The following is a 72,089-nucleotide window of genomic DNA, read 5'->3' on the forward strand; positions in this document are numbered from 1 at the left end:
GCAGCACATCATCAAAAAGATCATACACCATGATCAAGTAGGCTTCAACCCAGGGATGCAAGGATGGTTCAACATATGCAAACCAATAAATGTAATTCATCACATAAATAGATGCAAGGACAAAATCACATGATCATGTCAATAGATGCAGAAAAAACCTTTGACAAAATCTAATATCCATTCATGGTATTAAAAAACAAAACCTGTAGAAAATAGGTATGAAAGACCCTTATCATAATCTGATAAAAGCCATTTGTGATCTACCTATTGCCAACATCATATTAAATGGGGAAAAACTGAAAGCTTTTTCCTCTAAAATCAGGAACAAGACAAGAATGTATATTATCACCACTCCCATTGAACATAGTCCTTGAAACATTAGCCAGAGCAATCAGGCAAGAGAAAGAAATAAGAGGGATACATGTAGGAAAGAATGACACCAAAATATTATTATTTGCTGATGGCATGATCCTTTACTTACAAGACCCCAAAACCTCCACCAGAAGACCTCTAGAACTAATAACGAAATTCAGCAATAAAGCAGGATATAAAATAAACACAAAAATCAATAGTGTTCCTATACATAAATAATGACCTCACTGAAAAAGAAATTAGGAAAGCAATACCATACACAATAGCATCAAAAAAATTAAATACTAAAAAAAAAACAAAAAAAAAAAACCAAAAAAAAACAATTAAATACTTAGGAATTAACCTGACCAAGGAAGTGAAAGACCTCTACAATAAAAATTACATCACTGAAAAAAAAGAAGAGGAGGATATCAGAAAATTAAAAGATATCCCCTGTTCCTGGATAAGCAGAACCAATATAATCAAAATGGCTATACTTTCGAAACTGATACACAGATTTAATGAAATCCCAATCAAAATACCAAAAGCATTTCTTACAGATCTAGAGAAAACAATCCGAAAGTTCATATGGAACAAGAAGAGACTCTGAATAGCAAAAGCAATCCTGGATAACAAGAGCAAAGTGGGTGGCATCACAATCCCAGACTTGAAGTTGTACTATAAAGCTATGGTGATTAAAACAGCATGATACTGGCACAAAAACAAGCATGGAGATCAATGGAGCAGAATAGAGGAAGCAGAAACAACCCCAGCCATATTCAGCTAGTTGGTCTTTGACAAAGAGACCAAAAACATATGCTGGAGGAAAGGTGGCCTTTTTAATAAATGATGCTGGGAAAATTAAACATCCACATGCAGAAGACTGAGTCTGGACTCATATATCTCACCATGTACTAAACTAAAATCTAAATAGATCAAAGATCTAAATGTTAAAATAGAAGCACTCAATCTGCTGGAAGGTAGTAAAGGTACAACCCTTAAAGACAAAGGCATAGGCAAAGACTTTATGATCAGTACACCAATGGCACAAGAAATAATACCAAGAATCAACAAATATGAACATATCAAATTAAAAAGCTTCTGCACAGAAAAAAAAATTAACAGGATGAAGAGACAACCTACAGAATGGGAAAAAAATTTTCCCAGCTCTTCCTGTGACAGAGAACTAACATATATAAAGAACTCAAAAAAATTGACTCTCCAAAATAAAAGATCCTCAAAATGGGCAACAAAAATGAACACTTCTCAGTAGAAGTACAAATGGCCAATAAATATATTTTAAAAATGTTCAACATCTCTGGCCATAAGAGAAACAAATGCAAATTAAAACTATATTGAGATACCATCTTACCCCACAAAGAATGGCTGTCATAAAAAATATAATGAAAACAAATACTGGTGAGGATATGGGGGGAAAAGGAACTCTTTTACATTGTTTCTGGGAATCTAAACTAGTATAACCACTGTGGAAATCAGTATGGAAATTCCTCAAAAAACTAAAAATAGAAATTCCATTTGACCCAGCCATCCCCCTTTTAGGTATCTTCCCAAAATAGTTCAAATCATCATATTACAGAGATAGATGCGTACCTATGTTTATAGAAGAATAATTTATAATAGCTATTTCCTGGAAACAGCATATGTGTCCATCAACAAATGAATAGATATGGAAAATGTGGCATTTATTTACATTAGTGTACTACTCTGCCTAAAGAAAGATAAACTTGAGGCATTCATAGGTAAATGGATGCAACTTGAGAATGTAGTGTTAACTGAAATCAGACACACAAACTTATATGAGAAACTCAAAATATAGAGCAAAATAGAAGACAGATAAATAGGAAGCAGGGAGAAGTTCAAATAACTCCCCAAACTACCTAGTCCATTGTTTCAAAATTATTTTAATATATATGCTAATTTGTTTCATTTATGCTACTAGTTTGTCTTAGTTCATTGAAAAGAAAATTTTGTGCTATTATCTGTTTGTTTTTCCTTTGTAACAGAGAATCTTTTTTACCTGTCTTGTATACTAACTACTTTGAAGATGATACACAGTGCAATAATTATTATAATTCTCTTATTATTTTGTTATGAAGTTTTATTTTATTTTTTTCATAAAATACTTAGCAAATAAAAAAAGGAGTCTAACAATCATCAACCAACAAGGATTTGATGATGGAAGCACCCTGATATTCTGAAATGATCAATGAGGGGAAGTTAGGCAAATCCAGGAGACTTCATGAATTTTGACTCAGAAATGACCTGGGTGCTATTGTTACCACCTGCTCTAAGATGCTTAGCCTCATAGAGCCTCAGTCTATTCATTAGGAAAATGGGAACTAGTAATACCTTCATCACATAGTTGTTACATGAGCTACTGTACATATGACCAGCAAACAGTAAGTGGTCAAGAGTTGCCTTCTTCTCTTTTATGGGGACCAGCATAACCACTAGAAAGAGCCCAGTTTCAGATGCAGAGAGCAGAATACAAATCTCAGTGACACCACTTTTGATCCATGGATTAACGTCCATGAGCATCAGGCCCTAAGTACAGAGTTGTTAATTTATATCTTCTTTTTTTTTTCTCCCTAAGTTCTTTTATTGGTGCATTTTAGGTATACAATTCATTTACATTTATGATTGGGTATTTGTACCTGTACATGATACATCTTGGTTCTTATTTTTTTCCCCATTACCTGTGCGCCTTTCATTCCCTCCACCCTTCCCTATTTACACAGACATTATTTCCATTTTTTTTTCTTTTCTCATAGTTTTTCCTTTCCCACCTTTCCTTTCCCCTTCCCCTTCCTTCAGCCCTTCGTCTTTGGACCTTTTTTCCTATTTCAAATTATCAATTATTCATTTTAATCATTTTAACCCTTGTTTACACTGTCAGTTTCTCACACTAGTGAAACAATTCGGTATTTACACGTGTGTCCTGTTTATTTCACTTAAGAGTATGGCCTCGATATGCATCCATTTAGCTATAAATGACTCTAGGTTTTCATTCTTTATGGCTGAGTAGTACTCCATTTTATAAAAAAACCACATCTTCTTTATCCAGTTTCCAATTGATGGGCACTTGGGCTGCTTCCAAGCTTTAGCTATTACAAACTGTGCCACTATGAACATGGGTGCACATATATAGCTGTGGTATGATTCTTTTAATTCTCTTGGGAAGATGCCCAGCAGGGTATAGCTGGGTCAAATGTGACTTCTACTCCTAGTTCTTTGAGGTATCTCTATACTGATTTCCACAATGGTTGCACCAGTCTGCACTCCCACCAGCAATGGAGAAGGGTTCCTTTCTCCTCACACCCCTGCCAGCATTTGTTATTGGTTGATTTCTTGATAGCAGCCATTCTTTGTGGGGTGAGGTAGCATCTCAAGGTTATTTTCATCTGCATCTCTCAAATGACCAGTGATGTTGAACATTTTTTCATATATTTGTTTGCTGCTTTTATTTCTTTGTCTGAGAAATGTCTGTTCATTTAGGATGCCCATTTTTGAATTGGGTCTTTGAATTTGGGGGGTCTGATTTTTTTCAATTCTTTGTATATTCTAGATAGTAGTCCTTTGCTGACGATATGATACTTTACATAGAAGAGCCAAAAAACTTGGCCAGAAGACTTCTAGACTTAATTGACAGATTCAGTAGAGTAGCTGGATATAAGGTCAACACTCAAAAAACAATTGCCTTCTTGTACACAAATAACAGACTCACTGAGAGAGAAATTAGGGAAACAATTCCTTTTACAATAGCATCCAAAAAATGAAATATGTAGGAATCAATCTAACAAAGGAATCAAAAGACCTCTACACTGAAAACTACAGCACTCTGAAAAAGGAGATTGAGGAGGATATAAGAAAATGGAAAGACATCCCTTGTTCCTGGGTAAGAAGAACCAATATAGTGAAAATGGCCATACTTCCAAAACTACTATATAGATTCAATTCAATGCCGATTGAAATTCCAATAATATACTTCACAGAACTAGAGAAAATAATCCAAAAATTCATTTGGAATCAGAAGAGACCTAGAATAGCAAAAGCAATTCTAAGCAACAGAGACATGGCTGGGGGTATCACTATCCCCAACTTGAAACTATACTACAAAGCTACTGTGATAAAAACAGCATGGTACTGGCAAAAGAACAGACCTGAGGATCAGTGGAATAGATTAGAAGATACAGAAACAACTCCAGACACACTCAACCACCTCATCTTTGACAAAAGTGCCAACCACCATCATTGGAGGAAAGATAGCCTATTTAATAAATGGTGTTGGAAAAACTGGATTTCAACCAGCCAAAGATTAAAACTAGACCCATACCTATCACCATGCACTAAACTAAGATTGAAATGGATTAAAGATCTAAATATTAAAACAGAAACACTAAATTTGCTGGAAGATAAGTTAGGTAGAACTCTGGAAGATATTGGTATAGGAAAAGACTTCATGAACAAAACCTCAGTAGCACAGGAACTAGCAGAAAGAATCAACAACTGGGATCTCATCTTATTAAAAAGCTTCTGCACTGCAAAAGAAACCACCAGCAGAGCTAGCAGACAACCTACAATGTGGGGAAAAAATTTATATCTTCTTTTTAACCTTATTTTCATCTCTCAAAATTTATAAAACTAAATTGGTTATATGTTCATTACGAGAATGAATACCTTAGTCATTCTTTTATTTTTTTATTAGTACATGTTTGCACTACATGTTTACATTTCTTGTGTGGAGTTGGTATATGTGCATAACTCATCTTAATTCCTTTTTTAAATCCTCTTTCCCTCCCCTTCTCTCAGCCTCCCTCCATCTCTTGATCCCTTTCCCATTTGAGAAAGATCTGTTTCCCTACTTCCTATTGTCTACCTTTAATTATGGTCTTTATTTATAATTTGAGTTTGTCACATAAGAGAAACCATGAGATATTTAAGTTGCATGTCTGATTTATTTCACTTAGCATGGTCTCGAGATGCATCCATTTGCCTACAAATCACTCAAGTCAATATTTTAAAGTAAAGGGAAATACATCCTTCTATCCAAATCTACCAGTTGTCACTAGAAAGCTGGCTTCTTTAGGGAAGCAGGTGTTTGTAGCTAATTAGAAGACTCAGGTACAAACCAAGCCATGCCATCCTGTCCTCCACTCCTCCCAATGCCTGGAGCTCCAACATAGCAGTATAGAGCCAAAGGCAATTTTCATTTTGCCTTCTGAAGGATTGATATTTGAGTATCTCAAATGACAGTGGACAGATTAACAGGCAAAAAGGCATTCAAATTTATTACATGTGTATGCATGCAAAATATAAAACTCAAAGAAGTGCCAGATGGTTGAAGTTTATATGGTGTCCTAAGCTACAGAAAAGAATAGTGTTGTGATTTTTGGAGGGAGGTTGTGACAGGTTAGAGTTAGAAAGGAGGAAGGGAGGAAACACGTGGCAAACAAAAGCTGTCTTGTTATGAAGATAAAGTCTCTCAGGTTACCAGCTCCTTTCTGTGAGTTAATCTTCCCTGTTACATGAGATTATATGGAAAGGGGTTTATGACAGTTTCATTCCTTCTTGAAAAACTTCTTTCCATGCTTTAGGGAAGAAAATAGGGGTGGGGGGTTGAAAGGTACAGGAGAAGGTCCCAGAAACCTTGGCTCCAAGGTTATTTCTGAGGCCTTTCAATCTCCTTTAGTTCCAATATTCACCATACCAAAGTGCCATACCTTGGGGGACCATTTTCTGTGCTCCAATAACAGCTTCCTCTAAGCAGAGATTTGGTGACAGAGAAACTTTTAAAAGATTTGTGGGAAATTTTATGTAGAAATCTGTTTTAACACCCTCTCCTCAGTAATATCAAGAAATATTCAGCAAAAACAATGTCGATTTTCGTAGGATTTTTTTTTGAGTCAGGTTCTTTCAGGTATAATATCATACCTTTGTAGTCCAGAGCCCATTTCATGAGCACATAACCTGAGTCCTGCATAGCTTTACATTCAGAAGGACCCTGGGCCTGATTTGTTGCTCTACTGCTGCCATATTAAAATTCTTAGTAATTTTATATTTGAAGTTAGGTTTTGTAAATGAAGTCCAAAGGGATCACGGAGCATTAGTACAAGGAGAGGAGACACATACTATATGTATGTTCACTATTTCTTTTCTATTTTTCTTTTTTATGGTGCAGGGGACTGAACTCATGGCCTTTGCACTGAGCTATATCTCTAGCCTGTTCTTTATTTTTTTATTTTTAAATGGGGTCTTGCTAAGTCACTAAATTGCCCAGATTGGGCTCAAACTTGAGTCCCTCTTGCCTCAGCCTCCCAAAGTGCTAGGATTACCACCACATCTAGCTCTAATTTCTTGCCACTCCGTTTAGATGTAGCTTTTGTGATGTTCTGTAAGCACAGAATTCCAGTGGACCCATGATGCATTGGAGTTCAGTGAGAGGCAAAGCTAATATAAGGTAAGAGTGTAACATCCACAAATAAGTAAGTGGGGTTGCTAACAGTCATGAGAGGCCAGTTTTTTATATATATATAAACTAGAATTTAAACACAGAAAGAAAGCAATGCCATTCTTAAAAATATGAATGACCAAGGGATCTATCATATCTTTTCTTACTCATGTTACTTCTATGTATTAACCAACCACATAGATGGAAAATGATAGCATAGAAAAAAAAGCAAAGATAGGACATCCTTTTCACTTCCCTTTCAGCCCTTCCTTACTCATCACTAAGCAAAGGTAGACAGTGTTATTAGAATGTGTGTGCATCAAAAATGAAATAAAATGGTTTCTTGTACACAGCATTTTTACTGTTCTGTTAAGAATGAAATACACATACACATATAAACTACAACATACAAATTCTGTCATTTGTGGATTCTGTATATGGACTAAATGTTGTTATGGTTTGGCTCTTAAATGTCTCCCAAAAGCTCGTGCTGCCTTACAGAGTAGCCACCGAGCAAGAGAGCAGTGATGGCAGGTAAGGCAAGGATAGCCGGGTGGGGGCTGGCATTTTTGATCTCTAGTTTTCAAGGCTAATTGTTTTCTGATTAGGCCTCATTTTGGGGGAAACACCTTAGTAAAATTCACGGTAACATTGTGATTCAGAGAATGATACCCAAACTATGATTTATTGGTGTGCTAGATACTTTAAAACAAAACACAGCCAAGGTCTCTCTGACCTTCGCCTCACCCAACTCTTATCTCTTACCCCTCTTTCCCTCCCAAAGCACAGGAAAGAGGTTTCTCTGAAGTTACCCTGTCTACCTAAAAGCTAGATTCTCCAAAAGATTAATTCACAAGAAGAAAGACTAGAGTTGGAACCATATCGAGAGCCCAAGCAAACTTTGTCCCAGGCTATTGTCTATCTCACAGGCCCATTCATTTTCCCTAACAATCATTTACTGTTCTTGTGAAATTTCTTACAGCCCTCACTTCCTTCTTCCGTATGATGAAGGTAATCAAGCTTCAACTACCTGGCCCTTCATTTAGTTGCATACTTTATGTGGCTTCTGAAAGCTTGTACATTAATACATCTGTATGCCTTTTCACCTGTTAATCTGTCTATTGTGTTTTGTTGTACAAATTGAAATTATTGAAACTTCAGGGGGTGAAAAGAAAGTTCTTTTTGCCTGTACACTAATAATTTCAACTTTTAATCTTTCTTTACTTAGAATCATATTAAATAGCAGATTTTTAAAATGCCATGAAAGTTAAGAGAGAGACCGAAAAGGAAAGGAAACATTTTTGTATTTTAGTATCCCTAATGGTACTTTATCCTTATTTTCTGGGCAAGGATATCACATTTTCCTTTTGTACTGGCCCCCACAAATTATAAATCATCACAGATAGATTTTATGCTAACAATAGAAACCCCAGATTTATTGGGCTTACATTTACATACAGTAAATTGTATATTCCTTATGCTTCCATTGCCAAGGAAAAATTGATATGCAGGGCCAGAGATTTAGCTCAGTGGTTTTGCTGCTTGCTGCGCAAGTGCAAGGACCGGAGTTTGATCCCTGGTACCAAAAAAAAAAAAAAAAAAAAAAAAAACAACAGGAAAAATTGATATGCAAACATCCTGATTGGTTCTGCCATTTCTGACCGTATCTACTTCTCCTCCCTCTTCCCAAGCTTCATCCACACTCACTCTAAATTTAACGTAGATTTAACCATAATATTACCCTTCTTGTCCTCACATTTTGATCACCAGTGCAAAAATGGGGTCAGAATAGAGGAAAACACTGAACCAACCCACTCTTAAACCAGATTCTCAGTATTTATCTACTCTGTTCTTATATTCGTCAGTTTGAAATCTAGTTCTTTAAATAGAAGAAAGAGTTGCCTCTCCCACTCTTCCCTGGAGAAAGAGAATAAGGAGAAAAAGAAGGCTGGACATGCTGAGTACTTCCTTACTCTAACAGGCATGAGACTTGGTACATTTTATGTATTTTTTTTAATCTAGAAGGAAGAACAGTTTCCAGCAGCCCTTTCCTGGGATCCTTCCTATGCCACCTGCACCAACATTGCAAGATGAGAATTGCCTTTAGCTTCTTTTTTTAAAAAAAGCTATGTTAAGCTACATATAATGCAAAATTTTCTCTTAACCATTTTGAAGGGTACAGTTCTGTGGCATTAAGGACATTCACATTGTTATACAATCATCGCTACTGGTTTCAGCTTCTTATTGAAGCTAGAACCTACCTCTGATTCCTTTAGATTAGATTGCATTTGAACTTAAAGAGGGTAAAAGAAAAAAAAGTATGAAAAAGAAGTTCATAAAAGTGGCTTAACCCATGCAAAGAGGAAAATGTCACCACCATGAATCTGCATCGAAGAAAGTGAGAGATAAAAGGAACTTCCAAGAGCACGGGGTCCAATTATCCTCTTTTACATATTGTCACATCCTCAAAAAGCTCCCCCAAAAATCTGCTACCAAGCAAAGAAGTTTATCAAACCCACTATGAAAAGGGAGAATGCCATCTTGGCAGTCTTAGTAGTGTCACAAAAAGAGTTAGTTGGAGAGGATCTTTATAAAATTTTATGACCTGAGTTGAGTAATTAGAAAGTGAGATTTATAAAGTGAGAAACTGAGATTGGGCCAAGTTTATGACATAACTTGGGCTTGGTGGGTATAAAAAAAAGTGGCCCTTGAACAAGACTTTATGAATAAGCTGTTAGTTCCCATAAATAAATTTAATAAGTTAATCATCTTATCTTCTAGGAAATACTGTTTGTTTTCTTTCTTAAAAAACAAACTGTTTCCAGCACCAAGCATAATTTCTTTTTTTTCCTTTTTTAAAATTTTATTCTCAGCCAACATAGCTTAAATTATTTTTGTTTGTTCTCAGTACTTCTTTAGCAAGACAGGAAAGTATGCCTAGTACTAGTATTGTTAAACTCAGGAACAGGAGTTTATGTTGGTTTCAGTTCTCAACATAAGGAAACAAAGTCCAGCAGAGGCTAAATAACTAGCCCCAAATTCCAGTTCATAACAGAGCAGTTGGTAATAGAACAGACATTGATCCCAGAGCACCTGACTACAAGTTCAGGATTTCATCACCATGCTTCCCTCACTCCAATACACACATACCAAACTGTTAAAATTGCTTTCTCTTAAAATAAAAACATCACAATATCATCATGTCACAGAAAACTTAGAAAAGAAGAATTCCCTGAATTCTGTCACCATATCATCTCTGTTATTTCCTTCCAGTTTTTCTTCATATGCAGTATTTGAGGTTTTGTTTTTGTTTCTTTGTTTTTATTCTGTATTGTTCACTTGCTTTCTCTGTACAAATTTTGTTTCTCTAAAGCCTTCTTGAGTAAGATATGTGCTCTTTTCTGGTTTTCCTGTATGCACCTCCACCACAAAGGAGAGTCTTTGCTTTTGCTGAAAGTCTCCAGGCATCTCCAAGCAAACTGGGGCCATAGAAACTCTGATAGAACCACTTAATCTAAAAGAGCAATATCATAGGCTTGACTTTGAGAAGTACAGTGTTTAATAAGGGTATGGGCTAAAACAGTTCAGAGTCTACTGTATGGAGTTAACTATGAAATTACTAAGCTGACAATTGCCCAAGGAAATTGACTAGAATCAACCTCCTGCCGGAAGTTGATTTCCTTACTTCACCTTGAATCTTTTGTTCATCACTAAGACTATCAGAACTGTAGACCTGAATCATAGTTGAACAATTAGAACATTTTCCTGTCAAAATTACTTGACCTGCACTGAGCCTGTCCCTGGGAGATCACCTATAAATTCCCGGGAAGATGAATGAGTTCCAACCAGGAGCCCTTTCTTTGTCATTCATTGTGATAAAGAGGTTGGTAATGAATGAGTCAGCCATGGGTTTTGTAACTGCTATCTAGAAAACAGAATTTCTAGACAGTGGCCACTTATTAATCCTTGAGTCCAAAGCATCTAGGACAATAGTTAACACATATTAGGTACTCAATATATGTTTGTCTACTTAATTAACTCTTATGCATTTCAAGTCACTTGTTCAGCAAGGCCCTGTCAAAGGCCTAGAAGAGAGCAGGTAGCCCTGTTAATGTAGTTACATCCTCTTTACACATTTCCTTCAAGGACAATTTGTAATTAGAGGTGTGTATTTACTTGATATCTGCATTTCCTAACTAGATTTTGAGGGTGTTGAGACAGGGTCTTGCTATGTAGATCAGGCTAGCTTTGAACTCACTATGTAGCCTAGGCTGGCCTCAAATTTATAATGACCCTCCTGTCTCAGCCTCCCAAGTGCTAGAATTACAACATGCACCATCACGCCCAAGTTCTTAACTAAACTTTAAACTACATTCATGCATAGAGCAGGCTTACAGGTACTCAATATATGTGTGCTGAATGAAAGTGAAAAGTTCATAACATGTACCCTGACTCTTTATTCATATTGAATAAAATCCCTATTTTCCCTCATAAGATTTGATAGCTTACAATGGCCACAGCACTTGGTTAGTCTGGGTCCTTCTTTGTAATTTGCTTAAAGCATTTGCTCTTTTCCAAGTAAATGCCTGCTCAGAATTAACTATCATTTCTTGCCTGTAAATATAACTGTGATTTCCATCCAGACTCAGAGATGCAGAAGAGAAGTCAATAGGTATTGATTCCCAGTTGACTTAACAATTCTTTTTTAACTTTATTCACAACCTTTCAGAAATTATAAATGGGTTTCTTAAATGCAAACTTTAAAAATTAGAATAAAAAATAAGAACCAAGATACATCATGTAAAGGTACAAGATCCCAATGATGAATGTAACTATATTGTATACCTAAAATGTACCAATAAACTTAATGAAAAAAAATTGGAATAAAAATAAATTGCATACAAGTATTCATAGTGGCTTGATTCACAATAGCCAAAGGTAGAAACAGCCCAAATGTCCATCAGTGCATGAATGGGTAAACAAAATATGGTTTATTCACAAAATGGAATATTATTCAGCTATACAATGGATCAAAGTACCTGCTACAACATGGAGGAACCTTGAAAACATTATGCTAAGTGATAGGAGTCATACACTGGAATAAAAATTCATAGTCTTAAAAACAAACAACCCACAAACAATATCTGCAACCTTTATAAAAGGAAACTATCACCCAGTATTACCAATTTACATTTTCACACATTGGATTTGGTTGCTACTGCTACTACTACTACTACTACCTCTACTACTATTACATTCCATTATATTCCATTACCACTGCTGCATGCCCAACATTGTTTCCCAAACTATTCAAGGAAAAAAATTAATGAAACTAACTTGAGATTCAGAAAATCAATTACTGTGTTTAAATTAATTCTTAGAAGGATAAATTTTCTTAGAAGGAGAAATATATTTCCCTAAACATTTTCTTTAATATTTCTAAGAGTGTCAGCCAAAAGACAAAAAACTAGCTTTGTGACCCTGGGCAAGTCATTACTTACTCTGGCCCTCATCTCTTTCATCTCTAAAATGAAAGAATTCTGCATTTCTAAGATAACTTCCTAAGATTTAAGGAAAATAAATTGCTGGTGAGCTTTTTTGTGGCAATCATCTGGGATTTTATCAGGCTATCCAATATTCTGGGTCTAGTAATTTCTAATAAAAGAATCTCAGACCAAGAATAGCAAACTCAAGAAAGTTTGTGCCTCTATGGCACATGCAGATGATTAAGTGAGGGAGGTGAGGTGGTAACAAATAGTGAATTGAAGAGGTAAAAGACAATCAAAATGGGGCAGCCCCATTTCAACTCCAGTTGATGACTGCTACAAGGAAGTGTGGGTCCAGTGTTGATAGAGGCTCATTTTTTTTCAAGAAAAGGTAGAAATTCAGAAGGTAGAAATTCAAAAGGTAGAAATTCAGATTTTTATATGAAATCTGTACATTCTAAAATCTTTTTCAATTTTTCCCTAAACATTTTAAAGGGCAAACAAAATATTTCTATTGGGCTATATATGTGGCCCAGGATCAAAAAATTTTCAACCTATTGATCAATCTAAACTCAGAAACTAAAAAGGTGAAAAAAAGGATTTTAAGAATTGCAATTCAGTAAACAGGCTCAGATGGCTATAAAGCAGTGTTCTGAGGAAGGCAGGAAAAGTGGGAGCCTATATGGGAGAATGAATGTTCTGAAGGAACAGGCGACTGAATACTAAGAAGGAACGGGGGCTGTGTGACAATAGATTTTCAAAAAAGAAAAGAGGAATGAATAAACAGAATGGAAATGTCCACAGAACAAGTGTCCATCACACCCTTGATATGCATCTTGAGGCTCTGAGCACAATGTAATTGTCCAGTTATTACGGCCATTTCAAATGCCTGGCTGAGGCCAAAGGGTGAAAGTGATCAAAGTTCACATCTCAGGCACTAGCTATAAATCCTGTTTCCAAATGGCCTCGTGACTTCCATTTGAAAGTCTCTTCCAGTGCTGCTTCCATTGTAATTTTCCTTTTATTTTCTCAAATTTTTAATGGAATATTTATTAGCATGCTTAGCTGACATTGCTGGCAGAAAAGCCACTACGAATATTAAGAATTTCTCCAGTATTCCTCCATGAGACACAGTACAATACAGTTTAACTCATTCAGTCATATATTTCCCTAATGTGCATTTTGGAATGCTTCCTGTGTTCCAGACACTACTAGCCAGAAAAAGGCGTGCAAAAACTGACACGGTTCCTGCCCTCATAGAACTTACTGTTGGGGGGTTGGGGAGTAGACAAACATTAACAAAATAATCATAGTAACAATAGGTCATTATAAGCTGTGCAAAATGCTCTTGAATAAAAGTATCTAGGCTAAAGGAACATATAACAAGGGATCTGTAGAATGATCTAAATTAGGGCATCAAGGAAGTCTTGCCCAGGAAACTGGTATTTAATCTGAAATTCAAACTATGAGGAGAAATCAACTGGGGGAAAAGGGAAGGAGAGGAAATTGTTTTGGACAATCTGCAGCTGCAGATTATTGGAGGAGTAGGTTCGGGGAGTAGGAGGGAAGGTCTGGGTGACTGGAGCAGAAAGAGGGAAAAAGAGGAAAGGGGAGAAAAGGTAAAGCTTAAGAAGATTGTGATGGCCAGCCTTTGTAGGGTCTTCAAGGCCAGACACTGTTGACCCTTGGTATCCACAGGGAACTGATTCCAAGACACCTGATAGATGCCAAAATTCACTGATGCTTAGGTCCCTAAACTGCCATAGTATGCACATCCTTTCATATACTTTAAATTATCCCTGGGTTCCTTATAATACTTACCTAATACATAAATAGTTGTTATACTGTGTTGTTCAGAAAATAATGATGAGAAAAAGTCTGGCCGTGCTCAGGGCAGATGCACTGTTTTCCTAGAATATTTTCCATCTGGGGTTAATTGAATCCACGCATGTAGAACCCACAGGTATAGCAGGCCCACTGTAACATGATGTTATTTAACTAAGAAAGGCTCACTCTTCCTTCTGAGTAGATGGTGTATTGAAATTGAGGGCGAGTGGGATCAGATTCAGGGTGAGTTCATGACAGTGGTCAGGTAAGAATTGTTGGTAGCTTAGACTTAGATGGAAAATGAGTCTGAAGAATGTTTCAGGTAAATGAATAGATTTGATATGAGGCATTAAGAGAAAGAGAAGATGGTTCTTATTTTTTCCCCATTCGCCTGCCTCCACCCCCTCCACCCTTCCCTATTTGCAAAGACTGTTTCCATTTTTTCCTTTTCTCATATTTTTACTTTCCCTTCTTTCCTTTCCCCTACCCCTCCCACTTCCCCTTCCTCTTTTCACCTTTTCTTCCTGTTTCACATTATTTATTATACATTGTGATCCTTGTTTAGACTTTCAGTTTTTCACACCAGAGAAACTATTTGATATTTAAACATGTGTCCTATTTACTTCACTTAAGAGTATCACCTCAATGTGCATCCATTTAGCTGTAAATGTCTCTAGTTTCTCATTCTTTATGGCTGAGTAGTACTCCATTTTATATTTAAAAAAAAAACGGACATTTTCTTTATCCAGGCTCCAGTTGATGGGCAATTGGGCTGTTTCCAAGTTTTAGCTATGAACATGGGTATGCATATACCACTGCGGTATGTTTCTTTTAATTCTTTTGGAAAGATACCCAGCAGTGGAATAGCTGGGTCAAATGAGACCTCTAATCCTAGTTTTTTGACATATCTCCATATTGATTTCCACAGTGGTTGCACCAGTCTACACTCCCACCAGCAGTGGAGAAGTGTTCCTTTTTCCCCACAGCCCCGCCAGCATTTGTTATTGGTTGATTTCTTATATAAAGGTACAAATTCCCAGTGATGAATGTCAGCAAATTGTATACCTAAAATGTACCAATAAAATTAATGAATAAAAAAAGAGAGAAAGAGAAGATGGCCAAGACGGTTTAGATTCTGAAATACACCACTTATGATAAATAAGAACACTGTTAGAGAAAAGAAATCATGGGGCCGGGGATTTAGCTCAGTGGTTTCGCCGCCTGCCACGCAAGCGCAAGGACCCAAGTTCAATCCCCGGTACCAAAAAAAAAGAAATCATGAATTCAGTTTTACACATGTTGTATTTTAACTGACATGGGACCATTCCAGTGGACATGGCAAATAGACAGTTGGATTTACAGACCTGATTTTCACCATAGTGGCATCTAGACTGGCGAGAGGAATTTAGGCACCATTATCATATATCATAGGAGAAGTTTTAAGTGCCTAATAGGGTTACTTTGGGAGAGGACACAGAGTAAAAACAAAAGAAGTCCTAAAATCTCCAATATTTAGTGGCCTAGTAGAGGAGAATGAGCTAAAAATGAGGACTGGGCATTAGCAACCAGAAAGAGAATAGGAAAACTAGAAATGGGACCACAGAATCCAAGAGAGGAGCGCTTGTTAAGTGGGGGAAGTGGCACATGGTATTGGGTAGGGCTGAGACCACACAGATCAGCTAAGACCTGAAGAATAAGCACTATCTCTAGCAACATGAAGGCACTGGGAAGCTCATGAGCACTGGATTGTCACAGTGAAGGAGATTAAGACAGATCTGAGACAATAAGTAAGTAGGAAGTAAAGAAATGGTGGCAGTGAGGATGTGCAACTTTTTCTAGAAATTTGACAGTGAAAGGCAGGAGAGCTATAGAGTAACAGCTGGAATGTGTAGAGTCAAGGAATGGGGCTTTTGGCTTTGGGTAGGCTTTGTTTCTTAAGGAATTCCATGCTGAACATGGCAGAATATTCCACTCTGGGTTCTGCCTGACCTCTGACTCATAGCTCAGCTATCTCCTCCTACAAAAATATAATCTGATGTGTTATGCACATGTACCGACTCCCCATGCTGAATGTAATCATTACGTACTGCAAACACGTTCTAATCAAAAACTTTAAAAACCATGATCCTGATCAACACTCACACTTAGCTCACTCAAAGTCTGGCTCGTTTTCAAATTATAACGTTGGAAAAGAAAAGAGATAACAGTGGTTTCTGTACTGCTTTCTTTTTTTCCTACTTTTTCTCTTTCTTTACCAGCTAACTTAATACATATCCTCACTGACTCCACTGGACTATTAACCAGCCTCCTCAAACACCATCATGCCTTCAGCCTTGCAGGTTATTACAGCCAGAGTCATCTTTGACAAGGCACCTTTTATTATGATGCTTTCCCCCAAAACCTTCCGCAGTTCCTATTACCCATGGGATAAACCAAATTTGCAACCTGCCTCCTACTCTGATCCACAGCCCACCCTCCCTTCCTGCTTAATGTGCTCCTCCTCCTCCTCCCCCTCTCCACATACACACTGAGTTCTGGCCAAATTATATTTCTAAAGGTGCCCTAAATTTTCCCTCTCCATACCTTTACTCAGGCTGTGCCTTATTATTATGATACCCTTCCCTCATCTCTGATCTTGAAATCTTACCCATCCTTAGCTTAATCCAGGTGCCACCTCAAGCTAGAAGTTTGTCCTGCTACCCACCCCATTCTCCATTTCAGACCTAAGTACAAATGGTCCCCAATTTAGGATAGTATAACTTATGGTTTTTCAATGTTTCAATGGTGTGAGAGCCATAAAAAACCATACTTCTAAGTTTGCATCTTTTCCAGGGATAACTGTATCTATGCTTCAATCCTCTGGCCATGCTATGCAGTGGCAGCGAGCTATAGCCCTGTGATCACAACTCTCAACAGTATGCTGTGTTGCTGAGCTAGGATGTGAGATGTGCAGTAGGTTAGTGTAACAAATACATTTTCTATTCATGGTATTTTCCACTTGTTATGGGTTTATCACTGGGGATATCATCGTATCCTAAGTGGAGGAGCAGCTGTACTTATTCATGGACAAATACTAAGTGGAATCTGCGGGGGCAGGGGGAAGATCACAGATGCAAGGGAGTGGGGATTTACATGGCCTTGACTGGCAGTATAGTTTTTGTTTATTTGTCAAATTCTTTACTGAGTGCACCAAAATCCTGGAAGACTAGAATGTGTCAAATTCATTTTTGAATCCACCCTGGCACCCATTCAGGACCTGGCCCCTCAGCAAATTTGTATTCACTGATAGATTAATAGAAAGGAAGAAGGAAGGAGAGAGGAGGGGAGAAGGGTGAAAAGAAAGAATCTTAACATCAGGTCCCCAAGGCAAAGGGCAGACAGAAAAGTACATCAAAAATCCTCACATGGCAATTCATTTAACCCATGGCAAAACTTCTCATTTCTGAAACTCTCTCCAGGCTCTGCTAGGAAATTTCTTCAAATATTTGCAATGTCCACACAAGAAGATCTCCTTCAGGCAGATTAATTAAAAGTGATTCCACCCCTCTGGGTACAGTTAATAGCAAGTGACTTAAATGTTGAACAATTTTTCTAGATAGAAGAGACATACTGAGAACTGAGCTCTGAGCCTCTGCCAAGCTCTAGAAAGTCAGGAAGTTAAACCCTCCCTCCGCACAGCTCCTAATTCTACCAGGCCAGCCACATTCTACCAGTGATTTGGGGATACTTTTGTAACTGATTTATCTGTATTTGGTCTCCTCTCCTGCCAGATCCATCCTTTACTTAGTGTATCATTACTCTTTCTCTAATAAAGTTTTATTTTCACTGCACAGTCTTGAGTGCCAAAAATTGAAAACAATAACAATGAAAAGTCAACACAGGGCCAGGGATTTAGCTTAGTGGCACTGTGCCTGCCTGGCAAGTGCAAGGTCCTGAGTTCAATCCCCGCTACCAAAAAAAAAAAAGAAGTCAACACAACTCTCACCTATACTGTCACCCATTGTGCCTGTGGCATAAACCAATATGACCACTTTGGAAAATTATTTGATAGTAACTACTAAAGTAAAACATACACCTACATTAGGACTCCACTACCCTACTCCTAATTATATGCCCAAGAGAAATGAATATGTATGTCCACCAAAAGGACATGCATACAAATGTTCTAAGATGTTATATTCATAATAGCCCACAACTGGAAACAACCCACATCTCCATTCACAGGAGGATGGATAAACAATTGCAGCATTCAAAGAAACCCAGTCATTGGGAGAAAAAAACACAGTCATTAAAATATATATACTGTGTGATCTAATTTATATGAAGCTCAAGTATAGTTCAAAAATATCTTAACAGTATTTAAGAAATACAAATAGCCAATAAATACATGAAAAAAATGCTCAACATGCTGGCATTTGAGAAATGCAAATGAAAATAACACTGAGATTCCATCTTGCTCCAGAAAGAATGGCTACCATCAAGAAATCAATCAGTAACAAATCCTGGTGAGGCTGTGGGGAGAAAGGAACCCTTCTCCACTGTTGGTGAGATTATAAACTGATACAACCATTATGGAAATCAGGATGGAAATTCCTCAAAAAACTAAAAGCAGAAATTCCATTTGACCTAGCTATTTCCCTTCTAAGTATCTTCTCAAAAGAGTTAGAGACATCACACAGCAGTGATGTGTGTGTATCCATGTTTATAGTAGTGCCATTCATGATAGCTAAATCTTGGAAACAGCCTATATGTCCAGCAACAGATAATTACATTGAAGAGTGGTATTTATGCACAATGGAGTACTATTCTGACATATAAAAGGATAAACTTGAGTCATTTATAGGAAAATGGATGCACTTTGAAATCACAATATTAAGCGAAGTAACACACGCAAGCTTAAATATCACATGGTTTTTCTTATATGAAAAACTCAATATACAGATAGATATAGATATATATGAAAATAAAAGACAGGTAATAGGGCCAGGGATTTAGCTCAATGGTTCCAGTGCCTGCCTCGCAAGCGCAAGGTCCCGAGTTCGATCCCCAGTACCAAAAAAAAAAAAAGACAGCTAATAGGAAAAAAGAGAGAAAAAGGTATTATAATCCAGCATAGACAATGTATCTAAAGGTGTGCCTTGATTTAGTGCAATTTTCTTACATGTTTTATATGTTCTTTGGCCTATTAGTCTGGTTTTCAATCTGTTTATATGATAATTAACTTTATAAGATCTTATAAAATAAACAAATGAAACTGATGCTGAAAAAACAAAAGAGGTAGGGGCAAGAAGGCAATTGAGAGGTGTTATGTACCTGTTCCAATCCCCTACAGTGAATGCAATCATTATGTACTGCAAACATGTATTAATAAAAATCAATAAAAAAGAAAAGAAGTCAATAAAAGCTGGTAAGTAAAAGGAAAAAACAGTAATTAAGAGGTAAGGAGAGGGCAATTATTACTGAGAGACTGCATATGGGGCACTTATTGTTTGATGGAAATGTCCCATGTCTTTTTCTGAGTGGTAGTTACATGAGTGTACATTTGTTAAAAGTCATCAAACTGCACACTTATAATTGACTTGACTATCTTAGTTTATGTAAATTATACCTCAAAAAATAATTTCATCTTGTACTAACCAAGAAAATTTAACTGTCTTTTGAACTGTCTTTTTCCTAACTTTTCAAACTGAATCCAGTTCCTGGACCTCTGCCTGGCTCTCAGGCTACTCTATTATGTAGGCTCACCTGACCCTTCATCACTTGGTCTTACCTGATTAATTTCACCTCTTTCCCACTGCAACTTCATACCTAAACAACACCACCATGACCTTACTCAGACCACTTCACCTGTCTACACTTCCATCCTTCTTTCCTTTCTGAAAGCCATGTCCTTCCCATCAGAAACAGCCATACCTCAAAACAACGTTTTGGTCAGTGACAGTCCACACACACAACAGTGGTCCCATAAGATTGTAATGGACATGGAAAAGTCCTAACGCCTAGTGAGTTGTAGCCATTATAATGCATTCACTTTGTTTGCACTTACATACTCTACAGTGTTATTTCCCTGTGCATCATTCCTTTAGCATTACCATGTACATCCTGCATAGCATTGCCTTACACTGCCTTCCAATATAACCTTAAGTGCAATTTCTAATTGATTTCGAATAAACTGTAGAATTAATCGCTACACTTTTTAGAACATGATTTTTCTCCCTGCTCCATTATGAATCCTAGAAGGCTGGGACTAAAGTTCCTCTGTCTTCTAAATAACTTTTTTTCCTGCCAGTGTCTAATTTACTTTTTTAAAATATTATTTTATTTGTACATTTTAGGTATACAATATAATGACATTCATCATTGGAAATTTGCGCCTTTACATAATCTCTCTTGATTCTTGTTTTTCCCCCTTCCCCTGCCCTCCCTTCAACCCCTCCATCCCTATTTACAAAGACTTTGTTTCCATTTTTTCATTTTCTCATATTAATTCCATTCCCTTCTTTGCTTTCCCCTACCCCTCCCACTTCCCCTTCCCCTGTGCCCCTTTTCTTCCTATTTCACATTACCTATTATACATATGTATATATATTATACATATAATCCTTATTTACACTTTCAGTTTCTCACACCAGAGAAACTATTCAGTATTTACACATGTGTGTCCTATTTGTTTCACTTAAGAGTATCGCCTCAATGTGCATGCATTTAGCTATGAAGGTCTCTAATTTCTCATTTTTTATGGCTGAATACTACTCAATTTTATTTTAAAAAACACATTTTCTTTATCCAGTCTCCAGTTGATGGGCAATTGGGCCCCTTCCAGGTTTTAGATATTACAAATTGTGCTGCTATGAACATGGGTGCACATATGTCACTGTGGTATGATTCTTTTAATTCTTTCAGGAAGATACCCAGCAAGGGAATAGCTGGGTCAAATGGGACTTCCAGTCCTAGTTCTTTGAGGTATCTCCATACTGATTTTCACAGTGCTTGCACCAGTCTACACTCCCACCAGCAGTGGAGCAGGGTTCCTCTTACCCCACAGCCCCGCCAGCATTTGTTATTGGTTGATTTCATGATAGCAGCCATTCTTTCTGGAGGGAGGTGGAATCTCAGCATTGTTTTCATTTACATCTCTCGAATGACCAGTGATGTTGAACATTTTTTCATATGTTTATTTGCTATTTCTACTTCTTTGTCTGAGAAATGTCTGTTCATTTCAGATGCCCATTTTTGAATTGGGTCTTTAAATTTGGGAGGTCTGATTTTTTCAAGTTCTGTAGTAGACCTTTGTCTGAGGAAGAGCAGGTGAAGATTTTTTCCCACATTGTGGGTTGTCTCTTCACACTGCTGGTGGTTTCTCTTGCTGTGCAGAAGCTTTTTAATAAGAAGAGATCCCACTTGTTGATTGTTTGTGCTAGTTCACAGGCAACTAAGGTTTTGTTCAGAAAATCTTTTCCTACACCAATGTCTTCAAGAGTTCTACCTAACCTCTGTTCCAGCCAGTTCAGCGTTTCTATTGTAATATTTAGATCTTTAATCCATTTACATTTTAGTTTAATGCATGGTGAGTGATAAAGGTCTAACTTTAATCTTTGACAAGTTGAAACCGAGTTTTTCCAGCACCATTTATTAAAGAGGCTATCCTTCCTCACGTGAGGGTGTTTGGCTCCTTTGTCAAAGATGAGGTGCCTGAGAGTGTCTGGAGTTGTTTCTGCATCTTCTAATCTGTTCCACTGGTCCTCAGGGCTGTTTCTTTGCCAGTACCATGCTGTTTTATCACAGTAGCTTTGTAATATAGTCTCAAGTTAGGGGTTGTGATACCTCATGCCATGTCTCTGTTACCTGGAATAGCTTTTGTTATTCTGGGTCTCTTCTTGTTCTAAATTAATCTTTTGATTGTTTTCTCAAGGTCTGTGATGTATGTTGCTGGGATTTCAATTGGGATTACATTGAATCGATATAGCAGTTTTGGAAGTACGGCCATTTTCACTATGTTGATCCTTCCTACCCAGGAGCAGGGGATGTCTTTCCATTTTCTGATATCATCTTCAGTCTCTCTTTTCAGAGTGCTATAGTTTTGAGAGACAAGACCTTTGATTTCTTCCATTAGGTTGATTCCTAGGTATTTCAGTTTTTTGGATGCTATTGTGAAAGGAATTGTTTGCTCTATTTCTGTCTCAGTCAGTCTGTTGTTCGTGTAGAGGAAAGTTATTGATTTTTATGTGTTGACATTGTGTCCAGCTACTCTACTGAATTTGGTCATTAAGTCTAGAAGACTTTTGATGGAGTTCTCGGGGTCTTCTATATAGAGTATCATGTCATCTGCAAATAATGACAATTTGACTTCTTCTTTTCCTATCTTTATTCCTTTTATTTCTCTCTCTTTTCTGATTGCCGTGGCTAATATTTCAAAAACTATATTGAACAAGAGTGGTGATAGTGGACATCCTTGTCTTGTTCCTGATTTTAGTGTGAAGGATTTCAGTTTTTGACCATTTAGTAAGATACTGGCTGTTGGTTTTTCATAAATGGTTTTTATCAGATTGAGGTAGAGACCATCTATTCCAATTTTTTTGTAGGGGTTTTATCATAAATGCATGTTGGATTTTGTCAAATGCTTTTTCTGCATCTATTGAGATGACCATATGGTTTTTATCCTTGGCTCTATTGATATAGTGTATTACATTGATTGATTTGCATATGTTGAACCATCCCTGCATCCCTGGGATGAATCCCACTTGGTCAGTGTGTGTGATCTTCATGATGATCTCCTGCATTCTATTTGCCAGTATCTTAGTAAGGATTTTTGCATCTATGTTCATTGATGAGATAGGCCTATAGTTCTCTTTTTCCATTGGGTCTTTCTCTGGGGATCTTTTGGGGATCAAGGTGATGCTTGCTTTCAGGAATGAATTTGGGAGTATTGCTTCCCTTTCAATTTCATTGAAGAGTTTAAACAGTAGTGGCAGTAGTTCCTCTCTAAATGTCTTGTAGAATTCAGCAGTGAAGCCATCAGGACCCAGGCTTTTCTCAGTTGGTAAGTTTTTAATTATGTTTTCAATTTCATTGATTGATATTGGGTTGTTTAGAATTTTTAGGTCTTTTTTGTTCAACTTTGGTAATTCATACATATCTAGGAATCTGTCCATTTCTTCTGTGTTTTCCATGTTATTTGCATTTAGATTCTGGAAGTAGGTATTGATGATCCTCTGGATTTCTGCTGGGTCTGTTGTAATTTCACCCTTTTCATTCTTAATTGCATGGATTTGGGCCTTTTCTTTCCTTTTTGTGATACAGTTGGCTAAGGGTTTGTCAATTTTGTTGATTCTTTAGAAGAACCAACTCTTGGCTTCATTGATTTTTTTTATTGTTCTCTTAGTCTCCATTGCATTCATTTCTTCTCTGATCTATATAATTTCCTCCCTTGTAGAGCTTTGGGTTTGTCGTGTTCGTCTTTTTCTAGAAACTTGAGGTTCAGCATCAGGTTGTTTAATTGGGCTTGCTCTGTTTTCCTAATATGCTTATTCACTGCTATGAATTTCCTTCATAAGGCAGCTTTCATTGTGTCCCATAGATTCTGATATGCTGTATTGTCATTGTCATTTAATTGAAGGAACTATCTGATTTCTTCTTTAATTTCCTCTGTGACCCATTGGTTATTCAGAAGTGTGTTGCTCAATTTCAATGTGTTTACAAAGTTTTTCCAGTTTCTTTTGCTATGGATCTCCAATTTCATTGCACTATGGTCTGATAATATACATTGGATAACTTCAATTCCTTTGCACTTACTTAAACACAGTCTATGACCAAGTATGTGGTCTATTTTGGAGAACAACCCGTGTGCAGCTGAGAAGAACGTGTATTATGATTTTGTGGGGTGGAAGACTCTGTAAACATCTATTAAGTTCATTTGTTCAAGAGTTCAATTGAGTTCTAGTATTTCATTACTTATTTTTGTCTAGTTGATCTATCTATTTGTGACAGTGGTATATTGATGTCCCCCACTACAACTGTATTAGTTCATGTATGACTTTTCATGTCCATTAGTATTTGTTTTATATAGTTGGGCCCACTAGCATTTGGTGCATAGATATTGATGATTGTCATCTCTTCCTCTTGGATTGTTCCCTTTACAAGGATGAAGTGTCCTTCTTTGTCTCTCTTAATCAGTGTGGTTTTGAAATCCACTTGATCTGCAAAGAGGATAGCTACTCCAGCTTTTTTTCAGGTTCCCATCACATGGAGTATTGTTTTCCACCCTTTAACCTTCAGTCTATGAGTTTCTTATTGAATTAAGTGTGTTTCTTGTATGCAGCATATTGTTGGATCTTGTTTCTTGACCCATTCTACCAGTCTATTTCTTTTGACTAGTGAATTGAGACCATTAACATTGATGGTTATAACTGAAACATATTGACTTATCATTGTAATGTTTTTTTCTTTTTGTTGAATTCTACCCCTTTACATTTAATTTCTTGTCGTGTCTGATGGATTCATTCTGCTGGGCTTTCTGGGGTTGTGATTCTCATTGTCTTTTCCTAGGATATTGTCTAAAATTTTTTGGAGTGCTGGTTTGGTATTCATGAAGTTCCTAAGGTGCTCTTTGTCATGAAAGTATCTTATTTCTCCATCAATTTTGAAAGATAGTTTTGCAAGGTACATCAATCTGGGTTGGAGGCTGTTTTCCTTTATGGCTTGGAATACATCACTCCAAGCTGTTCTTGCCTTGATGGTTTGTGTTGAGAAGTCTGCTGTGATTCTGATGGGCTTTCCTTTGTATGTGAGTTGTTTCTTTTCTCTGACTGCTTGTAGAACTTTGTTCTTTTGTTGTGTTTCTGGAATCTTAACAATTATATGCCTATGTGTAGATTTTTTTTTTTTGATCAAGGCTAGTTGGAGTCCTATATGCCTCTCTTATCTGTATGTCAAGTTCTTTTCCCTGCTTGGGAAATTTTCTGCCATTACTTCTGTGAACAGTTTTTTTATGTTGTCTGCACTCTCCTGTTTTTTTGTTGACTCCAATCAGTCTTATGTTATTCTTCTTTGCATCATCTAGCAGCTGCTGGATTGCTTTCTCATGGTCCCCTACTATTTTAAAGAAATTTTTCTTTTCCTGGTCACTAATTGCAATCTTATCTTCTATATCTGAAAAATTCTGTCCTCACATTGGTTCATTTTGCTGTGTAGGCTTTCAATGGAGTTTTTGATCTCCTGGAAATCTGCTTGCATCTGTTGTATGAATTCCATTTGTTTCTTATGTTGGGATTCCATCATATTCCTCAGCTCCTCTCTAGATTTATTAATCATGTCTTGCACTTTGAGCATAATCTCTGCTGTTATCTGAGAAATTATTTCTGATTTCATTTTTTCCAGATCCTCTTTTGTTGCCAGTTCATGGAGTCCAGGTGGTTGAGTTTCAGAGTGTTCTATCTTACTTCCCTTTGGGGTTGCTGTAGGTGATCTGGAAGTCTGGTTTTGAGACTTATTTAGGTGTCTTTTATTTCGACGGGGGGCAGGGGCAGGGTGTGTGTGTGCTACTGGTGCCCACACGGCTCACTTCCTCTACCCTGGGAGCAGTGGTTCAGTGGCCCTTCCTCTGAGCTCACAGTGTCTAATTTAATGCCACATACTCAATGGGTGCTCAGAAATGCACTTTGTTCAAATTTAAAATAATAATAAATACTAGGAAGGTAGAACAGAGTATGTCTCTACTATCATATTATCTGTTTAACTTAGGCAAATAGATGTAATTCTTGTTAGTAATCCCAATAGATTATTTTTATTAGTTATATATGTACATAAAGCCTGCCTTGGTAAATCTAACAGTTTTACAAGGCTTATAAAAATGAGTTGTCCACAAACACACTTCTTTTCCTTTTAGTTTTTTTTATAAGAAATAATCTAGCTCCTCTATGCTAAGTAGGAAAACTCTGAGTCATTTTATTCACTGTCTTCCAGAGGTCCCCAGTGGCATTGAGCTCACTTAGACATTTAAGAAATGTCACATACACTTGCATTCAAACCCTCATCTCAGGGTCCATTCTAGAGAAATCCAGTCCATGATCATGGGAGAAGGTACCTCTGCCAGTCAACAGAGAAACATTTGTTAAGATAGGCTTAAGAAAAAGGAAAAGACAGAAAAAAGAAGAGAAAGTAAATGTAAACAACCAGAAAAGGGGCATTTATGATAGGGATGCTACCTTCTATGCCCATTGCTCAGAGGCATATCCATGTGAGGATTTGTACTAGATGACAGTTTTCAGGTTCCAGAGTTCTTTTTATGAGCACCAAGCACAGATTCCTGCACAATATGCAACCAGAATCTTAATTATCTTTTTTGTGGTTACTTTTAAAATTGGATCTAATAGTCCATGAACTCAAAACTCTCCATACTCACTTGTATCACCAATGGCCTTTGCAGGAAGTTTTCTGACTTCAGTACCCATTGTAGAAGACTCTGGAGATGAAAGGTTGTACAAAGGCTCAGTATTACTGCTTTAAATATCTTGGGAAAATGTCTTATTTAAGACATTTATCACAAAATAAAAGCTGAAAAAAAAAGAAAGCCAGGCAAGTGATACAGGAAGAAAAACATATCTTTACTGAAAAAATAACGTGACCTTTCCTTTGTCCAAAATGACTTCAGGAAATCAGTATAATCTGGCAGGTGAACTTTCTAAAAGTAATAAAGGAATCAATTTGTGCCTTAAGATATTGCAGAAGTCACTGGTGAAATCAGAAACTCTCTAGGAGTGGGAAAATTTTCCAAATCTTTTGTAATAGTCAAGACAGGAGAGCCTAAAATAAGGATTCATTTCCCCAATTCAAAACTCACCTTTGTAGATACTTTAAAGAAGACTATGCAGCCTGTGGTCAATGACACACGTTCTGTCCTACCACTGGAATCATGTAACCTGTGTTTTATCACATTTCTGGGTACTGGTCTCACATCATCTAATGCCAGAGATACTGCTGGGCCCATTAAATTTAGCTTTACCAGAAATGGAAAAAAATCCATAAAGAAAATGCTTCACTTTTTAAAGTTTAGAGAAATGTTGACCAAAATTAATATGAAAGCTTTGCTCACAAAATCCTCAGCGACTCAAATTCCTTCCAACTCACTTCTCCATCCTAGGGATCTGGCCTTGTCTTTATGGCCCAGATGACAGTATCTGGATAATAGGAAACAGTATAGACAGTGGGATGGCGTAAAAAGTTATGCAATCTTTCTCTTTATATCCTGTTGGGCAGAATATAGTAGACCCATAGCCACCTAGCTACAAGGGAGGTTGAGAAGTGTATTTATTATTCCAAATAGCACATGCTCAGCTAAAAATCATAATACTATGAAAGAAAATAAAAGGTATTCAGAGTGACCTCCAGATTTTTTTCTGTCCTTTCTTGAATTATATCTTCAATAATCCTCTGTGAGTGTGGGTCCAGATAAGAGGTCCATTCCAGGCTGACCTTCATCCATGAGAATAACCTCCTCCTCTAAGGTCACACAGTCTACTGCCATTAACATAAGACTACCTCTAAAATATTGTTTTTGAGCATTTAAAGTAATGGACATAGGAGAACTGCTATAAAAAGCACAAACAGGGCCGGGTATTTAGCTCAGTGGTTTCGCCACCTGCTACGCAAGTGCAAAGACCCGAGTTTGAGCCCCGGTACCAAAAAAAAAAAAAAAAAAAGCACAAACAGGTCTTACAGCTGACCCCAGTGGCACCACTGGAGGTAAATCAGCCTGCTTACATGATTCTCTCTCTCCCTCCCCCCCATCTCTCTCTGTCTCTCAGGCACAAGCACATACAGACACATCCTTTCAGTCATTTAACAAATATTTGGTGAGCCCATAGAGTAATGAGTAGACTAGATGATCTCTACCCTCAAGAAAGTTACATCCCATGGGGAAGGCAAATGACATGGAAATAAATAAAACACGAAAATAAATATTGAATTACAAATTGCAACGTGCAGTATGAAGGAAAATAAGGGCTAGATAATCAAAGCATAGAGAGACTAATTTAGACAAAGAACTGAGCACAGGCCTTTGTGAGTGAACACAGTTCAGAATTCAATCCTTGATTAAGTGTAAATTAGTGCAGCAGCAGGAAAGACAAGCTGTTCCAGGCAGGGAAAAAGGCACACACAAAATTCTTATACTGGTAAAGAATCTGGTGTGTTTGAAGAACTAAAGTAAGACCAACGTGAGTGGAACTTTATACCCAAATGTGATTTGCCCGAGATACTTCCTGGATTCATTTTTTCTGGGGTTTCTTTCACAGCCTGAAAATTTGCCAACAAGAAATTTACTAATATATAATATATGTGCAAGAGATTCATTAGGATTACTTCTCTTGAAAGTGCACCATACTCTTCCAGTAGCTCAAGAGCCTGTTGAGAACAAGATACTTTAAGGAAGTATAACAACATCCAGAGGAGAAAGATATGCCCAGAGGCTCAAGGTACCTGAGCAGATTGTCCCTGAAGACTGGTAATAAGGAAAAAGACTTTTCATAAATGGGTCCCAACTCTGGATCCGTCAGACCAGGAAAATTAGAGGGAGCTGGAACAATACTAGTGCTGAGGGCTCACGTTGTAGCTCAACAGTAGAGCACTTGTCTAGCATGTACAAAAAAGTGCTGGAGCTGAAGGAATGAAAGAATTATAAATCTAAATATGTGGTGAGTTAAAGATGGCTACAAATTATTTGCCACGTGTCCCATTGAGAAGTGAGGTCTGTTCCTCCAGTTCTTGCATCTGGCCTGTACTATGACTCTTTTGAGTAACAAAATGACAGAAGTGATTCCGTGGTACTTCTGGGCCCAGCCTTTAAGAAATCCAGCCACTTCCAAATTGGTTTCTTGAAGAATTGAACTGTCATTCAAGAAGTTCAACTGTGTTGCTGAGACTGGGCAAAAAATCTATGGCTACTTGAATGGCCTTCCAGTTATCCCCACTAGAATGCCATATATGTGACTAAAGCCCTCTTGGATGTCCCAGTCCAGGTGCACCATTAACTGAATACTACGAAATGACACCAGTCAGCACCACATGGGACAGCAGAATTGGTCAGGATAAAGCTATACCATATTTGTAATCTACAAAATCATGAGATATAATAAATTTGTTGTTATTTTAGAATACCATGTTTTAGAATTGTTATACAACAGTAAACAATGAAACATGGGGCAAAGATCCTTTTGGTTTAGGGACTGTTTAAGTTTCTAAGTCCATGAAATGTTTGGGATTTCTAGGCCTTTCTGGGCCTTGTTCTCTCTGTTTCTCTAGTTTGGTCTATTAATTTCTTTTTGAATTAAATGTATCTTTTGTATACAGCATACCATTAATTTTTTTTTCTTGATCCATTCTGCCAATCTATGTCTTTTGATTAGGGAATTGAGACCACGCACATTGAGAGTCATTACTGAAATGTATTGATTTATTCTTGAATCAGTGCCTTTTACTTAGAAAGCCAGAACTGTCTAGAACAGAAAATGTAGGAAGCAGGAACATGAGATAAATAATCATGTCTGACTAACAATTTGTATTTGTTTGTTGAATAGGAACAAATAACCTTCTTAATACCTGTTCAGCCTAGTTAAGCAGGAGGGAAAGACTGCACCAAAATAACAGCTATTTGTTGGGTTGGATTTTTCTTTGGAGCTGAATCTCATTTGAAATGCCTAATGTATTCAATAGGGTTCATAAATGACCAGCTCCAATACCTATTACCATTTAGAAGATTGTTTTAAAACCAAGGCCACTTGTAAAAAAGTTGAAAACCACTAGAATAACAATCTTCTTAATCAGGCCAGTCTTTCATGTCCTCTGTTTCTGCTTACTTTTTCCCTGTATTACACTTGGAATTTGCCCAAATTATTAATTATTTTTGGTAATTGGGTCAGGAGTGGCAAAAGTAATCATAAAGATGTCCCAAGCTTCAAACAAGTTTGCAGTTTAAAGCCAAATATCAGAAGTGCCAAAATGAATTACACTGCCTCACCCTGCCTCCCTGGATAAAATATTTTAAAATAATGGAATGTCAAGGAAAAGAAAAGAATAAAAATGTACATAAATGTTCAAGAGAAAGTACAGAATTTTAACAGAAAGTGGTCATACAAGAAATTAGGAAACTTAAGACCTAATTTTGCCAATTATAAATTTCCTAATTTCTCTGGGTCTCAGTATCTTCATCTGGCCACTGGGGAGAATAACTTAAAAGTTCATCAGGTGGTTATGCAAATCTATGTAATCATTAATACGAAAACAATACATACAGTATTAAAAGTGTTCCACAAATGTAGTGTTAATATATAAAATCCAAAATTTATTTTTCTGTAAAGAAAAAACAGAGGATTGTATGTTGCCCATGTGTGGAGAACATCTAATACAGTCCATTTATTTTGCAGATGGCAAAATTCAAGTTTAGAAGAGTTCAATGACTTGTGAAGACTGCAGAACTGTCAATTGGAAAAGTATTCTTACACTCAGCCTAGTGTTTTCTTGGGTCTTGGAATTGTCCTTGAACATCTCTGAGATTGTAGGCAATGGGTAGAATTGTCATCAGCGTGTATGTGACTCTTGGGGCTTTACTAATGAAAAGACAAAAGGTCACAGGTCAGTCTCCATCCTTCATGGTGAATCCATCACCTAGTACTACTAGGTTTCTTTCTTAAATCTCTCTCAATCCCACTCCCATCTCTCCACTTACACAACCAAGTAAGTCCCCAAACCAAGCTTCTATTGGCTCTCACTTGGTCTACCCTAATTGTTCTATTAGCTTCCATTCTTAGCCCTTCCAATCTATTATCCATACATCAGGTAAAACAACTTTCTCAAAATGCAAATCTGATCACATCAACCTACTTAAAATCTTTCAAGCCTTTCCCATAAAATCAATGCCTTCCTATGGCTTACCAGGCCCTATAGAATCTGGCATCTGTCAACCTCTTTAACCCAATTTCTTGCTCTCCTTTCCATTCCAAGGTCAGTGGATACTCCTGCCAGCCTCAGGATGCACCCACAAGTCATCTCCTTCCCCTGGTATGCCTATGTCCACCCCACTCCCTTCACTTCAACATCACTGTCCACCCACAAATCCAAAGCAACTCTACTTCTCCCTTCTCTAGAAAGTCTTATGAGTCGCTCTGCAGTCTGGAATAGGCTTCAGAGCTTCCTGTACTTCATTTTCAGTTCTTTTTAGAGTTTGGCATTATATATTTATCCATATATTTATGTGATCAATGTCAATCTCCATTGTCATAGGCTATAAGGACCATGGGGCAGTGCTCCTTCCTGTTTTGCTTATTACTTGCTCACTGTTTGCACCTGGCCATTCATCGGGTACTCAATTATTTATTGAGGGTGGGGGTGAAGAAAAAGTTGATCCCCCAAGGCATTATAACCAGCACCTTTTCACTGAATCTTCTAATAAGAAAAAATTATATATAATTGAGAAATCATATCTTATTTTTTAAAACTCTTTATGTTCAATTAATTCACAAATTTTAGTGGAAAGGAGATCTAACTTCTAAAAGCAATCCTTATTTTCAGAATATTACTCTGTCTAGAAGTCTTCCTTTAGATGCCTTCTCCCCACCACTGAGCCCAGCAACACCCCAAATCTAAGGTTGAGATGGGTATGTGTCTTAGTCTCTTTCTGGAAAGAGATGTACTCTTCCAGGTCACACCACCACCACCACCACCACCACCACCACCCCCAGCCCAGTAACCCAGGAACTCCTCTGAAAAGAGGAGAGGTTTATTTTGGCTCGTGTTTCCAGTCCATAGTCAGCTGGCTTCAAGGCAGAAATGGCAAGGTGGAATAGTTAAGCAGAGAAAAGTTACTCCTCACATCATGGCAGTCAAGAAGCAGAGAGAAAAGAGAGGCCAGAGAGGGAGATACACCCTTTCAGGTCACACCCCCAGTAACATAACTCTCCCAACCAGGCCCCACCTTCCAACAGCACATTCAGCTGCTGAATTCACCAGTGGATGAATTCACTTATAAGCACAGCATCCCAATGATCCAATCACCTTCAGAAACCATGCACAAGGCTTTGGGGGACATTGCTGATCTAATCATAGCAGTATGGAAATTAAAAAGTAATGGAAAGAAATTTTAGATTTTTCCCATTAGAAAATGGCATAGAGAGGATCAAACTCCTCTCAACACAGATTGTTCCAGTATAGACCAAGAGAACTCTTGGTCCAAATTCTTTCCTTTTTAAAAGCAGAGGTATTAGGAAGAAACACATCATTTACCAAGCTTCTAAAAAGTTCCAAACATGCACTAGGCACTGTGTAAGTGTTATCCCATCTAATCTTAGAACTATCCTATTAGTTGGATATTATCTATGTTATATATAAGATTAAAAATTAACTAATGTAAGGTCATATAACTATAAATCAGCATAGACAGAATCTAAACTCAGAGAAAGCTGATTCTATAGTTTATCTGCCCTTTCCTAAACCATTCCATTGCCCCTAAGAGGGACACAAAGAGCACTTCCCACCATTACCTAATTCATTTTTGGCCTGCAAAACTAATTTCTGAACATTTTGGGGGAATAGGCTGGGGATATATGTTTTCTTTGTACAGTCATTTATTCATCACTCCCTGATGTTTGAGCCACACACTTCTTTACCCCAGCCACTTTCCTATCCTAGCCTGTTAGCTCTTTTGACAGTGAAGGACATGTACCATTCATTTTAAGAGCGCTGGTGCTGAGTGCAGTCTCTGGCACTCAATTAATCTTTGTTAAATTAACTGGATGAATGTGGACTGATGCAGAGATGAATAAAACATGGTCCTTGCCCTCATGACATTTAAAATCTAATAGGACAGAGAACACACATACCAGAAACAATAAGAGAAGATAGCAGTAAAAGTATCAGAGAGTTAAAGAATCAAGAAAAGGCTTTGTGGAAAAGAGAAGTCTGGATTAGACTTTTAAGATCTAGTGGGGTTCCAATAAATCAAATAAAGTAACAACAGAGTTCAAAGAGGCCATTCGAGGTGGAAGAAATGGTATGAGTAGAGGTCCAGAAAGCCTAGAGTTGACCCAGGATAATTGCATTTGGATGGAACAAAGAGGACAGATAGGAGATGTGCCTAGCAAGTAGGCTAGAATCAATCCAGGGGAAGGCATCTTGGAAGACAGGTGAAGGAGCCATTGGGTAAGAGTGACATTTTAGGAAAAGCTTATTTAAGAATCATGAACAAGATGGAACAAGAAGTAGGGAGAAGTCTGAACAATCCTTAGGAAGAGGGTAATTGAAGCTCAGGTCAGAAGCAAATGGACTCCTGGGCTCTTCTACTAGCAGAGATGACTTGGGCATTGCAATTTAATGCTGAACCACTTTGTTCTCCAAAAGATATAATGAGTAGAAGCAGCTTAGAATCAAGATGGGCACTTGTTCTCCTAAATGCACCAGTGGTTTTGTTTTTCATCAAAACTGACAGGTCTCTCTCTTCCTGGGAAACTAGAGTATCTGTGTTGAATTCACATTGAGGGGCAAATTCTACATCTGGAATTTTGAACACATCAGTTATGAGACTACAGGATCCAATAGAAAGCATCAGATCAAAATATTTAAGTGATCAGCCAAAGAATTTGGCACAGATCAAGAAAAAAATATAATTTTAGATCACTTTCCACCTACTTAGGGAATGTAAATGGTTCTTGTTTAATTTTCTCTAAAGATAACCACACTGTCAAGCACCAGCTGCAAAAACCCTGAAACTAGCATATTGTGTCACCTTGTTTTTTGTTTTTGTTTCTATTTCTGCAGTTTGGGGGATTGAACCCAGGAGTGCTCTACCACTAAGCTACATTTCCCAGTCCTTTTTAATTTTTTTTTGAGACAGAGTCATGCTATGTAGCCCAGGCTGGTCTTGAATTTGTGATCCTCCTACCTCATGAGTAGCTGAGATTATAGGCCTGATCCCCTGGACCTGGTGCCACTTTGTCTTAAAACAAGAACACACTGAAGCTTTTGGGCTTAGAGTTTTGTCCAAAAGTTCTACACTGATACCTCCAATCCTTCCACTATATCTGTCTTCCACTTAAACTAGTGCCACACTACAGAATATGGATTTGACTTTCTACAGAGCTGGAAAGGACATCATCTAGACAGGTTGACTCACATAGATGAGTGAGGCCCAGTCATGGGCTTGCCTCCCTAACCAGGTTACTCAGCCCTCCCTGCTTCTCTCAGCTCCACAGGCCACTTGCCTGTGTCTCTCACCTCCTTGTCCTACCCCTCAACCTCTTTTCTTCACTTTCTGTAGGCCTACCTCTACCTGCTCTCCCAAGTCCTGGGCCTTGGCCTTCCTCTTTCCTCTTCTCATTCTTCCTCCAGGGTGTGCTCCTCTTGCATAGCTTGTGCTCTACCTTGTAACTGACATCACCCAAAATTTCTCTAGGCTCACATTGCCAGTTATTTTAGTACACGTGCCTCATGAAATCCTACAAACAATGTATCTAAAAGTAAATTCATTGCTCTCATTTTCAAAGTCTCTTTGTAGGCTGCTCATTACCAAGATTAAGATTTGTCAGCATTGAACATCCATTCCCTACTCCTTCTGAATTTCCACCCTAGATCAAGTCCACATCAACCCAAATGGAAATTACTAGAAATAATCTTCTAATCCATTTCCCTGCCTCTACATTCTTCCTGCTCAAGTTTATGTCTCATATCCAAAATAACTTGCACACTGAATCAAACCCAGACACATCTTGACTTTCAGAGCTAACTTTTCTTGTCTACACACACATAAGACTAACCCCCACTGTAAACAGAAAAGACTGGTTGTCATCCTTCATCTGGGTATTCTTTCTTCTTGATGATTTTGGACTTTTCAGGAAGCCCCCCTAATATGAATCTGGCTTCTACCCTTCACTGGTTATGTGACCTTGGACAAGTTATTGAACTTCTGAGTATTAATTTCTTGACTTATATTGAAAAAAAGTTAATTATACCTACTTCACAGTATTAGTCTGAGATTAAAATGAATCAAAAATACATTAAAGTGTAGTTTGTGGTTTGGAAGGGCATAGATTTAATGCAGGACACAAATTTATAAGATTACCTTACAATATTCATCTAAAAAGTCAAAAGATCTGTCTGAGCTAGAGATCCGAAGAATTCAGCCTAGGGCCTCGATCCCATGGCAGTGTCCCACATGAGTCCAGCCAAAGGCCTAGAGCCCACAGCAATGTCTCCTGCTGTTCCTATCAGGAGGCCAAGGAATCTGAGACAGAAGACTGAAGGGTCTGTTCTGGAAAACTCAAGGGCTGGTGCTAGAGGCTGGAGAATCTGTGCCAAAATGTTGAAGGGTCTGTATCAGAAGGGCTGAAGGATCCGCACTGGAGCCAGAAGACAACGCTCAAGACAAAAGCAAAGACTAGATCTCCCCCAAAGAGAACAACAGCCATCCTTGGCCACAGCAAGGACCCAAGAGCCTCTGACAAGAACAGCTGAAGCTTCCTCAAGGAAGGAAAACAGCCAAGCTTCTCGAGGTAAATCAGCATGAAATCCTTCCTGCCTGTTCTCTTTCTATACTGTCCAGACAACAATCCTCAGGTAGGTCTTCCACACGCAGAACCACACTGACTGAATTTAGCTGGGTGCTCCCACTCAAGTTGACCATTAATGAATCCACCACAAGTGCCTACTAGAGCATTCAGAAAACAGTAGGAATTTAATTAATTAGTTTCTTTATTTCTGTCATCATCATTTCTCTTGTGTCCCAAACTTCCTTTAAAGCTGAGCTCGAAACTCACTACACCTGGAATGATTTGCTTGTTAATTCTGGTGAAATGTTCCATCCTCCTTCAGATAGGATTATCAGATAAAATAAGGGTACAATTAGGCTAAAATTATAAATTTCTAAATTATATAACAAATTATAAAATTGCAAAAATTTATATTTGAGATATACACTAAATAATTATGTGTTACCTGAAATTCAAGTTTAACTGTACATCCTTATTTTTACTTGCAAAATCCAGCAAACCTCCTTTCAGTTATGTGTTGGACTTTTCAATTTTGATATTGTCTGTAGATTCCTTAGGTTTGAATCAGCTTCATGGCTAGATGCACATCTTGTAGTTCTTTCATATTTCTCACCACAGCCACCACCAGCCACTCTCCAAGCCTGAGGCAAGGCCACCTCCTCCTCAAAGACTCTCAGATTATTGCAGCAACAAACTAAGACCATTACCTCTTCAATAATAATGTATTTCCCACAAGGCCATTTTACAGTGAATCTATTGCTTTTGTGACACTTTCTATACTGAAATATTGAATTGTTACTTTATTTTTCATGCATTTATTATCTTGAATCAGTCAGTATATTTAGTTGTCAGCAACACAAACCAACTCTGACTGATTTATACCAAAAGGGAATTTATCAAAAGGATATTAGATGGTTCACAGAAATGCCAGAAGGTCCAAAGAACCTGGCACAGAACAAAACCCCAATTCCCTCTACAGGCCACAAAGGATTTTGCTGCTAATGACCCAAAGTGCCAGATGCTGCCACTGCACCCTGCTCTCTGGGAAGCCAAGGGTTCACTACAGTGCCTGATTCTTTGAGCCAATATGCATGGGTCCATTGTGGAAGAAGTGTATGTGTGTAATTCATTGATCTTCAGTCATTTGAGCATGCTCTCACTGCAAGGGAAGCTGGGAAAGTGTGTGTCTCGCATTTTAAGTTTTTGAGTGGGCAGTGGACCCTTTCTACAACCAAGACTAAAAATGGTGACTTCTCCACACACAAGAAGGGGCATAGAGGATGAGTGACAGAAAATGATAACTGATAAGGCTTTTTTAAACAGAAGGAACCACATTACCTCCAAAGTAACCAGAACAGCATTTTTCAAAGGAAGTAACCAAAAAATATTTATTGATTGGATTATCAATGCTGGTCAGTCAGAATATGTGGTTGACTTTTAAAACTTCATTGCGGGCCGGGGATTTAGCTCAGTGGTTCCAGCGCCTGCCACACTAGCGCAAGGTCCCGAGTTTGATCCCCGGTACCAAAAAAAAAAAATTCATTGCAGCTCCAATCTGAGAATATTGGAAAATGTTACATTGTGTACTCAATTACCTAAACACTACCATGAAAATGAATTAAGCAAATTTGTTGAACTATAGGGGGCTTCAAATTAGGAAAGCCTAACTCTTAAGTGAAATAAATAGCACACACATGTGTAAATACTGAATAGTTTCTCTGGTGTGAGAAACTGAAAGTGTAAATAAGGATCAAAATGCATAATAGATAATGTGAAGTAAAAAGAAAAGGTCCAAAGGGGAAGGGGAAGTGGGAGAGGTAGGGGAAAGGAAAGAATGGAAAAGAAAAAAATATAAGAAATGGAAACAAAGTCTTTGTAAATAGGAAGGGGTGGAGGGGTTGAAGTGAGGGCAGGGGAATGGGGAAAAAATAAGAACCAAGATATATCATGTAAAGGCACAAATTCCCAATGATGAATGTCATCATATTGTATAACTAAAATGTACCAATAAACTTAATGAAATTAGGAAGGCCTACTGAACCACATTTACGATATGACCAAGTAAATGTTCAGATGTAATAAAGAATAAAGTACTATGAGAAGTCATACAAGAGAAGGGCTAGCTCAAGATGAGGCAGCTTCAAAAAGACAGAACTGGACCTCAAGCTCTGCAAAAGACACTGCCAAGAGAATGAACAGACAAGCCAAGATTAAGAGAAATATTTGCAAAAAAATATATATGTACAGAATTTATCAAAAACATAGAGTCCTCAAAATTTAATAAGAAAATAACAATCTGATATAAAAATGGGCAAAAGACATGAATAAGCAACTCTCCAAAGAAGAAACACAGTAGCATATAGGGATATGAAAAAATGCTTGTTATCCTCATTAGGAAAATGTAATATAAAATGACAATGAGATTGAAGTACACACCTCTTATATTAGTCAATGCTTAAAGGAAATGAGCTATTAAGTCATGAAAAGACATGGAGGAAGTTGGAATGTGTGTTACTAAGTGATAAAACCCAATTTGAAAAGGCTACATACTCTATGATTCCAACTGCATGACATTCTGGAAAAGACAATTTGAGACAGTAAAAAAGGTCAGCGTTTGCCAGGAGTCAGGGTGATGGAGAGATGAATAGGCAGAACACAGGATTTTTAGGGGAGTGAAGCTACTCTGAATGATATAGTTATGATAAATACGTGTCATTATACATTTAAGAAAACCCACAGCATGTACAATGCCAATGAACTCTAATGTAAACTCTAACTTTGGGCAAAAATAATGTGTCACTCTAAGTTCATCAGTTGTAACAAATGTGACACTCAGGCCAGATGTTGACAGTGGCGGAAGTGGAAGGCAGTACATACATGGGAACTCTCTCCACTTTCTGCTCAATTTTTCTATGAACCTAAAACTACTCCAAAAAAAGCCTATTTCAAAGAGGGGAAAGTAAAAAGAAACAAGTGACCTGAATTTTAATATTTTATGTAACCAAATATATGAAAAATATTATCGTAGCAAGATATAAAACATTACTAATGAGATACTTATGCTTATTTTATCATACTAAGCCTTTGGTATGCAGTGTGCAAGTAATGTTTACAGATTTCTCAACTAAGACTAGCCAAATTTCAAGTGCTAAGTAGCCACATGCAGCTAGTAGCTACCATACTGACAGTACAGGTATACAGCCCATTCAAGATGATTTCAGTGAATATGCATTTGGGTATCTTTGCTATGAAAGTGTTTAAGTACTTACTTTCAATTTTTAACTTATCTCACCATGAACTACCAGCAAATAGCTCACCAGCCAGATAGACTACACCTCACTTTGAGCAGTTCTGGCTTAAAAGACTCCATTTTGCTCCAGATAGTGGGCAATTGGTAATGCAACCAAAAGCATGATGGGCGTGAATTTTTTCTCAAGAATCCTTTGTGGTGGAAATATCCTAACACTTAGGAGAAGTCCTTATATGAGGGAAGAATTGGGAATCAAGTGCAAACATCTTTTCTTCTTTGCTATCCAGCATTATACAAACTGAAATGGAAAACATCAAATAAAGCTCAAAATAGGCAATCTTACACAGCTGTGGACACCTACTGTCAAATTTTCTGAGGGGTTGGAAATGAGTGAACATCGCTTATAGTGAGATTTTAATAGTTAAGACAAAAGTCAATTATTTTCAAATATAGGTTTGAATGGAGACAAATAAAAGAATTCTTTTAAGTAACAATGGCAGTTCTGAGGAAATGGCCTTGTTTATAGATATATTCAAACCATCACAAATCTGTAGGGAATCATTTTTCTGAGAAACAGTTCCCTTGAAAATAAATAAACAAAACTTTTTTGCTCTGAAGGAGGAGGCAAAATTCACAGAAAACAGCTTCAAACAGCAACTTTTCAACCTAAATGAAACAGAAAAGCTTCATCTCTGAAAAACAGTCATAACATAGCAAATCAGTACTCAGAAAAGTTTGAAATACAAAGGAAATCTGACAGAAAATAAGAACTAAAAGATGACTTAAAACACCTCACAAGTAACCATTAAAAAAGAAATCTCCGGCACCCGGAAGGAAGCTCCCCACCTCCATCCCAGGCTCCTAGGGCAAAGAAGCTCAGCCGGTAGTAGCACCCGGAAGGAAGCTCCCCCGCTGCCATCCTAGGCTCCTAGGGAAGAGAAGGTGAGCCACATGGGTGCCAGAAGAACAGCCCCTCCCCGTGGAAATGAGAAAACACATAAACAAGCCTCAGAAACAGAGATCCAGATCACCTACAGCAACCCCAAAGGGAAACAAGATGGAACAATCTGATACTCAACCACCTGGACTCTCTGAACTGGCAACAAAAGAGGATCTGGGAAAAATGAAATCAGAAATAATTACTCAGATAATAGCAAAGATTTTGCTCATGGTGCAAGACATGATTAATAAATCTAGAGAGGACACAGATTAAAAAAATAGAGGATCTGAGGAACATGATGGAATCCCAACATAGGAAACAAATGGAATCCATAAAACAGATACAAACAGATTTCCAAGAGATTAAAAACTCCATCGAAAGTCTGCTCAGCAGAATGAACCAATGTAAGTACAGAATTTCACATATGGAAGATAAGATTGCAATTAGTGAGGAGGAAAAGAAAAATTGCTTTAAAATTGTAAGGGAACACGAGAAATCAATCCAGCAGCTGCTAGACGACAGAAAGAAGAATAACATAAGACTGATTGGAGTCAATGAAGAAACAAACAGTAGAGAGTGCAGATGACACAAAAAAACAGTTCACAGAAGTGATGGCAGAAAACTTAACAAGCAGAGGGAAAGAACTTGACATACAGATAAGTGAGGCATATAGGACTCCAGCTGGCCTTAATCAAATAAAAATCTACACATAGGCATATAATAGGATTCCAGAAATCCAACAGAAGAATAAAATTCTACAAGAAGTGAGAGAAAAGAAACAAATCACATACAAAGGAAAGCCCATCAGAATCACAGCAGACTTCTCAATGCAAACCCTCAAGGCAAGAAGAGCTTGGAGTGAGGTATTTCAAGTCCTAAAGGAAAACAGCCTCCAACCCAGATTGATGTACCCTGCAAAACTATCTTTCAAAATTGATGGAGAAATAAGATACTTTCATGATAAAGAGCACCTCAGGAACTTCATGAATATCAAACTGGCACTCCAAAAAATGTTAGACAATACCCTACGAAAAGACAAGGAGGATCACAACTCCAGGAAACCCAGAAGAATGAATCCAATGGGCATGACGAATTAAATGCAAAGGGGGAAAATCCAACAAAAAGAAAAAGTCATGACAAGGCTTTTAAAACTTTTAACTTCATCTCCCTAATGAGTGTATAATTCAATCTTATTATTGTACTGATTAGTATTTTTCTGATTCTAGAGTTGCACACCATTCCTTGTGCTATACTGGCTATTTATCATCTTCTTATGTCTACATTTTAATTGGATTGTCTATTAATGAGCTCTAAGAATTCTTTATATATTCTCCTCATAGGTTATATGCATTGTAAATATGGTCTGTTGAAGGACTACTTTTCATTTTAATGATGTCATTTAAAGTTCTATATTTTGATGGAATCTCATTTATCAATTTTTTTCTTTTATGCATCATGTTTTTTGTATCCTAGGTAGTTCTTGCCTACCCTGAATTCATAAATATTTTCCCTTATAATTTCTTCTTAAAGTTTTATACTTTTAGGCCTTCTTGTCTAGGTTCATAGATCCCTTCAAGTTATTTTCATGTATGGAAAAAAAGGGTTGAGGTTCATTTTTTACATACGGATACCAGGTGTTCTAGTGCCGTTTGCTGAAAACACTATCTCTCTTCCTCGGCTCTTGAATTGAGTTTATATTCTCTAAAATGCTAATGTTAAATAATCTTTCAAAACTCAGTGGACCATATATGTGTGGTTCTATTTCTAGATTCTCTGTTTTATTCCAATGATCTATATGTCTTTCCTTACACCAACACTGCCTTGATTACTGTAGCTTTAGAAGAAGTCTTAAAATTAGGTACTAAACGTCTTCCAATACTGTTTTTGTTTTTGTTTTTGTTTTTAACTTTTCTAGGTCCTTTGTACTCCTACATAACTTTTAAATTTCAATATCCAATTCTTCATTTATAGCAAGTATACACAGACCTGAATTTTTATATATACCTTGTGTTTTCTAATCCTGCTAAATTCAAGTACAAGTTCTAGGGGCTCCTAGAGATTTCTTAGTATTTTCTCTGTAGATGATCATTTCATCTACATATAAAGATTTTGTTTCTGCTGTGCCAATCCTATCCTAGTTGTGTCATTTTATTGCCAGACTATTTTGATGGGGACTAGGTTTCAAAGTTTAATGGACAGATAAAGAGTAAGCATATCTGCCCTTGTTCCCCACCTTAAGGAGAAAGCATTGTAGCTTCTCCATTTATATAAGGCGTTCTCGCTGGAAGTATGGAGTACATGTCTTTAATCTGCTGAGAAGGTTCTGTTCTACTTCTAGCCTCCTGATAGCTTTTACCATGAACCGCTGTAGAATTTAGTCCAATACTTTTTCTCCAACTAATGACAGGATCATATGGCTTTTTCCTTTCCTCTGTTTAAATAATGACATTTGGGGATGGATCTTCCAATGCTGAACCAACACTGCCATCCCTATAACAAAACCACTTTCTGCATCCTGCCAGACAGATCTGACTTCCAATAGTTTGTTTTGTTAAACAAATTTTTATCTATGTTCATAATTTTTCCTTCTATTATCTTTATCCAGGTTTAGGATTAGCACAATGTTGAGTTCCTAAAATGAGGGGAGAAGTGTTCCTTCTTTTTCTGCTTTAATTGTTTAATATAATTGATCAGTTAAAATGTTTATGAGCCTGCAGTTGTCATATAGGTAGGTTTTCAAGCTAGGAATATACTTTCTTTAATAGGTGCTATTCAAATTTTATATTTCCTCCAGAGTTAGTTTCATTAATTTGTCTTCCAAGGTACTTCTTAGAAGTTGTCAAATTTATTTCAAAAAAGATTTTTGTAATATGCTTTCTATATCCTTTTAAATTCTGTAAAATCTGTGGTAATGTCTCCTAGATCTTAATATTGTAATTTTAATAATGTATATTGTGTAACAGGAAGAAAAGGTCTAAAAGTGCAGGGGAATTGGGAGGGGTAGGGGAAGGGAAAAAAGGGAAGAGAAAAAAATGGAAACAAGGTCTTTGCAAATAGGGAAGGGTGGAGGGGGTGAAGGGAGGGCAAGGGAAGGGGAAAAAAATAAGAACCAAGAGACTCATGTAATGGTACAAGATCCCAATGGTGAATGTAACTATTTTATACTGAAAATGTACCAATAAACTTAATGGGGAAAAAAAATCTCCAACTGAAAATAGCCAAATTTACCAGGTTCTCATGCTGTAGGCCTCGTAAAAGATCTGCAAACATTTTCTTCCTTTTGACAATGAGGGAGCACCTTCATTGTGTACACCTACTATTCTTGAAGGATAAGTCTCATCACTTTGGATGTATGCAGTTAAGTGTAGTTAACTCTAAAATAGTTAAAGGATTACCACAACAAATAATTCACCTAACTTATTACCTAATACCTGGATAATTCCACAAGAGCCAAATCCAAACTTACAGATTGTTATGTACTTACACTCTGTCCCCCACCTCAATTCATATGTTGAAGTCCTAACCCTCAATGTGAAAGTATTTGCAGCTTGGGCATTTAGGAAAGTAATTAAGGTAAAATAAAGTCATAAGACTGGTATACATATCAAAGAGGAAAAAACACGAGTGATCTCTCTCTCTCTCTCTCTCTCTCTCTATCTCCCCCCACATGTGCATTGTGCCCATGCATGAAAGAAAAGCCATGTGATAGCGCAGTAAGAAGGTGCTCATCTACAAACTACAAGAAGAAGCTTCTTCAGCCTCCAAAACTGTGAGAAAATCAATTTCTCTTGTTTAAGCCACCCAATATGTGCTATGTTGTTATGGCAGCCAAGAAGACTGATTTGAGATATTTTGGAAGTCCACAATATACAAAGTGATTCCCAGACCATCTTTAGGGTCAATTAGTGCTCACAGCAGTTAATTGACTCAACTATTATAATGTGAATTGATGGGTTTGTGTGTTTGTATGGTGTGTGTGTGTGTGTGTGTGTGTGTGTGTGTAGTGTATGTGTAGGCACACTATTCTCATGGTGATGGTTGGTCACAGGGATTTTAGGCCTAATCAATCAATAAGAACTTGGCCCTGTAAGAAATATGAAAATACCACCCCTGCAAACAATCTACTTAGGAAAAGTAATGTGTGTGAAATACCTAATTATTTTCATTTGTGTTCATCATTCAGCAGGAAGAATACCTTTTTAAAAAGATACAGAATCAGTGGTTCCTTAAGAAGCTGGCAATAGAGGAATATCATTTTGGTGCCATTGATGCTGAAACTGTCCCAAAAGACTCTCTTCATGTAATTCCTCTAATTACCAGAAACATCTGAATACACAGAGTGCCAGGATAACCAATGTAGCTCATTAAAACCAAGGTGATGATAGTGAGAATACTAATTAGATAAAAATTAATTGTGTGGTGTGCTCCAATGCATTGAATCACAGAATGTTAGAACAGAACTTTAAAATGTTGAAATTAAACTTTAAGATTATATAGTCTAAGTTCCTAATTTTACAACACAGTCTTCTAAGTTCTTGAAGAACTATTTAAGAACACTAAGTGTATGCAGTCTCCACATTGGTAAAAGGAAGGAAACTTATGGAAAAAAATGCTTCTGAGGGTGGAGAAAAAAGAAGAAAAAAAGAAGGTAACACGAAGAGAGCATCAACAAAGTGTCAGAAGGCACTGTGCCATGTATCTGATAGTAGTGGTTTTCTTTCAATTCTCTTAGTAACCCTTAGGTGAAAGGCATTGTTTGTAACAGATGAAAAGCAAAGGTTTGGAGAATATAAATGATGTGTAAAAGACTATACAGATAAAATGGCCACCGCTAGTATTCCAACCCAATCTCCATCTAATTCTGAAGCTTGCACTCTGATGTCACACCTCAAACACACCTCCAGCCTTAACTTCTTTCTTTGTTGCACTGCTAAGGATTGAATTAATGGCCTTCTGCATGCTAGGCAAGCACTCTACCACTGAGCTACACCCCCAAGCCAGGCTTCTTAGGCACAACCAAGATTCAAAAAGATTTGCAATATAAGCATATCTCAGAAATAATTAAGTGCCTGAGAAAATCATCCAGATCTCCCTTCAGCGTTAAGGCATTTATTCTCTTATTGCTGAGAATATTGGCAGCTAAAGGTCAGAAGCTGAGCCCCTCCTCCCCTTTTGCTCTTGGTAGGCAGGAAATTCACAAAATTCCACTCACTCCCTCAAGGTCAGTCCCTTGTAAGAACTGGTCGTAGGGTGTGGAATATGAAGATATAACTCCTTTGCCTCAATTTGGGTCAACTCTGAATGGTTGTGCCTATTTCATAGCTCCCCACAGGGTTGGCTGAGGCCTCTGTTATGGTTGTATCATAGCTCAACTCCTTCCTCTGCCCAATCCTGCTTTTCTCATGACTGACAAATTATAATCATGAGGGGACACCTCAAAAACATTGGGAACCTGGACTAAGAAATATATCATTTAAACATGTACTAATAATTGGACATAATACATCTGAAGCAATGTAGAAAAGAATGTTTTTCTCTTAGCAGCTGCTACACCAGAATCACTCACCCCTAAAGGGGAAATATATAAATAGGTCCCTATCTTTTATATGTGAAATGTGAAGGTGGGATTGAAAGTGTCAAAAGGCATGGTTGATTAACTAACTAGGGGCACTAATTGGCTGAGATAGTAAAAAGACATTCAAGGACTAGGGAGAACTTGATGGATGAAGTGAAAGAAGACCCTGGGCCATGGGGAACAGAAAGAAAATCAAAGCTTGGAGATAATCAAGACATCCAAAGAAGATGCCACATAGTTTGCAGTGAGATGTACAGTATAAGCTCACCCCTCCATCTCTGCTGCAAAATCTTCAGTGCATCGCGCCCTGTTCGCTTTGTGTGAGTAAATCCCATTTGGTGAGTTCGGAGAGGTTGCCGTGGAACTATCTTGTGCCTGGCCTTCACTTCAAGTGAAAAAGAGTCAAGTTCTACCTCAGAAAACAGGAGCATGAACTCTCATTATTCAAGGAAACACACAGGCTGTGCTTCTCTGATTGTAAGGGCCTAAAGATGAGACCACGATGTATTGAAAGAGAAGCTACAACAAAAAAAGGCAAGTTGCTTCTTGGCCTTTTGGCTGCAATCAAGTGCAAAAAAAGGGCAAATTAAAAACAACAGCATGCCATTTTCATTATTAGTTTAATACAGTGATTTTAATGAAATTACCAATATAGAAGAAGAAAGTGGCCAGAGATCAAATTTTCTACATTATTTGAAAGAGCATACATTGTTGTAAACTTCCTAAAGGGCATTGGGGTGGTATAGGGCAAGATACTTTTATGTGATTATGCTCTTTGACCCTGTAACTAGCCATTAAGAAAAGTATCCGAAGAAAATGGTGATAAATGCAAATATTTATATACGTGAAAATACCTTGGAACATTAGTTACAGTAACTAAAGACTACTCAACAGTGGGAATTTTTTAAAATAAATTATGTTACGTTACTGGGAATTGTTTCCTCAGAGAACATTTAATGATATAGGAAAGTGCTCATGCTAATATTAAGTAAAAATATACGTACATCAGCTTTTTATGCATTAGAATTCCAATTCTCCTCCAATGGTAAAAAACTATAAATCTTTAAACTATTGATCCATGTTATAATATGTATGTGTATTGCATAACTATATAGACATATCTGTGCACGTATATATTTGTGAATTAGGCAACGTGGGTCATGTATTTTTATAAACAGAAAAAATGATGTGAAATAAAGAAGTCCAACTAAAATGCCAAATGCAATACAAAAACATTGAATTTCTCAAACAAAGTACCTGCCTGCTTACATAAACTATGGAACTATTGAAAACATTCCTCCATATTCTCCCAGGATATGAAAGAACCAATTCTTACGAAGTCTAATTGTTGGATCATCTTAGTTACAATAGTTCACTACAAGAAATGAAATTAAGACATCCAATGAATAAAGAGTGTTAATCACTGTTTTTTTACTGAGAAGCCTGCTTGGTTTTCCCCTCAGGCTTAACTCAGGGGTTTTAATTTCCTTCTGACATAGGAACATTGGTAGACAAGTTGTTAAAAAGACATGTTCAAGTTTGCACTTTTGCTTTGCCCTCAACTTCTCTATGAAATGTATAGAAGTTCAGGCTTTACATAGCCAAATGTCTCATCAAAATGCTTTCTTCTAAATAAAAAACCAGCCTATTTCACATTACCTATTATACATTTTGATCCTCATTTACACTTTCAGTTTCTCACACCAAAGAAACTATTCAGTATTTATACATGTCTGTCCTATTTATTTCACTTAAGTATGTGCGTCCTATATATTTCACATTGACTATGGCCTCACTGTGCATCATTTAGCTATAAACGCCTCTAGTTTCTCATTTTTTATGGCTGAGTAGTATTTCATTTTATAAAAAAACCCACATCTTCTTTATCCAGTCACCAGTTGACAGGCATTTGGACTGTTGTTGTTCTGTTTATTCAAAAATAAAGGTATTAAATTAGATCATTAGAACATACCAAATAAATGGGCTTTACAATCATAAATTCAAAAGCAGCCTTCTTCCATAGATGAAACTTTTAGCCACCAGGGACAATAGGAAACAAATAAACAAAATTATTAGTAGGTTTAAAATAATGCTCTGTGAAGCCAGACAAAAGCGAGACAAGACATCATTTCTTCCTTCCAGGAACTAACAGTATACTAGGAGAATTAAACATGCAAATAGCCTATTATAACACAATGAGATAAATATTATAAAGAAGTAGGGACATAAGGTGGTGGGATCATAAGAAGTTTGCTTCTGTGTTCTCAGTACCTGGCTCCTGGCTTACAGAAGTTGCCTGACATATTTTCTAGATAAATGGAAGAATTGATGGTTGAATTAAAGGATAATTAATGAATATGGAATGGCTATAGATGAACTTGATCTTGAAGGATATGTAGACTATGATAAATACATCCACAGGATTTTTCAGGGCCTCATTAAGATGTGGGATCTATTTTGTCACCCTTTAATCTGGGCTGGTTTGTGTCTTGCTTTGCCCAATATGATGTGGTAGAAACGACACATCAATTCTGTTTGTGCTAAATCCTATACCTTAAGACACCTCACGGCTTCTGTCTTTGTTTGTTTTTTTTTTTCTAGACTGCTGGATGATGAGAGACAATGTGGTGCTGATACCCAATAGGGGGAATGCTGAAGAAGAAGGGGACTGCAGGGAAAGAACATAAGTTCTGTACTGAATACCTTAATTATGAGAAAATGATATTTGCTTTTTTAATATGGAGTACAAATGAATATCATCCCTCTTTCAGATTCCTCACTTAAACAAAAGAAAAAAGCAATTAAAGACAACCAATTTAAGTTCTCAAATATAGAACATGGAATTTCATGCATGGAAAGAAACTTAAAATTCATATGCAGTACCAAGTTTCACATTTTACAGATAAATACATCGAGGCTCCAAAAGGTTAAATATTTTACCCCAAATCATGTGGTGTAATGAAGTAAGCTTTATTTGCCAAATCACAAATTGCCAAGAATTTTTTTTTCATTCCTTCTTTTACTTGGAAATACATGTACATTTTAAATCCCCAAACAAGAACTGCAGCTATTTGGGGAAGAACCAAAAAAAGCCCCACCATGGTTTGCACTATGCCTGCAGCTCTGAAGGAGCAGTTATCCAATCACTGCAATTGCCATAGCTCAGCTCACATCCTACATAAATCCCCTGACAGCAGCAAAAACTCAGCATAAAGAGCCGGCTTATTTTGAACAATGTTCAGACCCAGACAGAGAGGGGAGGAGACAGAAATCATCATTTATCATTCAGGACAAAAGGCACAGTTAGTGGGAAAATCTGATTTTCAGTCATTTAAAGGGTATTAAAGTGAAAAAGAGATAGACCTGGCAAGATGTGTCTGAGGAGGATTTAAAAAAAAAAAAACGAAAACAGCACATGGTGGGCTTAGCTACTGTACAGATTTAAATCAGAAGTGATGTTAAATCTATATGCCAAAGGAGAGTATGAAAGCCTTGTGGCACACTGATTCCCCTCATTCAGCCCCAGCTTGATATTATTTTATTAGCTTGTTATTGATATTTTGATTCATGGAATGGCCTTAAAATGCAGTACATAAGCATGAACACAGTAAAAATTCTTATTTGAACAATCACCAAAAGATATCCTACCATAAGGATAATTTGAGTGGCATCATCAGGACTCAGACCACCATAATACTTTTTTTAAGCTCTCAAAAAACAAAACTGGGGGAGGGGAATGGGAAGTAAAAAGGATTAAGCTGTGATATGCAAAATACCAACTCCCCATGAAAAATGTATTATTCATTGTACTGTATATTGTCAACGTACCAATGAAAAAATAAAAATAAAGTAAAATGAGATCTTAAAAAATACAATTGAAGAACAGAAAAGGGAGAGTGGAAGCTGGTTGAGTTGATATGGTTGAGCTGATATGATAAAAAAATTTTCTCAGTAGAAAGCATATTTATCCCCAAATTAATTCCAAAATTAATTGCTTGGAATTAAAGTAGCTGAGAAGCTCAAGAGGAAGAAACAGCAAGAAGAGAAGGGTCAAGGAAAAGCAAACTATTAAGGTACTAAAATACTTGAAATACCTGTTCCCAACAACTCCCCTCTAGAAATGGTTATTCCATAGTCTAGGGACTAGGCTGACATATTCACATTCTCTCCTATGCCAAGGTAGGCTGGCATTCTGTTCAAATTCTCAAAAACATCCATATATGGGTTATGTCCCCATGACAAAATAATTAGCTGTCTATTAAAATTCTTGTTCCCCTTCAACAGTACAGACTTTTTGCTAAGACTCACAGAACGATGTTTCTCAGCATCTCCTATTATCCAAGTGTGGCCACATGAGAAAGTGTTATCAATGGAATGAGAACAAAGGTGAAGTACATCTTCTGGACCAAGACATTAAAGAAACAGAGTATCTTCTTCATGTTCTCATTCCCTTTCAGTGCCTAGATAATGAAGATCAAGTCCTAGAATGTGGTGGGAGACCATAAAGAAGCAGGAGCCGGGGACTAGAGATCACTATTTGGAGGAAAACTAAACATTAATGAAAAATATCCAATTGGAAAATTAATGAGCAAGAAATAAACTTCAATTATGTTGGGGCCATTATATATTGTCTCCAGGAACAAGGTGAGCCCCCACTCAAAATTTGGTTAGGATACTGAAACAGACGATGCCACACATACACCAAAAACATGCAAAAATATGTATGACTTCACATAATAAGTCTCTCTGGTGCAAACAGGGCAGGCTCCTAGGGAGGTCCAAAAAGGCTGAAGAGAGCAAGGAAAAACTGGGTTGAAGTTTAACAGTGATTAAAGGGCAGGGCTGGAGTGAGGGCTCTTACACAGGTACCAGGGCTTATGTGGTATATCTTCCTACCAATGCCAAAGTGGGGAGGGGGTTCTTATTGGCTTTCCCAGATATGCAGCAAAAGAGGAGAAAAAAGTGGTGGGCCTAAAAACTGTCAGTAGTTATATATCAAAAACTGAGTTTGATTCTCTATTGCAGTTTACTCATGACGTTAGAAGGATGACTGGAGTGGGCCATATTACATTTAATTGAACGAACTTGTACCAGTGAATGATTGTGACACTCTGGGAAGCCTGGAGCCTGAAGCCTTCTCTTAAGGAGCAAAAGTTTTGTCAAGTGTCTTGTCTAAGAATTGTGCATTTTGAGAAGTAAAACGAGTGCCTCGGTCACCCAACAATGTCTGGAACTCTGAAGGGGATAGGAATGTCTTGGTGAGGCCTTGTATCATGGCTTTAGGATGTGCAGAGACATGTGTGGCCTTCATTTATTCTTTGAGGATCTGTGAGACAAGAGCTCCCCAAAGTTCTTACTCCAAAGAAGGAGAGCTTGGACAAGGAATTGTTGTTGCCACCAGCCAATCCAGACAGCCAGACTATTGACAATGGCTCATGAGTAGATAAACGTTCAAATGGGGCTAATTGCTGGCCAGCACATTTGTTGATGACTGCCTCAAGTTCACCCAATTGTGCTGAGATTATGGATCAGGTAAGACATGTCTAACAGATGAAAAGCAGCAGCTTTCCCACAGTTCCATCATTTGTGATGGTGATGATACTATATATAAGGTATAAGAGGTTTACTCAGTTGATTTTAAAGGCCTTTCCAGGTAAATAATGGGGTCTTAGAGTGGGGTGACTTACTCCAGAACAATGCCATTCAGCAAGGAATTGAGGACAGGGCAAACTACCACCTTCTGCAGGTGTGATACACCAAAAGACCCAAGTGTGGCTCCATCTGGTCACAAGGAGGCATCAGTGGCCGTGCTGAAATGCAGGGTACACCTTTCATAATCCAAGGCATAAGGGACACTTGGGTATGAAGGGTCATAGGCTCAGGGACTATGAGATTCTCCATCTTCAAAAGGGCCTAGTTTGTCACCAGTACTTTTCCTTCTACTGGTGTGCATCACAGGGACCAAGAATGTTACTTCCTTGCACCAAAAGCCACTGGCAATTGATGACCATTATAGGTAGTCCAGAGACTTCAGGAAGCCTTCAAGGAAATTGATAAACCCTCTACAATTAAGGATTGTCTTAGAGTGCACTAACAAGGGGGCCTGTGTAACTGGCATTTGGTAAGATTCTGGAGCATTTTCTGGAGCAGGGGTGACCCCATTCAAGGGGGCCAACTTGTAAACAATAGCATAAATGAGATTCAGTAAAATTTTATGATTAATACATTGCCTCCAAAACCCAAAAAGGCTTAAAAGATGTTGGGTTTGCAATAGCATTGTGAGTGCTGCAAGAGTCAATGGCTGTTTCTAGACAATATTAAGAATTTAACTGAGATGCCAGAGCCTTGTACTATGTCTGAGGCAGTGTCCCTCCCCTTTTGGTGAGCTCTTCTGTGTTCACATGACCTAAATAGTTGGGTTGAGCCTCCTTAGAGGAAGATGTCAATATTTTGATGTCATCCCTATGCTCCTGAGGAAAGTTGGATATGGTTAAGCTGTTGTGCATAAGGTTGTGTGTAACAGCAGGGCTGTTGAGACACCTCATAGGTATCCTGGTTAAGGTGAATTGTGTCCCTTCAGAGGTGAAAGTAAACTGCAGTTTAGAGGTTATTGAAACAATCATTGAAAAAAAACACATTAGCTAATTGTATGACTGCAAAGTATTTTCTAGCTACTGATTGGATGGAATAAATAATTTCAATATTTGCTATGAGAGCTTTAGTGGATGAGTACACAGCACCAAGGTAGGAGTAATCCACTTTGAGGTGCCACATAGTCTTTTCAGGTTTAATAATAAGCCAGGTTGATCTGTTAAGTGGAGAAGTAGTAGAGATAATCAACCCTTCTCTAAAGAATAATGTGTGTCAATCCTTGAAAGCCCAGCTTTAATTAACATTATGCTCCCAGACCAAATTCACCTTTGTTTTATATGCTTTTCCCCAGCTGCAAAAGTGGAAACTATGAAAAGGTTTATTTAGTTTCCACAGCTGGTTGTATGATTACTTCATCCTACAAAGCTTGCTGAAATCCAGACTCTGAAAAAAGGTAGCCTTTGCATCCACTGATCCGCTGCTTGGCAGCTTGTTTTTTCTTTCATGTTGTCCTTGTCTGTGATGTTGTTGCTGGATGGGGTCTGAGGAGATTCCCCAAAAAGAAGGTTGGGACCTCAACTCAACCATCCATGGAATAGGTTTGCTGACTCCTGTCACAGAAAAAAAAAGAGGTATAGAAAAGGTTTATTAGGCAAAGTTAAACAAGCCTGCACTCTGAGAAAATAGAGGGCCCTCAAGAGACAAGCACCTTGCTGTGCAAGTGGAAGGACCTGAGTTCGATCCCAGGTACCAAAAAAAAAAAGAGACAAGCACTTTATGGTTTGGGGCTGGGGATTGTAGTGTAGTATTGAGAGTGGAGATCTGTGAAAATCATGATTCTATAGTAAAAGGTGAAACAAAAGCACAGGCTCAATTTACAGGTGAAAGGCAAGAACCCAATTACAGGCTCATTTTACAGAAGGGAATGAGCCCAATCTACTCTATTTTATTAAGACTTAGGAATTTAGGAGTGAGTAGCCTGGAAGAGAAAAATATTATAAGCTGTAGAATTTTTTAAAGTACAATTTTTAAATTATGATTTTTCTCTGTGTTCTACCTATCTTTACATCTCCTATCCTACCTCAGTGTCACTTCCAATTCCATTAATAACTTGTCATCCAAGTTGCTTATCACCTCCAACTCAGCTTTCAGTAGCCTTGGCAACTCACAGTGAATAGGATTTATACAAAGGTGAAGAGAAAATGTGAATTTTTCCTTCCTTGTATGGCCAGTACAATTTTCCCAAGGAGGAGACAGAAGCTAACGACTGGCTTTCTGCCACTGTTTCCTACTATAGCATTTATTTATTAAGAGGTCTTGCCATTAATGAAGGCTCAGTTTGCTGGATGATGCCAGCTTAAGCTTTTCAGTAGGGTGAAGCATCCAGCTCTTAAGTCTGGGATCCTGACCAACAGCTTCTACATGGAGAACACCATGAAAACAGGATGGGAAGAAAAGTGCTCTGGGCAAAAGGCAATCAGAAAGACTTATATGAAGTGAAAATATTGCTGACAAGAGTTTTCTACATTTACATTTAATGTTTTCCTCCTGTTGTGCTATTTGCATATTTCAGAGTATGGCTGTTAATTTCTATTTATACAGGCTGCTTATCATTTTAAGGAAATAAAATTAGATAGATCCCCTGGACTTGTACAATTAGGATCCATCCTTGATGCATCTGCTATGTTATTTAATATCCCAACAATACCCAACCATTTGGGCCACTTGGTTTGCATGGTGTGACTTTGAATTTTCCTGTGATTGGCTCTGGTTGCCAAGCCCCATTTCTCAGTCATTTTCATGCCCCAGGTTTGCTGCCTCATAAGGTTGGATTGCAGAAGCACCTATTACTTGTTAAGTAGAGAAAACAATACAGAGTTAAATATTTTAAGTTTATCACATCAATTAGGAAACTCCTCCTTTTGAGGATGCATAGAGATGCACACGCATACAAGCAGACAATATTGACTTTGGATCCTGGGGGTACAACTTTCTTACATGAAAGTTAAGTTGACCATGGGCAACTTAACTCCTCAGTCTCAGTTTCCTACTCTGAAAAATGCGGATGATCACAGTCCCTGCCACAAAGGGTTGTACAGAGGACTTGACGTACATAATCTTTGTTTTCCAGGGGTTGTTTGCCCCCCTTTTCATTCTAGCCCAGAGTCAGCTTTAAGTTACTTGGTTGGAAGGAGTGTAGGTAGAAGGCCTGGACTGAAAAGCTGAGGTAGTCTACAAGTTTCTGGCTTCAGCCTACAAAAGCTTAATCCTCTAAGACCTACAAAAAGAGAGAGTCTCTAAAATGCAGAACAGAAGTTTGAGGGGAGAACATGAAAGAAGAAAGATCTCAGGACTCAGCAAAGAACAAGGTTGCTCTGGTTAGAAGTGAGGAGAAGAGAGGGGAAGAGCTGAGACTATAGAGGCTTTAGGAGTATGGACCTCAAATCCTGCTTCCCAGGAAGAAAAGATCCTAGAGATGGGCCAGGACCTCTCCAGGGGAGTTAAGGGTTTGCCATTCTAAACAATCATGCTTGCTTGTCCTAAACTATCCTGTCTAAAATATGTTACATTCTTTCTTCTTTCTTAAACAGGGAACCTTTTCTTATTGACTTAGTCATTGTGCATATTCGTTATTGAGCAGCTCTAGTGAGTGATGCCTTCACATTCTTCCAAAATCAGTAGGCCATTTACTTCTACATTCTATAGCCCCAGATTACTGTGCTAGTTGATGCTTGAATCTTCCTTTCATATTTTTTCTCTTGTACTCTGATCACCAGTAGTATCTTATCCAATGTCCCTTCTTGCTTGTTTTCAGTCATTATTTCTCCCTATAGAAGCTCTTCTCCTTTATTCTAATTTTCTATTACAAATTTTGTGTGGGCTTAGAAATAAAATAAGCATTTCTTAGAATTAAAGGTAAATAGTTTCTGAATGACAGACCATGTGTTATGGTTTAAAACTAAAACTTCCCCTCAAAGTCTCATGTGTTGCAAGCTGATGGGCTTTGGGGAAGTGATTGAGATTTTGAAGTGAAGTGATTTGGGGGAACTTATGAGAGTTCTAAATTCATCAAGTGGATCAGTTCATTGATGAGTTCATTAGCTGAATGGGCTTTTAGGAGGTAGGACCTAATAAGATGAGGCAGATCACTGGGAGGATGGCTTTGAAGGGTGTATTTTGTCCCCGGCCCCTTCCTCTCTGACTCTCCCTCACTCTCTGCTTCCTGGCTGCTATGAGGTGAGCACATTTCCACTGCCACACCCTTCTTCCATGGTATTCTGCCTTGGAATCAGCCAACCATCGACTGAAATCTCTGAAACCAGGAGCCAAAATAAATCTTTCCTCCCTTAAAATGTGTATGTCAGGCATTTTGTCCCAGCAACAGAAAGCTAATATACCAAGAATGGTTGTCATAAATGTCATAATAACTGTTTTGACTATGTTGTGGACTGATTATACCTCCAAATCCTGTGTTAAAGTCCTAAATCCCAATCTGACTCTATTTGAAGAAAGAACCTATATGGAGGTAATAAAGGTTAAGTGAGGTCATAAGGGCGGAGCCCTAATCTGATAGGAATGGTAACCTTATAAGAGGAAGAGATGCCAGAGTGTTCTTTTTCCACATGCACAGAGAAAAGGCCATATAAGAACACAGTGAGAAGGCAGACATCTGCAAGCCAGAAAGAGGCCTCACCAGAAAGAAACCCTGCTGGTATCTTGATCTCTGACTTCCAGTTCCAAGAACTTAAAAATTAATTTTTTGTTGTTGAAGTCACCCCGTCTGTTATGGCAGCCCAAGCACGTTGATACAAACTATATGAAGAAGAGGTTTTTGTTTTGGAGAGGAGAATTGGTTACTAATTTTTAACATCCTTCCTGTGTTATGTCAGGGAAGAATTGTTGGATAAGAAAAAGTTACTGTAAAAATTCAAATATAGTGTGGCCAAGCATAGCGGCACCCTCCTGTAATCCCAGCTATTCAAGAGACTCAGGCAGGCAGATCACAAGTTTGAGTGCAGCTTGACAACTTAAGAAAAACCTGTTTCAAAATTTTAATAAAAGTGTGTGGGGGTTGGATGTGTAGGTCAGTGGTAAAGCATTTACCTACCATGTGAGAGACCCTGGAGTTCCATCCTCAATGGTGAACAAAAGAGTCAAATATAGTACTATAAAATAAAAATGGAAATAGATATTCTTTCATAAAGAGCAGTTGAAAAACATATGGTAAAATTCTAGTGCCACAGTTGATCTTCATCTGTGTACTTGTGCAGTAAGTCCTGTGATCAATATGGAATACAACTAATTAGTACAGTGTGGATACAAACCTAAGCAGGAAAATGATATATTAATATGAAGCCCTTTCAGTGACCAGGAAAACATTCTCATTAAACTCTAAATACATCTTTACAATTGTCACAACTAATATTCCCATCAGGAAATATAAACATCTCGGTTCTCATCACAATACCTTCTTGCAGAGGTACATAAAATAAACCCAGGCTTCAAGTCTTGTCTGGTAGCTTTGCTTTCTTTTTTCTTTCTTCTTAAAGAGAATACCACTAACAACGCAAAAGTAGCCGTTTTGAAATAAATGTTAGCTATTCAGATAGGGCCCATCCTCACTGCCATAAATATGCTTTTTTGCTAGTATTTTAAAAAGAAAAACTAGCTGACTACTCCTATTCACGCATTACTTAACTCATAAAATTTTTTAATTTTAATTTTTCCTGAATTACTCTAGATCAGGGATGGCCAACTACAATTCATGTACCAAATCCAAATACAACCACAGACTGTTTTTGTAAAGCCTTTACTTAAAGATGTTTTCTATATGTTTTAAAAATGAAGGAGAAGGAGGAGGAGTTAGAGAATGAGACATTATGTAGCCATCAGAGCCTAAAATATTTGCTCTATGGTCCTTTACAGAAAAAGTTTACCTAATGATGAAATTATGTATTGACTTTGGGGCAGGCTCTAAGAATAATGGTATTTGCATTAAATCACAAAGTAGGAACGAATGTACAAGACTCCATGTACATTCATTCCTCTTACAATAGAAATACCTGATAATCAATCATCACTAAAACCAAAAGTCCATGGAAAAGTGAAATTATTTGGGAAAAGCACTCGTGGGTAATCACTGACATGTCCCTTCAAATGCAGAAAGTAGGCCAATGGTTTTAACATCAGGGTAAAGCAGAGGCATCTAGTAGAGAGGTTCAAAAGGCAGTGATCCAAAGAAATCAATTGGTTGCAGTTAGTGGCAAATCAAAGAAAATTCAAAAGAAACATTTGTGCTAGGGCGTTGCTAAAAGGCACACATCTTGACTAAACAGATCATAGATACTAAAATCTACCATTTAATTTGGCTGAGAAAAAAAAATCAAAAGCTAAAGGCATTTTCATTATTCTTGGAAGGTTCTTTTGATAGTGGAACTCTGGCTTCTCATTAAGGACAAGTGTCCCAAAGAACTCATTATGTTTCAAGGGTTGAACTGCAACCGGAAATTTTAAAAATAAAGATTGCTTTTGCTGTAAGCAGCCACCCCATACAAAATGTAAAGATCGAAAAAGCACTCCTTTTCATTAAGTCTTCAGTGGAATATATGAAGAGTGTGCAGAGTGTTATTTTGGTTCAAAATCAAAAACACCAAATGAGCAAAGGACATAAAGAGATAACTAACTTTAGGAAATAAAGATATGAGAAAGTGCTTCTCCTCCCAAATAAAGAAATGCAATTAGGGCCAGGGATTTAGCTCAGTGGTTTCGCCGCCTGCTGCGCAAGCGCAAGGACCCGAGTTCGATCCCCAGTACCAAAAAAAAAAAAATGCAATTAAAATAATCTTCAGGTGTTATTTTATGCTTATATCAAATTAACAATTTTCTTAATGGCAAGAACATTATGTGCTGGCAAATTTGGGGTAAAATTGCTATACATTCAATGTTATAGGATGGAGTGACAGGGAGGGGAATAGCCACTGGGAACTGGAAAGAAATTTATCCCCCCCCAAATGTTCCCTTCCTTTGACATAGAATGGTCACTTTGGGATAATTAATTTCAAAGAAATAATTCAAGAAAAGAAAAACATTCAAGAATCAACAAAAATATTTACTGCATATATATATATCATTGTAAATATCAAATGTTAAAAATGAGAGACATAAATGAAAGACGTTGTATTGACTTGAGAGAATATCATATAGCCATTAAATCATAAAAATAAAGACTGTGTATTAACACAGAAAAGTATTTTAGGATTTTATCAAGTCAGAAAGCAAACTATAAATAAAAAACAGTATCTCTAATATGTTTATAACTATTAAACAGGTGTTCATTAGACCAAAACTTAAAAGCAATACCCCAAATAAAATATTGTATAGGAGGTAAGGTTATATGGTTGTAGATGCTTTATTGGCTCTAGTGCTTTTCAGTGTTAATGTGTTAAATTTTCTCCATTAAAGAAAAACCTTGCTGAGCTTCTCATATATGCATATGAGTACCCCCTGGATGAAGCTAGACCCCCTAGAATTTAGTACAGACCATCTTGGACTTTTTCAAAACTCAGCTTTCTGGTACTTTAGTGGTGAAATAGCTACAAGTAACTACTGGCATCAACAAGTTTTCAATCTGCTTTATGAGCCAGCTAGAAACAAGAATTCAGAAACTTGTTCCATTTGATGTACTTTCTCCTTTTTCGTTCTGTATCTAGACTTTCATTTCTGCTAAGAGGGTCTTGCTGAGATAGTATTTGGGTGGTGCTGGACATGCGAATTTTATTATCTATAGGTCTCATTATTTGGGGGAAATTGTCCTTCATGGTAGCTTCTCCCTTCCCAATAACACAATGACAACTTGCAAGAAAGCACCCCATAAGCTACACTTCTTCCCGGATATGGCCAGCCATAAAAACCCTCAGCCAGAACACTAAGAAATCCTTCCTCTGGTGAAATGTTCCCAAATTGCTCACTTGCCACCTTGCAGCCAACCAGCGATTGCCAAATGTACCTAAAGACCATTATAAGGTCTCCTGCCCTTCCATAAAGAAAGAGAGAAAGTTTGCCAGAGAGTTCTAGCATTTCCTAGTTTTATGCTGAAATACTGACTTTCCTCTCTAACATCTCTGAGTTCTCTCTCAATTGACAGTGACCTGCAGAAGGGTTTCCTTTCATCGAGTTGAAGAATAAGCAGGCTTTCTTAACTTTGCCTCAGACTTAGGTTTGTCTTTGACACTTTATTTTGACAGCTTTTCTAATGTTCAAATAATATGATACAATTGAAAAGGAATTAAAACCCTGTAGTTCATTAGAATTATAAAACAAATCCTAATAAAAGAAATCAAAAGCTCAACTTCTAGTAGCTCCATTATAAAACAGCCAAAGATGAAGAAAAGATGAGAGAAAATTTTAAAACAGGAATTTGAGATTTCATTCACCTCTCAAAACTGTTTGGGTTAGTGAGAGTTATTTGACTCAAATCATAGATTATTGTACCAAAATTTCTTTCCCTCTGAGCTCATCTGGAATTTTACCAAAGTCACTTAATTTCTGGTTTTTCTGTTCAGCTCCAGGTCCTCTACTTTCTTAGCCTCCTCTCCCTTGGTATGGTCAAAGTGACAAAGAATCAAAGGCCACAACCAATCCACCTTCACCAACAGCGTGCAGTGAACAGCACATCCCCACCCTCTTCTCTCTGCCCCAGCCCCCCACTAGCAAATCCCTGAGATTCTGAAGATAGGTACTTCTCAAAGAAAGCCTGCTAAGAAAGTTTTTCTCTTATGCACCCTTAAGTAACTGACTATAATTTAGTGCTAACCTTTGTTAGGGGTTCAACTCTGTTCCCAAAAAGATATGTTCAAATCTTAACCCCCAATACCTGTGAATGTGACCTTATAGGATGTTATCACGTTAGGACAAGGTTATGCAGGATTAAAGTGGTCCCTCAATTCAATGTCTGGTGTCCTTATAAGGAGAAAGAGATTTGAAGGGACAAAGAGACAGACAGGGGAGAAGGCCTTGTGACTCAGAGGAAAAGATTAGAGGGATACACCTACAAGCCAAAATACACAAAGACTTGCAGGTAAACACCAAAAAATAAGACAAAATCCTGGAACAGAGTCTGCCCCAGAGCATTCAGAAGGAGCATGGTCCTGCAGACACCACGATTTTAGTCTGCTAGGCTCCAGAACTGTGAGAGACTAAATTTTTTTGTCTGAAGCCACTGAGTTTGTGGTACTTTGTTTCAGCAACCCTAGGAAAAAATTTTTAAAATGCTCTTAAGCTATCTACACTTGAAAACATGTATGCTCAATGGTAGAATTGCAAGGATCATTCAACTGTCTGAGGAGACTTTGGGAGAACCATTGGCTTATGAGTAATCACCCTTCAGTACACAATGTATGTTAAGGCAAAAACCAAACTCCTGAAGGGATGTAGAGGTTGATGCCATCCATAGTCAGGAGAGAGAGGAAAGACCACGTGAAGTGTTAGCAAATATTATTAACACCTGCTATTGCTACACGTCTAGCTACTTATTTGTAATTAAATCAGAAACCCATCATTCATTTAAGAGGTGAAATTAGCTTATTCCCCTAAATTTCTTCTTAATTTTATTCTCTCTTTCTTTAACCATCTCACCAAGAAACTCCACTAGGGAGTAGACAAGGAAAGAGGAGAAATCAGTTCACATAGGCTCTTAGAAGAATGATTTATTGACAAACACATTTTATTTTGCTTTCACTATATTTTTCCCACCCCTAAAGAAAGGATAGAAGCTTTTGTGCCATTGATCTTGTGGATGGGGAGAGCATACAGGCAAGAGGTAGAGGTGCTCTTACAGAGCAGAAAGGGTGAGGCACATACAACTTTTGGGTCCTGTTTTCAAATCCTTGAGCTTAACAAGGTGATTAATTAGGTCTTAAAGGGGAGGAAGGATGAGCCTTTTGTGTTAATATTGGGAGACTACAAAAGTGGAAGCAGCTAAATCAGAAAAGGTGAATGCATCTTCAACTCTGCAAGGGAGCCCTGATCCCCAACCTGGGGATGAACTACACAGAAGCACACACCATGGCATGAGAACTCCCAGCAACGATCAACAGTGTCTGCTTGACCAGGAAGTACCCTAGACTGTAAAAATAAGGCAACAGAAATCATGTGCTTGAGAATCTAGGCTCCAATGGAGCCCAAGAGAAAGGAGAGACAAGGATCGGTCCATGCCTAAGGTAGCATTTCCACAGCCCAGGCAGAAGAGAGACTAGAGTCTGGTTTGATTTGATTTTAGAAAAATAAAGAATTCAAAATAATGTATTTTGTTTAGCCAAGTTTGTAGACTCAAATAAGATTTAGTAGAGGCACCAAGAGGATTAATAGGTAATTTTATTTGGAGGGTTTTATGTAGATAGAGTTCTGTGGTGTTTTTCCTGGAAAATTAAGAACAGACGTGAACACAGCTGTCCTTTAATTATAAGGAGTATATTGCTACTAAATGACAGACTCGGCCCCTGTGTGAGACACATGCGTCTCAACTTGTTCTATATGACAGATAAAGTCATCTACAAAATAGCTCTTTGGAAACCGAACTTTTCTTTTTGTTTGGTACCAGGGATCAAACTTGGGTCCTTGCACTTACGAAGCAGGCACCAGATCCACTGAACTAAATCCCCAGCCCTGGAAACTGAACTCTTGATGATCATGTTAGAAACTCTGAAGTGAAAAGGACTTAGTCCTTGGTTGGTAAAAGGAGCCTTCCTGTTCACTTGCGACCCCATGATTGGCTATACCTAGAGCAAAATCCATCTCAGTTTAGTTTGGTTCAGATAAGGCAATGTGTGGCAATAAGTCGTACTGACCTTTGAATGAGACAGTAATTTACAATTTTAAAATATTAATTGGTCATAGTTTTGAAGTTGCTTTAAAACAGAGTTTAACCTTTTCTCACATTTTGAAACTTGCAGATAGTACAAATCAATATGTAGAGGAGTTTAATTTAGCATTTTTCCATGAGTGGTAATTAGAGAACAACATTAAGGTAGTTAACTAAGGAAACTGATACAGTCAGAATCTGATTATGGAAAAAAATAGTAATGTATGTTCAGGAATGAAACCACTGGAAGAGTTTAACTTCTGATATGACAACAGAAAGATCTCCATGGAGATAGATCTTTTGCAAATGGGAATCTAGAGATGAAGAGAGGAGGAGGGGAGGGGAAGGAAAATAAAAAGAATAAAGATGTGTTAAGTACATTTACCTACTCCCTAAGATAAATACTATGTCTGAAAACATGTACTAGTAAAGAAAAAAAACAAAGAGCCCCATGGACCCACTCCCCAGATAAGCTGGTTATAATTACTTTTAAAACAACCTTTTAATGTCTCCAGAAATGGTCCTAAGGGCATACATCAAATGAGCAAATATATATTTCAGAAAATCTACTAAAACTCAGCAATAACTGTAATAGTCTGTGATATGTGAACCAAAACCCATGCTGTCCCTCTCACCTCCCAGCTATATGAAATGGGAAACCTCAAACTGGTACAGCCAAAACCAGCTAGTTCTCCCCATGCTCCCAGTCACTATCATTTCAGGAAGGGCAGGACAACAGCATTTCACATTTTTCCGCTAGTGAGTAAGGAAGAGAGATGTGTGTCCCCTTCTTTTATCCAGTCTCCAATCAGGGAAAAGAGGCTCAATGTTACTAAGAATACTGGAGCCCCCAGTTGTGTGTGTGCTAGCTCCTGAGACAAGATGGGCAAGTCTAGGAGACTGGCACTGCTACACCACTCCACCTACCAAGCGTTCATGAATCAAGAATGTCCCTCAGAGACAAGCAAACCATGTGCCTTGCAAGCACAAAAACCATGACTAAAATATTTTTCTCAGGGAGAGAAACAGGCCATAGAATCGAGAGTTCCAAAGGAACTGATGTTACTTGGCACAGAAAGTAGAGAAGTTCAAGCCTAAAGACACTCTCAAAGGTAGAAGTTGTACTGGAAGTCAATTGGGAAAAGATTGGTAGATTCATTAAAGATAAAGGCTAAATTGTAGGCCAAGTTGTTTGTTGAAGAGAAATGAGAAAGGAGATATCTGGAAGATGCATTCCTAAAGTCAGAACAAAACTCAAACTCTGACCTGGGAAACTAGCCTTTAAAAGAGACCAAACTGGATTGGATTCATCTGAGAAAGAATTTACATGTCACAGCATTGTTGAAAACACAGACTGTTCAGCTGGCAATTAGACAAACACTGTATAACAGGTAAATGTAGTCAAGGGAAAAAAATAAATCAAAGCTAGCCCTGCCGAAACCACTGTGATCCCAGGATGAGGGTGAATATACTCAAGCCTGATCCCTCCTTACTGTAGTCACACAGTTTTCATCCTTCCCTGCTTACATTCTCTGGTCTTCCTGAATATATGGGCATTCACATCGTCATTGTACGGGGGGCGGGGTGGCCATTTCTTCCCATTTGGCTGTTCTCTGAGGGAGGAGCCTTAGGGGTAAAGGAATGTGGAGTGAAGTAGGCCTGAGGGTTTTGGATTCTGTAACTCCTAGGTGCATTCTTTTTTTCTTGGGTGTCTCACAAATTATCCAAATATTGAATAAAATTATAATTATGTTAATATCAGCTTTTTAAAATAAAATAACAAGTGTTACATCTAAAAAGCTGAGCCCTCTTCAGAAGCAACATTAGAGGCTCTCACTGCAGAGGGTGAGACAAGTAGACTTCACTAAAATAATCCAGAAAGTCAACAAACAAGTAATCAGACAAATAGCAAGCCCTGGAGGGGGAGTGGGGAGGATCAGTACCTGTGTTGTTATATTATCTAAAACAGTGGTTTAAACTTTTTTTTTTTTTTTTTTTGGTACCGGGGATTGAACTCGGGTCCTTGCACTTGCAAGGCAGGTGCCGGAACCACTGAGCTAAATCCCCATCCCCTGGTTTAAACTTTTTGGAACCAAAGACCAGTTTCCTGGAAGACTGTTTTTCCAAAGATGGGGCTTTAGGGCCGGGGATTTAGCTCAGTGGTTCCACCGCCTGCCTCCCAAACACAAGGTCCCCAGTTTACACCCCCCGTACCAAAGATGGGGCTTTGGTGATGGCCAGGGGGAGAGGTTTAGGGATGATTCAAGCGAGAGTGCAACCTAGATCCCGCACAAGTGCAGGTCACAGTAGGGTTCACACTCCTATGAGAACCTTATACTGCCACTGACCTGACAGAAGGCAGAGCTCAGGCAGCAACTTGAGTGATGAGGATCAGCTGTATATACAAATGAAGCTTTGCTGGCTTGCCCTCTACTCACTTCCTGATCTAAAATGTCTATGGGCCAAATTATGAGACATTCAGAGAAATAGGAAAGTATGGCTCCTACATTGGGAAGGGAGGAGATGAAGCAACAGAAGCTTCCTGAAAGGGTGACAAGATGACTGATGTGAGACTTCAACTTTGGATATGAATATATCCTAAAGAAAAACAAAATTAAGAACTAAAGGAAATCATAATTGTAGAAGTGAAGAAAGAAACAATGTTATCAGGCAGCTTGTTTTTAAAAAGGGGCTTGCCAACTAAATGTTTTTTAATGAATTTAATTGGTGCATGATAGGTTTACAATATAATGACATTGATCATTGGAAATTTGGGCCTTTACATAATCATCTCCCTTGGTTCTTATTTTTCCCCCTTCCCCTGCCCTCCCTTCACCCCTCCATCCCTCCCTATCTACAAAGACTTTGTTTCCATTTTTTCTTTTTCTCATATTAATTCCATTCCCTTCTATCCTTTCCCCTACCCTTCCCACTTCTCCTTCCCCTTTGCCCCTTTTGTTCCTATTTCACATTACCTACTATACATTTTAGTCCTTATTTACACTTTCACTTTCTCACACAAGAAACTATTCGGTATTTACACATGTGTGTCCTTTTTACTTCACTTAAGAGTATTGCCTCAATGTGCCTCCATTTAGGTATAAATGTCTCTAGTTTGTTATTTTTTATGACTGAGTAGTACTCAATTTTATTTTAAAAACCACATTATCTTTATCCAGTCTCCAGTTGATGGGCAATTGGGCTGCTTCAAAGTTTTAGCTATTACGAACTGTGCTGCTATGAAAATGGGTGCATATATATCACTGTGGCATGATTCTTTTAAATCTTTGGGGAAGATATACTGCAGGGGAATAGCTGGGTCAAATGGGATTTCCAGTCCTAGTTCTTTGAGGTATCTCCACACTGATTTCCACAGTGATTGTACCAGCCTACACTCTCACCAGCAGTGGAGGAGGGTTCCTCTTTCCCCACAGCCCCGCCAGCATTTGTTATTGGTTGATTTCTTGAAAGCAGCCATTCTTTCTGGGGTGAGGTGGAATCTCAGTGTTGTTTTCATTTGCATCTCTCGAATGACCAGTGATGTTGAACATTTTTTCACATGTTTGTTTGCTATTTCTACTTCTTTGTCTGAGAAGTGTCTGTTCACTTCAGCTGCCCATATTTTGATTGGGTCTTTATATTTGGAGGGTCTGATTTTTTTGATGTCTTTATATATTCTAGATAGTAGACCTTTGTCTGAGGAAGAGCAGGTGAAGATTTTTTCCCACATTGTGGGTTGTCTCTTCACACTGCTGGTGGTTTCTCTTGCTGTGCAGAAGCTTTTTAATAAGAAGAGATCCCACTTGTTGATTGTGTTAGTTCACGGGCAACTGAAGTTTTGTTCAGAAAATCTTTTCCTACACCAATGTCTTCAAGAGTTCTACTTAACCTCTCTTAGAGCCAGTTCAGCGTTTCTATTGTAATATTTAGACCTTTAATCCATTTCGATTTTAGTTTAGTGCATGGTGAGAGATATAGGTCTAGTTTTAATCTTTGGCAAGTTGAAACCCAATTTCTCCAGCACCATTTATTAAAGAAGCTATCTCTCCTCCAGTGAGGGTGTTTGGCTCCTTTATCAAAGATGAGGTGGCTGAGTGTGTCTGGCATTGTTTCTGCATCTTCTAATCTGTTCCACTGGTCCTCAGGTCTGTTTCTTTGCCAGTACCATGCTGTTTTTATCACAATAGCTTTGTAGTATAGTTTCAAGTTGGGGATTGTGATACCTCCTGCCATGTCTCTGTTACCTAGAATTACTTTTGCTATTCTGGGTCTCTTCTTGTTCCAAATGAATTTTTGGATTGTTTTCTCAAGGTCCATGAAGTATGCTGCTGGAATCTCAATTGGAATTGCATTGAATCTATATAGCAGTTTTGGAAGTATGGCCATTTTCACTATGTTGATCCTTCCTACCCAGGAGCAGAGGATGTCTGTTCATTTTCTGATATCATCTTCAATCTCTCTTTTCAGAGTGCCATAGTTTTCAGAGAAGAGGTCCTTGATTTCTTTTGTTTGGTTGATTCCTAGGTATTTCAGCTTTTTGGATGCTCTTGTGAAAGGAATTGTTTGCCCTATTTCTCTCTCAGTGAGTCTGTTGTTCATGTACAGGAAAGCTATTCATTTTTGTGTGCTGACCTTGTATCCAATTACTTTACTGAATTTGTTCATTAAGTCTAGAAGACTTTTGTTGGAGTTCTTGGGGTCTTCTATGCAGAGTTGCACGGCATCTGCAAATAATGACAATTTGACTTCTTCATTTCCTATCTTTATTCCTTTTATTTCCTTCTCTTGTCTAATTGCTCTGGCTAATGTTTCCAAAACTATATTGAACAGGAGTGGTAATAGTGGACATCCTTGTCTTGGTCCTGATTTTAGTGTGAAGGATTTCAGTTTTTGACCATTTAGTATGATATTGGCCATTGGTTTTTCATAGATGGCTTTATCAGATTGAGGTGGAAACCATCTATTCCAATTTTTTGTAAGGTTTTTATCATAAATGCATGTTGGATTTTGTCAAATGCTTTTTGTGCATCTACTGAGATGATCATATGGTTTTTGTCCTTGTCTCTATTGATATAGTGTATTACATTGATTGATTTGCATATGTTGAACGATCCCTGCATCCCTGGGATGAATCCCACTTGGTCAGGGTGTATAATCTTCTTGATGAACTTCTGCATTCTATTTGCCAGTATCTTAGTAAGGATTTTTGCATCTATGTTCATTAGTGAAATTCGCCTGTAGTTCTCTTTTTCTGTTGGGTCTTTCTCTCCTTTGGAGATCAAGGTGATGCTCGCTTCCAGGAATGAATTTGGGAGTATTGCTTCCCTGTCAATTTCATTGAAGAGTTTAAACAGTAGTGGCAGTAGTTCCTCTCTAAGTGTCTTGTAGAATTCAGCAGTGAAGCCATCAGGACCTGGGCTTTTCTTAGTTGGTATATTTTTAATTATGTTTTCAATTTCATTGATTGATATTGGGTTGTTTAGAATTTTTAGGTCTTCTTCATTCAACTTTGGTAATTCACACATATCTAGGAGTCTGTCCATTTCTTCTGTGTTTTCCATGTTATTTGTGTATAGGTTCTTGAAATAGGTATTGATGAACCTCTGGATTTCTGCTGGGTCCATTGTAATTTCACCCTTTTCATTCCTAATTGCATGGATTTGGGCCTTTTCTTTCCTTTTTCTGATAAGGTTGGCTAAGGGTTTGTCAATTTTGTTTATTCTTTCGAAGAACCAACTCTTGACTTCATTGATTTTTTTTTTTTGTTCTCTTAGTCTCCATTGCATTGATTTCTTCTCTGATCTTTATAATTTCCTCCCTTTTATGAGCTTTGGGTTTGTCCTGCTCTTCTTTTTCTTGAAGCTTGAGGTTCAGCATCAGGTTGTTTAATTGGGCTTGTTTTGTTTTCCTAATATGCGTATTCACTGCTATGAATTTCCCTTGTAAGACTGCTTTTATTGTGTCCCATAGATTCTGATATGTTGTATTGTCATTGTCATTTACTTGAAGGAACTGTCTGATTTCTTCTTAAATTTCCTCTGTGACCCATTGGTTATTCAGAAGTGTGTTGTTCAATTTCCATATGTTTATGAAATTCTTGCAGTTTCTTTCCTTAATGATCTCCAATTTCGTCACACTATGGTCTGATAATATACAGGGGATAACTTCAATTCCTTTGCATTTACTTAAACATGTTCTATGAGTGAGTATGTGGTCTATTTTGTAGAACAATACTGTGCAGCTGAAAAGAATGTGTATTCTGATTTTGTGGGGTGGAAGACTCTGTAAACATGTGTTACGTTCATTTGTTCAAGAGTTTGATTGAGTTCTAGTATTTTGTTGCTTGTTTTTTGTCTAGTTGATGTATCTATTTGTGACAGTAGGGTATTGAGGTCGCCCACTGCTATTGTATTAGTGCTTGTTTGATTTTTCATGTGTGTTAGTATTTGTTTTATATAGTTGGGCACATGAGTGTTTGGTGCATTTATATTTATGATTGTCATCTCTTCCCATTGGATTGTTCCCTTTACAAGGATGTAGTGTCCTTCTTTGTCTCTCTTAATCAGTGTTGCTTTGAAATCCACTTGATCTGCAAAGGGGATAGCTACTTCAGCTTTTTGGGGGGTTCCTGTTGCATGGAGTATTGTTTTCCACCCTTTAACTTTCAGTCTATGAGTTTCTTTTTGAATTAAGTGTGTTTCTTGTATGCAGCATATTGTTGGATCTTACTTCTTGACCCATTCTGCCAGTCTATTTCTTTTGAGTGGTGAATTGAGACCATTAACATTGATGGTTATAACTGATATGTATTGACTTATCATTGTCATGACTTTTTCTGTTTGTTGGATTCTCCCCCTTTGCATTTAATTTCTTGTCATGCCTGATGGATTTATTCTGCTGGTCTTTCTGGGGTTGTGATCCCATTGTCTTTTCCTAGGATATTGTGTAAAATTCTTTGGAGTGCTGGTTTGGTATTCACAAAGTTCCTCAGGTGCTCTTTGTCATGAAAGTATCTTATTCCTCCAACAATTTTGAAAGATAGTTTTGCAGGGTACATCAATCTGGGTTGGAGGCTGTTTTCCTTTAGGATTTGAAATATATCACTCCAAGCTCTTCTTGCCTTGAGGGTTTGCATTGAGAAGTCTGCTGTGATTCTGACGGGCTTTCCTTTTATGTGATTTGTTTCTTTTCTCTCACTCCTTGTAGAATTTTGTTCTTCTATTGGGTTTCTGGAATCTTAACTATTATATGCCTGTGTGTAGATGTTTTTTGAACAAGGCTAATTGGAGTCCTCTATGCCTCACTTATCTGTATGTCAAGTTGGTTTCCCCTGCTTGGGAAGTTTTCTGCCATCACTTCTGTGAACAGATTTTTATGTCATCTGCACTGTCTCCTGTTCTTTCATTGACTCCAATCAGTCTTATATTATTCTTCTTTGCTTCGTCTAGCAGCTGGTGGATTGATTTCTCGTGGTCTCTTACTATTTTAAAGAAATTTTTCTTTTTCTGGTCACTAATTGCAGTCTTATCTTCTATACCTGAAATTCTGTCCTCACATTGGTTCATTCTGCTGTGTAAACTTTCAATGGAGTTTTTAATCTCCTGGAAATCTGTTTGCATCTGTTTTATGGATTCCATTTGTTTCCTATGTTGGGATTCCATCATATTCCTCAGCTCCTCTATTTTTTTATCTGTGTCCGCTCTAGATTTATTAATGATGTCTTGCACTATGGGCACAATCTCTGCTGTTATCTGAGAAATTATTTCTGATTTCATTTTTTCCAGATCTTCTTTTGTTTCCAGTTCAGGGAGTCGAGGTGGTTGAGTATCAGATTGTTACATCTCTTTTTTCTTTGGGGTTGCTTTAGGTAATCTAGAAGTCTGGTTTTAAGACTTGTTTACATGTCTTCTCATTTCAGCGTGGGTGGTGGTGTGGTTGTTTTGTGCTGCTGGCACCTGTGCGACTCACCTCCTCGGCTCTAGGGGTGGTCATATGGAGGCCTGGAAGGCTCACCTCCTCCTCAGTGCTGGAGGCTCCTCCAACTTTTATTTGTGGTAATACTTGAAGAGCTACTCAGTCACTTTGGGCCTTGGTTTCTGAACCACCAGTGTCCCTCATCTGAGTCCAGAAATCATCATGGGAGATCTGTGTGCTGTCTCTTAAACTCCTAGTTTGTTTCACAGGTGAGTTCACCAGTGGATCCGATTCACATTCATGTTGGGGGCCAAATGTATGGAACAGGGAGAGGGGATGTTACTAGAACCTCTACAGTAAGTCCTAGTCTCCTGTGAGCCATGACAACACAAGGCAAATTAATTAATAAATGAGACTTAGAGAAGAAGCTGAGCTTTGGCCTGCTCAATGCCACTCTGGGCAGCAGAGACTGCCAACTAAATGTTACCGGGTCCTGGAGAGCTTGCCTCTCCTTCTGGAATTGGATTCCAGGTTCTTTTCACCTTGAACAAAGAATTGAATGAAATGAGCAAGAAGCAGTGGCAAAGTTTACTCAAGAAAGCAAAGATAAAGTGTGGGAGAGAAACTGTCTCTGTAGAGCAAGCTTGGGCCAAGTAAACAGAAAAAGAGAGAGAAATAATAGTACACACCACACCTGGGAAATGCAGTGTGGGCTATCATGGAAAGCCCAGCTCCTCATGGCTGCCTTTGTTTTATGTTGTCCAAGTCTTGAGGAAACCCATGAGAACATCTTTATCTGGATTCTGAGAGGCAGTGCTGAGATCCCACATGTCAGGCTGACATCAGCTCTAGGCCATCCTATTGAAAACCTGCTTGAGTTTTACCAAGAAGTCCATGGGAATTGTTCTGCGCATGTGTGGGATCTTGTAATTAACAGGTCACGACTACTACCCCAGCCAGTTTTTGCCATGCCGTAATCTCCTATGTCAACAGTATCGCATCAAATAGAGCATATAATTTTTTAAAAATATATAAAAGAAGTAAATGGAAATTGAGGAGTTAAAAACTACAAAAACTCAAATGAAAAATATACCACAGGGACTCAACAGAAAATCTGAACTGGTAGAGGAAAGAATTGAATTTGAAGAGATCAAATGAGAGACTATGCAATCAAAGAAGAGAAGAAAAGGAAAAAGAATAAGAAAAAATGAAAAGAGCCTTAGAACAATGTGGGACACAGTTAAGTACACCAACATATGTGCTGTGAGACTACAAAAGGAAAAAATATTTGAAAAATAATTGCAAAGCCTTTCCAGATTTAAAAAATATTAATCTACATATCTAAGAAACTCAAGAAATTCCAACTAGGATAAACACAGACATCTAAATACATATCATAGGGCCAGGGATTTAGCTCAGGGGTTTTGCCACCTGCTGCACAAGTGCAAGAACCTGAGTTCAATACCCAGTTCTAAAAAATAAATAAATAAAATAAAGACATATCATAGTAAATATTCCAAAAGAAATAGGCAAGGATAAAATCATGAAAACAAGAGAAAAATAATTGTTTACATGAGAACCACAATAATATCAGCAGCTGGCTTCTCATCAGAAGCCGTGGGGGCCAGGAGCCAATGGAATAACATTTTTTAATTTTTCTTTTTCTTAGTACACTTTAGCAGTACATAATGATTACATTCCTTGTGGGAAGTTTGTACATATACATAACTCATCTTAATTCTTTTTATGTCCCCTTCCCATCTCCCTTCCTCCATGTCTTGGTGCCCTTGCCATTTGCAAAAGATCTATTTCGCTGTTTCCTATTATCTATGTTTTATTTTGCTATTTATTTATATTTTGAATTTCTCATAGAGAAACAATGTGATATTTAAGCTTGTGTGTGTGATCTATTTCACTCAACATTATGATCTCAAGGTGCATCCATTTTCCTACAAATGACTAATATTTATCCTTTTTACAGCACAGTAGTATTACATTGTGTATAAATACCACATTTTCTTTATCCATTCATCTATATATGGACATACAGGCCACTGTCAAGATTTAGCTATTATGAATTCTGCTGCTATAAACAAGAGTACACATGTATCACAGTAATATGATGTCTTTAACTGTTTAAGGATGATACCTACAAGGTTAATAGCTGAGTCAAATGAAAAGTCTAATTTCAATTTTTTGAGAAATCTCCATATTGATTTACATAATGGTTGTACTAGTTTACTTTCCCACCAACAGTGTAGGAGGGTTCCTTTTCCCCTGTGGCCCCTCCAGTTTTT

Source organism: Heterocephalus glaber, unplaced genomic scaffold (assembly GCF_053883595.1).
Source record: "Heterocephalus glaber isolate CG9 unplaced genomic scaffold, H.glaber_assembly_v1.0 deba00001547, whole genome shotgun sequence".
Taxonomy (NCBI): domain Eukaryota; kingdom Metazoa; phylum Chordata; class Mammalia; order Rodentia; family Bathyergidae; genus Heterocephalus; species Heterocephalus glaber.